General features: G+C 39.9%; 2 protein-coding genes across 3 annotated transcripts; one reads left to right on the top strand and one right to left on the bottom strand.

Moving 5' to 3' along the window:
- Positions 1–21,942: 21,942 nt before the first annotated feature.
- Positions 21,943–32,011, bottom strand: MATN4 (matrilin 4). Of its 2 annotated transcripts, none has more exons than XM_031951548.1 (11): positions 31,928–32,011; positions 28,855–28,982; positions 27,969–28,538; positions 27,283–27,405; positions 25,326–25,448; positions 25,110–25,232; positions 24,712–24,834; positions 24,131–24,544; positions 23,617–23,769; positions 22,922–23,026; positions 21,943–22,744 (listed from the first exon to the last, which is right to left on the bottom strand). In XM_031951548.1, the coding sequence occupies exons 2-11, from the start codon at positions 28,928–28,930 to the stop codon at positions 22,686–22,688; spliced, it is 1,869 nt and encodes a 622-aa protein (XP_031807408.1). In that variant the 5' UTR covers positions 28,931–28,982; positions 31,928–32,011; the 3' UTR covers positions 21,943–22,685. The 2 variants fall into 2 exon arrangements, with proteins under 2 accessions (XP_031807408.1, XP_031807410.1); XM_031951550.1 differs by lacking the exon at positions 31,928–32,011 and adding an exon at positions 29,965–30,204.
- Positions 28,991–44,568, top strand: RBPJL (recombination signal binding protein for immunoglobulin kappa J region like). Its single transcript, XM_031951551.1, has 12 exons — positions 28,991–29,786; positions 31,896–32,004; positions 34,081–34,206; positions 35,655–35,725; positions 35,892–36,001; positions 36,323–36,497; positions 37,435–37,572; positions 41,071–41,180; positions 41,409–41,558; positions 43,338–43,493; positions 43,604–43,707; positions 43,881–44,568. The coding sequence occupies exons 1-12, from the start codon at positions 29,765–29,767 to the stop codon at positions 44,152–44,154; spliced, it is 1,545 nt and encodes a 514-aa protein (XP_031807411.1). The 5' UTR covers positions 28,991–29,764; the 3' UTR covers positions 44,155–44,568.
- The last annotated feature ends 27,521 nt before the right edge of the window (positions 44,569–72,089 follow it).

Raw genomic sequence — 72,089 nt, 5'->3', positions numbered from 1 at the left:
AAGAATTTGCAGACTCAAACCCATCCCCAAGTGAAGAGACAAAGTTTATTATAATTGTAACACCAATTAAAGGGGACTAAGTTCCAAAAGAAGTTAGCAAAAAACCAGCCAAATTTATAAGGAAATGTTAAAGACCAATTGCTTCACATCACTGATATGCTAATTTTATGGGATAGAGGTGGAGTTAAGGAGTGGTTTGGTTCTGTGCACAGATGCAGGACCCATAGTTTTCTGGGTAGAGCTCACAGGATGGCAGGAAAGTAGGAAGGGGGAAGGGAAACCTTTTGGAGGTGTGTTTCTGGACCTGAAACATAACTAGGTTAAGTAGTGGGCACCCAATTTTGTTCTGCACCTGCATTAACTTTAAGCATCTCATTAAATCTCATCATTCTCATCATAAGTTGCTCATAAATCTCAGAAATTGTTATTATTGACCAACAGATTGTTATCTCACAGCAAGCAATATGTGTGGCCTTAGCAGCCTTGTCATATAAACTGGGACAGGATACATCACTCCCAAGGTCAGAGGGCCTTCAGGTTATTGCTACAGCCTTCCCTGGAGCTGTACCACATCAAGACTATGGCAACTAATGTCTTGTGCTCAAGAAGTGAAATAAATAGGTGGCAAAGTAGATAAAGTATTGGAAAGAATCAAGAAGACCTCAATTTAAAACCTGCCTCAAATTCCTATCAGTTTTGTGACTCTCAGCTTCATGGTTGTTGAGAATATCAAATCAGGCAACATATATAAAGTAATTTGCAAACCTTATAGCTCTTTTTAAAAAATTAGATACGATTTTTTTTTATTAGAGAGAGACCCCAAAGAAAGAAAGCCCAAGAGGAGCAGGGTAACTTGCACTACCTGAAAGTCCTGGATACAAGTGAGGATTCTGCACTCCCTAGAAGAACTTTGACCTTTAACAAATCCTTTCCCCACTCTGGGCCTTAGTTTTCTTATCTGTAAATTTGGAGTTTGAACCCAAGGGTCCCTGAGGTCTCTTAGAAAGCTAGCTCTATGATTTAAGCTCTAAATAGAAGCCATGGTCCAGTGCTACATGTAAAGACCCCTGGGTTCATTCTGAGAATCCCAACCACAAAGGAATAAGATCCCTCTCTCTGGCTCATAAACATCCTCACCTGGGAATATAGTTTCAGGAAATTTTCAAAAAGAAAACTTACATACCTTCACTTTCTATATATGTTGGTAACAACATGACCTCCCAAAAGTCTCTGAGGGACAGTTTGGATACCAGATATGGATCAAATTGCTATTTCCTCTATCACAGAGCCTGAATAAGGTGAAAAGAACTCAAACATTCATGAACAAAGACAAGAAACATAATACTCTAATAGCCTATTACCCTTATTTATATTACTTAAATCTATGCTGATCAAATGCCAACCATGGACCTCACCAAGCCACTGTCCAAGCATCCCAGAGAAATATCCCGGGGTATTGGCAAAGTCTGCCCTGGCGTAGCTTCAGCCCTTCAGCTCCAGAACACTTCTGGCCTTGTTCTTGTCCTCCTCTGAGAAGGGCACTGTTCAAGATAATTTCTATCTCCACGTGGTGGATGCTTGAACTCAAGACTACCAATGAGGTGAAGGTTAAAAATAGCCATTTGTCAGCTTGACTCATCACTGGCCGTGCTCAGAAAAGGAAAAAGAAAGGCGACATAAATCAACCAAGAATTGGAAGGTCTAGGAAACTTATCTCAAACTCATGAAGGAAAGAATATTTCTCTTGTGCTCTTGTGAGTCACCTCAGAGAGGAATGACAATTTCTCTTATATCCTCTGTACTGTGATCTAGAAATGCCAGAGGGAGAAAGTATGAGCAAAAGAGATCACCTTTCCCAAGAATGTGGATTATTTCTGCTCTATTCCAGAAACCATAGGGGAAGGCAGCATCTCCAAATAGGAGTCTAATCTTCTGAGCCCCACTTATCCATTCATCCTGATGTTGCTAAGTAACTATAGACCAATGAGGAGAGTTCACTGTGACTCCCAACAAGGACCTAGGGCTTATGACAAGCTTTATAGTATGATTCCCCCTTCCTACAAATATCTATACCCTATAATCTCATCAAGTGAATTGAAAAACCAACAAAAATTGATTTGGATTTTTCCTGAATACATCTTTTAGATAAGGTTTCTTGCAGTTGGCAATCAATGATTCTATGGTCTAGGGTAAGGGTATGTTAATGACTTTAAAAAGTTTTGTCCCACACCAAACTCTGCTACTTTCCAAAAAAATGTCCAAGGAAAGGACCCTGACTGCAACCCATTTCAGCTGCAGAAAAGACATTTCAACTTCTTTAGAAATTATATTTCTAAAATTTGGAACTCAAAATCTTACAAAAAATAAATGTTGAAAGCTACCATATGTAACTAGAAAAATAAACTACTATTGGAAAAAAATTTTAAACTTACATTTCTTGAAGGTGGCCTAGCTATAACAGATCCAAAACTATATTATAAAGCAGCAGTCATCAAAACCATTTGTTACTAAGAATTAGAGAAGTTGACCAGTGAAATAGGTTAGGTTCACAGGACAAAACAGTCAATAACTATAGCAATCTACTGTTTGAGAAACCCCAAAACCCCAGCTTTGGGGATAAGAATTCATTGACAAAAACTGCTAGGAAAATTGGAAATTAGTATGGCAGAAACCAGGAATCCCATACCTAACACCAAGATAAGGTCAAAATGGGTTCATGATGTAGACATAAAGAATGATATTATAAACAAATTAGAAGAACAGGATAATTTATCTCTCAGATCTGTGGAGGAGGAAGGAATTTGTGACCAAAGAATTAGAGATCATTTCTGACCACAAAATAGATCATTTTGATTATATTAAGTTAATAAGTTTTTGTACAAACAAAATTAATGTAGATGAGATTAGAAGGGAAGCAATAAAGTGGGAAAACATTTTTGCATTCAAAGGTTCTAAAAGGCCTCATTTTTAAAATATATAGAGAATTGACTCGAATTTATAAGCCATCCTCTAATTGGTAAATGGTCAAAGGATATGAACAAACAATTTTCAGATGAAGAAATTGAAACTATTTGCAGTCATCTGAAAAGATGCTCCAAATCACTATTGATCAGAAAAATGCAAATTAAGACAACTCTGAGATCCCACTACACACCTCTCAGATTGGTTGACAGGAAAAGATAATGATAAATGCAAGAAAACTGGGACACTGATGCATTGTTGGTGGAGTTGTGAATGAATCCAACCATTCTGGAGAGCAATCTGGAATTATGCCCAAAAAAGTTATCAAACTGTGCATACCTTTTGATCCAGCAGTGTTATACGTGGCTTATATCCCAAAGAGATCTTAAAGAAGGGAAAGGGATCCACATGTGCAAAAATGTTTGTGGCAGCCCTTTTGGTAGTGGCTAGAAACTGAAAAATGAATGGATGCCCATCAATTGGAGAATGGTTGGGTAAATTGTGGTATATGAATGTTATGGAATATTATTGTTGTGTAAGAAATGACTAGCAGGATGATTTCAGAGAAGTCTGGAGAAACTTACATGAACTGATGCTGAGTGAAATGAGCAGAACCAGAAGATTATTATACATGGTAACAAGACGATGATCAATTCTGATGGACGTGGCTCTTTTCAACAATGAGATGATTCAAACCTGTTCCAATTGTTCAGTGATAAAGAGAGCCATTTATACTCAGAGAGAGAACTGTGGGAATTGAGTGTGGGCCACAGCATAGCATTCTCACTCTTTCTGTTATTGTTTGCTCACATCTTGTTTTCTTTCTCAGGTTTTGCTTTTCCTTCTTGATTTGATTTTTCTTGTGCAACAAGATAACTATATAAATATGTATACATATATTGGATTTAACATATATTTTCACATATTTAACATATATTGGACTACCTGCCATCTAGGAGAGGAGGTGGGAGGAAGGAGGGGAAAATTTGGAACAGAAGGTTTCTCAAGGGTCAATATTGAAAAATTACCCATACATATATTTTGTAAATAAAAAGCTTTAATTAAAAAAAAAACTTACATTTCTTCAGGGCAGGGCTTCAGGCTCCCTGAGGAAACCATGGTTCAATCAAAACCCCACTGAGAACCACCACCAAACAGAGGTACCTAATGACTACAACTGGTCAGACAGAGATACTCAAATCATAAAACAATCAGACACAAGCTATGTGATACAGCAACCAGTCAGGTATTGCCTACAACCAATCACACAGAGGAAGAATATGAATAGGAAAGCAATTCTTTATTCAATAAAAAGGGGAACACCAAAGTTGTACATTTTCAAACAAGATTCTTTCTAAGTCCTGGCAATTACAAAGTCTTCTTTAATTGTTCATTTCCTCCCCTGAGAAAGTACAAATGGAGATAAATGATTCTCAGTCCCCTAGGGAAAAGGACTCATTTTCTGGGTGAGTTGCCTCTTTCTCCTACCCCATTGCCACCTCTAATTCTAAGGGAAAGGGTCCCCCTGGAGCCTCTCCAGTGGTCAAGGTTTATCAGTATCTTAGAGCGGAATTGGACTTCAGAGACCTTCTAACCCAGCTCCTTCATTTTATAGATGAGGAAAATGATTCCCAAAGAAAGAAAGGTGTTTGTCCAAGGTCATATAGCCAGTTAATGGTTATGTAGACCAGATACTAGAACACTAATTGAATTCTTTCTTTTGAAGTAGTTTTGCTTCTACTGGGGATCTGGCTCTGCTTTGGCTGCAAATAATTCACCAACATCACTGTCCCTAGGTCACTAAAGAGGACAAATATTGACAATTTTCGGGGAATTCCACCTTTTATTGCTTCCAACCGAAGTGAAAAAATCAAGGACCCCTCAGTAAACTTACCCTCTTCCTTCTTGGAAGCTTGGAAATTTTCATAATATGAATTCCACCTTTTCTTTCTTTCCTCTTTGAACTTGATAATTTTCTGTTCTAAAGGGTGAAAAAGAGAGAGATGGTTCATTCTGCAATTGTCTGAAAGAGCAGAAGGAATAGAGCCAGTGCCATAAAGACACCATACTCTAATGGCAGGAACCATTAGGAGGAAAAGGGCCTGGCTTCCCCTCCCAACTCTGCCCCTCATTAGTTATGTGACTTCAGGAGATTCTCAAACTCTCTGAGCTTCAATCTCCTGTTTTACAAATGATAGTGTTGCCCTAGATGAAGTTGAAGCTCTATCTTTCAATCCAAAAAGAGTAGAGAAAGAAAAGGACTCCCTTCTGAAATGGGAAAAAGTAAGAGGTGTCTGGTACCTGTTTCCTTGTCGAGTTTCGGCAAGTCAGGATTCAGAGCATCCATGCACTTCTTGCCACAAATCCCAGTGCAACACCTGAGAGTCCCAACACAATCTCTGTCCCTCTCACATGAATTGATGGGCTCTGTCTTGGTACACTGATATACTACATTTGGACAGGTTCCCACTTTCCCTAAAAACAACATAGATCCAGGATGACTTGAGTAAGAGACAAAATTCTGACAATCCAGCAGAGCTGGAAGAGAACTTAGATCGTAGAATCCACAGCTAATAGTCCTGGATTCCAGGAATCTGTACAAAACTCACAGTTGTCTTACCTTGTTGGAATAGTCTGATACCCATGTAACTGGTAACAAAGATAACCCAGGGCTGGTTATTCCACCTGGCTTCTTCCCTTGCCTGATTAAGGAGTGACTGTGGGAGTTCTGCCCTTACTCTGACTGAGGATTGATCTACCCCTACCCTTGCATTTGAGCATATCACTTCTCTCTGTTTTAGTATCTCAGCTGCATGCGAAGAGTTTGTCCTTGAAGTCTGCAAATGTGAAATCTAGTCCTAGCTCCAAGATTTATGGACCATATGACTGGGCAAAATCATGTCTTTGAGGACCTCAATTCCATATCTGCAAAATGATTATAATAATCCCATTTGACAAGATCACTGTGAGAAATATGCTTTGCAATCGCTAAAGAGTGTTACAGAAATGTGAGCAATGATGAGGACTATTTTGCTGATAATGGAGACCTCCTCCCCTGTTTCTATTACATTCACAGGATATAATGGATATAATTTAGACTTCACTAAGGCCAGCCAAAGAAGACTTGCCCTTTGCCCTTCCTTTCCCCATACCACTCTCCAAAGGTTGAATTTCACCCGATTTGACCTAGGTAATACTGATGCTTTGGTTGTTTTCTTGAGGATTCTAAGAGAGGGAACTGTGATTTATCCCACCTGAATGCCTTATACCCACAATCCACTTAGAAAAGCCCCACCTCCAAACTTGCTACCCTCTTCTCCCCATATTCTTGTTTAATTAATGTGCTTTTTTTTCTCCAAAATCTTGCTTCAAGCTCACCTTTTTTAGGAACTTTCTTTGATTTTCAAAAAAGTATATAATTTTAGAGCTAGAGAAAGAGATTATTATCTGAGGGAGAAATCTGAATCCCACAGAAAAGTTTTGTCAGAACAGGTCAATCAAAGAACTCCACATCTGGCCATGGCTCTTTTACCTTATAGTCCTGCTGCCCCAAGACTACTCTCTGAAGCTTTCACTGCCATATTATCTCTATTCAGATTATCTCATATTCGTTTCTGTCTATATGGGGTTTCTTTGGTTAGCAAACTATGCCCTTTGCCAATCAGGGGAAAGTTCTGGTTTACCTGCATGTGTTAACAAAAACCCAAAGTTTCTATATAAAGGACTAACTAAGTAGGGTGTCCAGGCTTTGCCACCAATAAGGTACCAGTAAGGATTAGGACCTGGCTCTATCTGGATAGCCATGAGAAGAGTGATTAAGATCCTTCCTTATCCCAGGCTGACCCCATACACAGCTGCTGTCTATGACTGCACTGATGTAGAACTCTTTCCTTCCTGTACCTCCAAAAATTTTATCACCAAGTCAAAGGAGTTTTCAATTCATCTCTGCATGTAATCAACTCATAATCACTAACAACTCTCCTACCCCCAACAAACCTGAGTTCAAATAAGACACTAGATCTGTGACCCTGGTCAAGTCACTTAACCACTTAGCCTCAGTTTCCTTTGCTGTAAAGTGAGAGAGTTGCATTGATGGATATGTAAGAAACCTTATAAATCTAAATCCAAGATTCTATGATTCTACCCCCAACATGGGTGTGATAGAGGATTGTAGAATTTAAAGCCAAATGAATCCTCAGATACTTTTTATTTTCTATTCAAAGCCCTTCTTTTTACAGATAATGACTCATAATAAAAATAATACAGACCTATAAATATTGAGGGACTAGTCCAAGTTCACACAAGCAATAAAAAGCAGAATGGGATTTAAAAATCATGTCCTCCAAATATGGAAATGTTTTTAGAAAAATTGTACATGTTTAACCTATATTGAATTATTTGCTGTCTAGGGAAGGAAGAAGAAGGGAAGAAGTGGAGAAAATTTGCAACATAAGATTCTGCAAGGGTGAATGTTGAAAACTATCTTTGCATGCATTTTGATAAATAAAAAACTATTATTATTAAGAAACAAAATCATATCCTCCGACCACACAGTCATCTTATAGCACTATACAGCAGGGATTCAGAAAGTCTTAGAATCACAGAACTGTAAGATTTCAGAACTGTTAGTCTAGTCCAACCTTTGATCATGAATTTTTCTATGTAGTCATTCAACCTCTGCTTAAGCAACTCCAGTGATAGAGAACTTATTACTTCTCCAGGCAGCTCATTCCATTGTGGGGCAGCTATAATTATGAAGGATTTCCTTTCTATAGCTCAAATTTATTTTCCTATAAGTCTTTCCTTCTCCCCCTCCCCTAGTTTTCCCTCTGAGACCAATAAAAATTGAATCCTCCTTTTCTTTTCTTTAGATATTATCCCCTCCCTAAGCACCCTAGGGATGTGCATCCATAGGGCTCTGAGTTGGCCCAGGGCCAGACTGAATGAGCTCTTTACCTGAGTGAGGTCGGATGCACTCCTTTCCACAGGGTCCTGGACAGCACTTGAATAACCCTCGACATTCTCCATCACAAGTACACGTGTCTAACTGAGTCTTCTTCCCACACTGGCCTTGAATGGCTGGGCAGACTCCTGGCTTCACTTCTACATAGGAGAGAGATGAAAAACTCGAGATCTTAGAACTTTTCTGTATTTTTCCTCCCTTACTGGCAGGATCCAGTCTCTAGTACTTAAATTCCATCACATTTCACATTTAATTTTCACAAAAATTTTAAAAGTATGGAGAGGTCTCTCTGTACACAGAGATGAGAAGTGAGATAGTTTTCAAATAGGAAAACTGAAACCTAAAAAGGCAATGAACCTTGTCTAATATCGTGTAGATAGTGATGATGTTGGATTGGAATCCATCCCATTCTTCCCACAAAATTTAACAAAATCAATACAGTCAACTCAGTTCTTTCCAGAGGAGCCATGTCTCCACCATTCTCTTGGAAGCACTGTCTGGGAGTGGTCACTTGCAAACAGAGGTAAGAGACAGCGTATAAGGACCAGATGGAGCTAGAAGTGGTCTACACTTACCTGACAATCTATCTTCTACAGTATACTTGCAACTGAAGTGACAGTAATAAAAACAGCATTTCTGTTTGCCACTGCATTGCTCATCACTCTCACACTTAGGCTTAAAATGCCTCCTGCAAAAGGCATTATCTTCTGGACAGGTCCCTGGTTTTGTGGACCCTAAAAAGAAGGTAGTGACTTAAAAGACTTCTCTCCTGCCCCAGTGAGCAGCCTAAGGGACTAAAAAGAGCACAAACATTACATATCATAGGATCTCTTCCTAAGGACCTGCTTCAGATTCCTGCAGATGGGAATAATGCTTACACCATCTATCTATCTCATAAGACAGCTATGAGGAAAATATTTTGCAAACCTTAATGTCCTAGAAAAATGGAAAATGTTCTTTATCCCCCACGTGTAATTTTAAAAATAACATATTATTAAAACATTTTTTTAAAAAGATTCTGTGTTATTGGAAGGGATGTGGGAAAACAGGGACACTAATACATTGTTGGTGGAACTGTGAATACATCCAATCACTCTGGAGAGCAATTTGGAACTATGCTCAAAAAGTTATCAAACTGTGCATACCCTTTGATCCAGCAGTGTTACTACTGGGCTTATATCCCAAAGAGATCATAAAGAAGGGAAAGGGATCTGCATGTGCACGAATGTTTGTGGCAGCCCTCTTTGTAGTGGCCAGAAACTGGAAACTGAGTGGATGCCCATCAATTGGAGAATGGCTGAATAAATTGTGGTATATGAATATTATGGAATATTATTGTTCTGTAATGACCCACAGGATGATTTCAGAAAGGCCCAGAGAGACTTACACGAACTGATGCTGAGTGAAATGAGCGGGATCAGGAGATCATTATATACTTCAACAACAATACTATATGATGATCAATTCTGATGCACCTGGCCATCCTCAGCAATGAGATGAACCAAATCAGTTCCAATGGAGCAGTAATGAACTGAACCAGCTACGCACAGTGAAAGAACTCTGGGAGATGACTAAAAACCATTACATTGAATTCCCCATCCCTATATTTTTGCCCACCTGCATTTTTGATTTCCTTCACAGGCTAATTGTACAATATTTCAGAGTCTGATTCTTTTTGTACAGCAAAATAACGGTTTGGTCATGTATACTTATTGTGTATCTAATTTATATTTTAATATATTTAACATCTACTGGTCATCCTGCCATCTGGGGGAGGGGGTAGGGGGAAGGAGGGGAAAAATTGGAACAAGAGGTTTGGCAATTGTCAATGCTGTAAAGTTACCCATACATATAACCTGTAAATAAAAGGCTATTATTAAAAAATAAAAATAAAAAGATTCTGTGCTTTTGTATCCTGAGAATACAGTTTCCTTTAAAAAAAAAAAAAAAAGAGAGAGGCTCAGGTACTCTCATTTCCAATGAAGGGCAAAATTAAGATTAAGTATGCTTTATATTTAGTTAGTACTTTACAGTTATAAAGCACTTTATGCTTGTTATCTCATAACCTCATCAGAAAGGTGATAAACCAGTACTGTATCTATTCTAGAGACAAAGAAACTGAGACTTGGAAAAGTTAAATGATTAGAACATCAGAATGTCCCCATTTCATGGCTAAAGAAGCCGAAAGAAATGGGTTGTTTAAATTCACAAACTTATTCAACAATAGATGAACAGAGAACGGAACTTAGATTTCTGACTTCTGTTCCAGTACCTATCTCTCATTATATCATGAAAATGAAAGAAGTCAGAATGTGGGGCTTGAGAAGGGGAAAGAGTGGGGTTGTTTAGGATTAGGGGAAATTAATTGAGAAGGGAAGAGGGGTGTGGATAGATGAATTCCACCATCCATCCCCAATAGCTTCTGGTTAGTTTGAACTTAAACACATCCTTCCATCCGTCTCTGAAAATATCCCTGGCTTGTCAGCAAGCTGCCTCCCTGCAACTAGGATAGCTCCAAAAGCAAGACATTGTTAGGATACTCACCGTTTTTAAGAACAGGCCTATATGTCCCAATCCAAGGCACAAAGAAAAGCAAAATGATGGCGAATAGACCACTGAAGTACATGGTGCTTGCTGGAAAGAGAAGGTTCCGAGGGGTAAGGACAGAGTGGCTGAAATTTATCCTGCCTCTGGGTGTGGGGCAGCCTAGGGGTGGACCTCCTGCCAGAAGCAACAAGTGTTGCATAATACCTTGAGGGAAGTCCTGTAGTCTGCAAGACTTGTCCCGAGTAGGTAAAGAGAGAATAAAGAGAGTTTCTGGGAAGCCCCTAACAGATACTTCTCTTGGCAAGAAACAGAAGGCCCAAGCAAAGTCTCTCTCCTCTCTTCCTCCCGCAGCCGCGCCCCCCCCCCCCCCCCCCCCCCCCCCCTGTACTGGAAAAAGTTCTGGACTTGGAATCCGGAGATCTTAACTCTCACACTCTGTTGTGGGATCTTGGGAAAATTATAACCTTTCTGAATTTATAAAATGGGAGGAGTACTACTTATACAAGCCACTACAAAGTTTTGTTGTAAGAGGAACATTTTGTAAACCTCATACTTCTATAGAAATATGGTTATTACACTCAGAGTGATGGAAGGACCAGCTGAAACCAGCTCTACAGAACCCATTGAGAATTTTCAGGGTGAACATTTACACCTCAGAAAGCAACAAAAGTATCAAATCTGGGCTTGATTTATTGTTTTATTCATTGTTTAGACTTAAGAAAGTAAGGAAGGGCAGCTAGATGGGCAGTGGCACTGGCCCTGAAGACAGCAGCATCTAAGTTGAAATTCATTTACCAGCAAACCCCTTCCAATCCCCTATCTCTGGCCACAAGATCAAGGAATTCTTGTTGGCAGAATAACATTAATTTTCTATAACACTTTAAAGTTTTCAAAGCATTTTACACATTATTTAAAGTGAGTCTCACTACAGATGATATCATTATCCTTTTTTTCATAGAACTAGGAAAAATAACAAGATTTATCTGGAAGAATAGACGGTCAAGAACATCAAGGGAATTAATGAAAGAAAATACAAAGGATGGGGGCTTAGCAGTACCAAACCTGAACTATATTATAAAGCAGCAGTCATCAAAACCATTTGGTACTGGCTAAGAAATAGAGTAGTAGATCAGTGAAATAGATTAGATACACATGACACAGTAATCAAGGCCTATAGTAATTTAGTATTTGATAAACTCTCAAACTCCAGCTTCTAGAATAAGAACCCACTATTTGATCAAAATTGTTGGGGAAACTGGAAAATATTTATGTCAGAAATATAGCATAGACCTACATCTCACACTCCATATCCACATAAGGTCAAAATGAATACATTATGTGGGCATAAAGGATAATACCATAAACAAATTAGGAGAACAAGGGATAATTTACCTATCAGATCTTTGGAGAAGGGAGGAATTTAGGACCAAAGAAGAACAAGACAACATTATAAAAGGCAAAATGGACAACTTTGATTACATTAAATTAAAAAGATTTTACACAAACAAAATGAACAGAAACAAAATTAAAAGGGAAGTACAAAGCTGGGGGGAAATCTTTACAGCCAGTGTTTCTGATAAAGGTTTCATTTCTAAAATATATAAAGAACTGTGTCAAATTTATAAGAATATAAGTCATTTCCCAATTGATAAATGACAAAAGAATATGAACAATTTTCAGATAACACAATTAAAGCCATCTATAGTCACATGAAAAAATGTTCTAAATAATTATTGATTAGAGAAATGCAAATTAAAACAACTCTGAGCTACTGCCTCATATATCTCAGATTGGCTAAGATGACAAAAAAAGAAAATGATAAATCTTGGAGAGATCACCAATGCATTGTTGGTGGAGTTGTTAAATAATTCAACCATTTTGTGTTTTGTTTTGCTTTGTTTTGGCTGAGGCATTTGGGGTTAAGTGACTTGCCCAGAGTCACACAACTAGGAAGTGTTAAGTATCTGAGACCAGATTTGAACTCAGGTCCTCCTGACTTCAGGGCCTGTGCTCTACACACTGTGCCACCTAGCTGCCCTGAGCCAACCATTCTGAAGAGCAATCTGACACTATACCCAAAAGGCTATAAAACTGTACATATCCTTTGATCCAGCAGTATCTCTGCTGGGCCTGTATCTCAAGGAAATCATAAAGGAGGGGAAAGGACCCACATGTGCAAAAAATGTTTGTAGCAGCTCTTTTGTGGTAACAAAGAATTGGAAAATGAGTACATGCTCATCACTTGGGGAATGACTGAATAAGCTGTGGTATACAAAAGTAATGGAATATTATTGTTCTATAAAAAAATGATGAACAAGCTGATTTTAGAAAGACCTGGAAATTTTACAAGAACTGATACTGAGCGAAACAAGCAGAATCAGGAATGCATTGTACGCAATCACAATCACAATAATGTATGCTTAATTATGAAAGACTTGCTTCTTCTGTGTCTCAATGATCCAATAAATCCCATTTTGAATGGAAAATGATCTGCATACAGAAAAAGAACTATGTCTATTGAATGTAAATCAACACATGCTATGTTCTTTTTTCTGTTCCCCCCCCCCCAATGGTTTTTTCCTTTTGGTCTGATTTTTCTCTCCCAACATGATTCATAAAGCAATGTGTATTAAAAATAAATTAATTAATTTAAAAAGAACTTCATTCCTTTGACTTAGAACTTTATTTCTTAACTAGCCATGAGTTATCATTTAAAGCCTCCTAAGGAAAGTCCCCCTGAGAACTATTAACATTCAATGGCAGAGCCAAGATAGCAGAATAGAGGTAGCAATTCAGCCTGTCTCTTCCAATATTCCCCTCCAAACAACTTTATCGCCAATGTGACAAATCTAATTCTGAAAAGGTAGAGTCAACAAAAGAGAGGAGTGAAACATTTTTCTAGTCTATGACAATTTAGGAAGTCACCAGAAAAGATCGGCAACACTGGGGTGGGAGTCCATGGACAGCAGGTAGCAGCAATATCAGTGCTGAGCCTTGAAAGCAATTGTAAAGCACCAACACCTTCAAAAGTCTCAACCAACTGCTCAGAAAAAGATTTCAGAAGAACCTGATCTGCACTAGGTGAGGAACCCTGTTTCATTGTCCATACACACAGTTGCAAGTCGCAATTCCTAGACTAGAAAGGATCACTAGTTCTATAGGCTGCAAAGCAACAGGGATCCTTATCTCAATTCCAGTTCCAAGAGGATTGCTAGCTTTTGTGCCTAGAGGGGAGCAGAGACCCTTACGGGGTAAAGATCAAAGCAATGGCCAGGAGAAGAGTAACCACATTTCTCCTCTGATCACATCACCTTAAAAGCACTGAAAGCTTACAGACTGCCCGAAGTAGCTCTGAAAACAGCAGCATGAAAAAAGCTGAAGTTTGGAATATTGTCCTACCTCCGCCTGTACCCCAAGAATAAAGCCCAACTAATATAAACTTAAAAATCAAGAAATAGGCTAGGGAAATGAACAAACAAACAAACAAACCCCCCCAAAAAAAAACACACACACACACACACACACAAAATCTGACCATGGTGGCAGGGAATATCAAAACAAAACTCAGAAGATAACAACATGAACACAAGCAAAAAGCAAAACCTCAAAGGAAAATGCAAATTGGATACAAGCCCAATAAGAACACCTGGAAAAGCTAAAGAAAAAGTGTAGTAGATGAAAAATTGGGAAACACTCATTAACACCTTAAATGTGAATAAAGGCTCTAAAGAGATCTGCAACACTCCAGTCAATATTGCCTCCCTTATTATAAACTAGAGGCATATACCCCTAAATCAATTAAATCTGTCCTGCTAGAATATGCCCGGGAGAAACAAAGTGAAGTCTTTAAAAAAAGGTCAAAGGAATGATAGGTAAGTGGGTCACCAATAGACTGGGATGTTCCCAGCCTTTCAGAGTCCCATCTTTGCTCCTTATACTCTCTGCTTTAGCCTACTTAAGCAAATCACATCCTCCCCCATTTCACAATCCCTTTTGGAAACTTCTACTCAAAATTTGTATCTTCCAAAATGCTCATTGCATTGGTAATGACTCCTGGCAGTCTTAGATTGCCTCAGGCTATACATGCTATATCAGCTACAGGATGATTTGTGATGATCTGTAGACTCAAGACTCAAGAGGAGTGGGACTTTTATAAAGACTATATGAACTAGACATTCCTATGATGGCTTTCTCCAAGTACCTTCCCATTGGTCAACTACCTTGCCTATAAATTCTCTAAGACTCATGATAAAGTATAAATTATTCTAGGAGGGCTACATTATTTTTCTGATACCTCTAAACTGGGTTCCTGAACCCCTTTTTTTTCTTGGTGAAGTTCAGGTACCTCTGTTCAAAAGAATAGTTTTAAATGTATAAAATAGAATACAAAGGATAAAAAGGAAAGCAAGCCATATTGAAATATAAATTACAAATCATTAAATAAACATAATAATATTATATATTGTATAATAGAACTGCTAACTCTTGACCCCATGCTTAACACCCATGGCTTTCTCACTTTTAAAGGATAATAGTCATCCATTGGTCTTAGGAACCAAAAATTTTGGTGCAATTCCAAATAAAAGTAATTAACCATTTATTAAATACTTTTCTTCTACTAGCCATCATTATACTTACTTTTCCTTTAGCCTATAATATACTTCTACCACACAAAACTATTAACTTCCCACTATTATGTAAAACTATAGTTAAACTAGCCTTCTTCACTAGTCTTATCCCATTAATACTCTTCATCTATTCTGGACAAGAATCTACAATTACAAATTGACAATGATTTTCTATAAATGCGTTTAATCTAACAATAAGCTTTAAACTAGACTATTTCTCCATCATCTTTATCTCAATTGCACTATACGTCACATGATCTATTCTAGAATTCTCAATTTGATATATACACTCCGACCCAAACATTCACCGTTTTTTCAAATACTTAATTATTTTCTTATTTACCATAATCATTCTAGTATCTGCAAACAACCTATTTCAACTGTTCATTGGATGAGAAGGTGTAGGTATCACATCATTTATACTCATTGGATAATGATTTGGACGGACCGACTCAAACACCGCTGCCCTTCAAGCTGTACTGTATAACCGAATTGGAGATATTGTATAATAGTATAAAATATATTGGTTAGTAACATATTAATATAACATAATCTAATAAATATATTGTAATATAATTATCAAGTTTAAAACCAAATTAAAAAAAAAAAACCACAGAGACTTCAGGACAAAAATTCTGCCTCAGAGGAATGTGTTTATCAGATGCTGTCACTCTTGGCCAAGATGAGGAGATTGTCCTGCAGAAAGACAAACTTTGTGGGCTTGCTTTGTGCTCAGAGTGCCTGGGTACCAAGAGATCTATAGTCTGTGTTATCAAGAAGGTGGCAGGCAAAAGAATTATCAAAAGGGAAAGATCTTTAACTCATTAGAAATATAAGATACTAGAGTTAGGATCTTAGAATCAAAGAATCTCTTAGACAGTGAACTCTGAAGAAACCCAGACTATCCCTCTTGTCTGATGCAGAAACCTTTTTGATAAGATTCCTGTTAAGTAGCCATATATAACACCTCCATTTTCACATAATTCCAATTGCTCAGAAAGTCTGTCTTATACTGAGATAAGGTGTGTGTTCCTTTAGCCAATGTTTTAGTTCTCTCCTCTGGTACCAAACAGAACAGCTTCCACCCATTGGTCCCGGTTCTCTCTTCTGGCACCAATCAATTCCCTTTCCCCCAAGACAGCTCTTGCATGTCTGTCCCACCCTCCACCTCCATATAACCTCTAACTAAAATATCCCTAGTCCTTTCATCTAATCTATGCATAGCATGGTTTTCAGTCTCCTATTTCTTCTTCCTTCTCCACCCCTTTGCTGACTCAGGTATCCTTTGATTCTTTTACTGATGGCCATTGTGTTTATTGTTTCTCTAACCTTTTTGCAGGTACTCTACCCCTACCATGGGATCCAGGATGGAGGAGAGGAGCCAATGCCAAAAACAGGGCACAGTGACAGCTTCATTCCTGTCTTGACCATGGGAGAAGATCAATTGCTTGTAGAGACAGAAAGGGGCAAAACAGACTGAAAGGGGACAGAGAAGGTGAGATTTCCAGCCAGGTCTTTCTTTCCCCTGCTTCCTGAGTATGTCCTTGGTCCTACCATAGATTGATAAAACCTGAGAAAGAGAATCTTTGGTTCAGATGAACTTGAAATCATACAATTTTAGGATCAGAATCACTCAAAGAATTTTAGACCAATAGTCCCTGAATGGAATTTGATACAAAGGCATTGACAACTGTGAACTTTTAAAGACCATTTGGTTCAATTTCTATTTGAAAATTGATGCTGAACTTATTCTCCCTTCTGGACACAAAGTCACTGCTTTCCTTAATGGCAGCTACTTGACAAATTTAAAACCTTTGGAAGGAATCAGAAATATGCTATTTCCCCACTAAATGTGTATAAATGGTCACTGGTGTTTCTCCTCCTATGACTGAACCTAGCCACCTCTCCTTCTCCAAAACTCCCAGGCCAGGTCAGACATAGATCTGTCTTTGTTCATACTACTTCAGCTCTACCCCAGACAGCCTCAAAGCATCAGAAGTGATTTAAGGATAGAACTGATTTAAAAAAACTTCAGCAAGATACAGTCACCAACTCTCTGGCATTCAAATTTAGCTTGAAGGCAGCAAATGGTACAGATAATTTCTAAGCATATTTGAGAAATGTTCAAAGACTGACCTCCAAAATCAAAGGGATCAGAGTTAGAAAGAACCTTGGAATATAGCGGGTAGAATGCCAGAGCTAGAAGAGATATAAAGTATCTTGAACTGAAAAAGAACTAGGCCAATTCCCTCAGTTATAAAGGTGAAAAGTAAGACCCAGAAAGAGAAAGTTTCTGCTTTGGGACCTTCCTAAAGTTAGTGGCACATCTTTCCATCAAATTCAGTTTTCTGACTTTTCTAACTAACTTTTCTTTCTACTGCTCACTTTCCTTTCAGGACCTGGGGAAGACCTTAGTTTAAGATGGCCAAGGTCTCCCACCACATCTGGGGTCATCTTCAGTTGATCTGACCACCCCCAGACTTTCCATGGACCATCATGTCTTGCTACCAGATCAGATAATGCTGATTCACACTGATAATCAGACTCATACTGGCTGCATGAGTCTTAGACAACTTTTCAGTAACGTAGGTATCTATCGATATAATAATATGAATTGCAAAAATAGGTACCAATCTAATCTAATTAATAAAAGAAGTTTATTTCACTGGGTCTTCCCTATGCCAAGGAAATCACAGTCTTGCCCAAGGGAACAGAAAACTTCAACTTTAGGATTTGACAACTGAAGGCTGGAAAATGGGAAAACAATACTGGGCCTGGGCTATGGATCTTAGAGCTCAGAGTAATCTTCTCTTCCCTTTTGCTTCAATAAGATACTAAGCATTGAACATAAACATAAAACACTTTTTATACAAATAAACTAAGATCAGTAATTCTGAAATCCTACTAACATGGGGAACAATCTATAAAGAAATAAGGGAGGATATTTCTGAATACAATATGATCTTTCTTGAAATGGAAATTTATTATTACATATTTTGAATCCTCTTATGTTCTTCTGTGCATGTGACAATATTTTTTCTCCTTTTCTGTTTTTTTTCTTTTTTCTATTTAACTTTGAAATTTTAAAAATAAATAAACTCAAATTGAAGTAATTGAAGTAATATTCTTCCTGGGTAAGTAAAGCAAATACAGGGACGTCAAAGGAAACAGGATTAAAACATGTAAAGGAAGTGTATTTAACTGTATTAGACCTTAAACTATATTTTAAGGTGAGTGCATTGCTGAAATGGGAAAAGAACAATTTTTATTATTTTAAATTAAAATTTTCTTGTATAAGTAAAACCTATATCACTGTCAATAGAAGGAAAGGGAAAAATTGGGCTGGGGGAACTTTCATGGACAATCTCTCAGATAGGATGTGGTTGGATTGGAATATGGTTGTATTGCAGTAAATGATAAGCTAGTCAATTTGAGAAAACTTGGAAAGACTTGGACTTAGGAAGGAAGATGCTATCCACCTTTAAAGAAACAGATGGGGGGCAGCTAGGTGGAACAGTAGATATAGCACATAACACTTCCTAGCTGTGTGACCCTTGGCAAATCACTTAACCCCAATTGCCTCAAAGAAAAAAAAAATTGGGACAGCTAGTTGGTACAGTGTATAGAGCACCAGCCCTGAAGTCAGGAGGACTTGAGTTCAAATCTAACTTCAGACCCTTAATACTGCTTTGCTGTGTGACCCTGAGCAAATCACTTAATTCCAATTGCCTCAGCAAAAAGAAAAAAGAAAAGAAAAGAAAGAAAGAAAAGAAACAGATGATGGGAGATAACAAGTATAGAACCGTCTTACATATATGTGTAAGTTTATGGATATCTATGTATGTATACATCTATCTAGATCTATATATCAGTATTTAAGTGTAGATTTTTCTTTAGGTGAGAGAGAGGGGAAATAAAGTAAAAAGTGCAGAGGAGAGAACAAAAGTAATTCAATAAGGAAGCAAAAAAATTCTGAGCAGCTTTGAAAACAATGTGTAGTATTTATTATATAGATTGTCTTGAGTTGGAAATTTATTTTTTTTTATTTAATAGCCTTTTATTTACAGGATATATACATGGGTAACTTTACAGCATTAACAATTGCCAAACCTCTTGTTCCAATTTTTCACCTCTTACCCCCCCCACCCCCTCCCCTAAATGGCAGGATGACCAGTAGATGTTAAATATATTAAAATATAACTTAGATACACAATAAGTATACATGACCAAAACATTATTTTGCTGTACAAAAAGAATCAGACTCTGAATTATTGTACAATTAGCTTGTGAAGGAAATCAAAAATGCAGGTGTATATAAATATAGGGATTGGGAATTCAATGTAATGGTTTTTAGTCATCTCCCAGAGTTCTTTTTCTGGGTATAGCTAGTTCAGTTCATTACTGCTCCATTAGAAATGATTTGGTTGATCTCGTTGCTGAGGATGGCCTGGTCCATCAGAACTGGTCATCATCTAGTATTGTTGTTGAAGTATATAATGATCTCCTGGTCCTGCTCATTTCACTCAGCATCAGTTCGTGTAAGTCTCTCCAGGCCTTTCTGAAATCATCCTGTTGGTCATTTCTTACAGAACAGTAATATTCCATAATTTTCATATACCACAATTTATTCAGCCATTCTCCAACTGATGGACATCCATTCAGTTTCCAGTTTCTAGCCACTACAAAAAGGGCTGCCACAAACATTCGTGCACATACAGGTCCCTTTCCCTTCTTTATAATCTCTTTGGGATATAATCCCAGTAGTAACACTGCTGGATCAAAGGGTATGCACAGTTTGATAACTTTTTGAGCATAGTTCCAAACTACTCTCCAAAATGGTTGGATTCGTTCACAACTCCACCAACAATGCATCAATGTCCCAGTTTTCCCGCATCCCCTCCAACAATCATCATTATTTTTTCCTGTCATCTTAGCCAATCTGACAGGTGTGTAGTGGTATCTTAGAGTTGTCTTAATTTGCATTTCTCTGATTAATAATGACTTGGAGCATCTTTTCATATGACTAGAAATAGTTTCAATTTCTTCATCTGAGAATTGTCTGTTCATATCCTTTGACCATTTTTCAATTGGAGAATGGCTTGATTTTTTATAAATTAGAGTTAATTCTCTATATATTTTGGAAATGAGGCCTTTATCAGAACCTTTGACTGTAAAAATATTTTCCCAGTTTATTGCTTCCCTTCTAATCTTGTCTGCATTAGTTTTGTTTGTACAAAAACTTTTCAGTTTGGTATAATCGAAATTTTCTATTTTGTGATCAGTAATGATCTCTAGTTCTGCTTTGGTCATAAAGACCTTCCCCTTCCACAGGTCTGAGAGGTAAACTATCCTATGTTCCTCTAATTTATTAATAATTTCATTCTTTATGCCTAGGTCATGAACCCATTTTGACCTTATCTTGGTGTACGGCGTTAAGTATGGATCAATGCCTAGTTTCTGCCATATTAGTTTCCAATTTTCCCAGCAATTTTTATCAAACAGTAAGTTCTTATCCCAAAAGCTGGGATCTTTGGGTTTGTCAAAGACTAGGTTGCTATATTTGTTGACTGTTTTATCCCTTGAACCTAATCTATTCCACTGATCAACTAATCTGTTCCTTAGCCAATACCAAATAGTTTTGGTAACCGCTGCTCTATAATATAATTTTAGATCTGGTACAGCTAAGCCACCATCATTTGATTTTTTTTTCATTAATTCCCTTGAAATTCTTGACCTTTTGTTTTTCCATATGAACTTTGTTGTTATTTTTTCTAGGTCATTAAAATAGTTTTTTGGGAGTCTGATTGGTATAGCGCTAAATAAATAGATTAGTTTAGGTAATATTGTCATCTTTATTGGAAATTTATTGTTTTATATTTCTTTCTTATGGTTGGCTGTATACAAGGAAATTTTTAAATTTTGTTTTCTCACTTTATATTTAAGTTTAAAGTTATTTTTAATTAGAGAGAGAGAAGGAGAGAGGGAGAGGGAGAGAAGGAGGGAAAAGAAAAGGGAGAGAGGCAGAGGGAGAGAGAGACAGGAACAGGGACAGGGAGAGCGTCCCTTTCTCGCCTCCCTGGGCAGAGAAATGCTAGTCTTGTTGACTTGGCCTGGACTTGACTAAACAATAGTTCATTGCGCCACCTGGTGGCAACGAAAGAAACCCGCAATTTGGGTCAGGAGGAGAAAAAAAAAATTCGTCTAGTCCTCAATCCTAAAGAGCTGGAGATCCACAAAAGCAAGGTCTGTGACCCCAAACGACCTCGGACTTCAGTCGCGTCATAGTTTTCAAAGCTTAGGGATGAAACAACTGTGAACCATTTAGTACAGAGAAGGTTTAAAAAAAAGTGAATTTCAGTCCTTTTCTGACAGAAACAGAGTGAGGAGAGGGGTGGGGGGAAAGGAAGAAAGCAGAGAATATTTGCTAAGGGCCTTTGAGCCAAAGGATGCACAACTCAGGAGTTTTCGCCTGGTCAGAGACTAATCTCCAGAGCAGTATGGGGGACACTGAGAACTAGATAGGTTCAAGGATGTGCAGAGCTGGGATGAGTTGTGGCTGAGACAGCTAGAACTGCCCACAGGAGAGAAAGCATGGCAACTGGAACCAGAAAGCATCTTATCATCTGATAGTCCGCCAACTCTCTCGTTTTGCAGACAGCGGAGAAAAAAAAAAGGCGAGAAAGAAAAGGGGGTTGTCTAACGTTCCACATTTGGGTGCACCCTAAATTCGAACCGAAACTCCAGTCCCAGTGTTCTTTGTTTACTACTCCGTAGCCTTCATACAATCAGACCACAGTTCTTTCTGAGTGGTAACCTGCAGTGGAAAAAACTTAATGGGTTTCAGTCGGTTGTCTTAACAGCTAGGAATACAAGCTCCCTCGGGGGTCGCTGAGAGGGAAACTTTCCTTTCCCGTTTGCCTCTCCGCAGTCACAGGTCTCTCCCCCCAACACCAGCTTATAAGGAGTTATCTGTTCTCCGCTGAATAAACAAAAAGCTGAGAAACCGGCCCCGACAGCCTGCTCCCAGCACAATGAGCCTTTCTCTACGGGAGACGCCCCGGCGCCGAGCAGCTCTGTATGGCTGGAGGCGGAGACTGGACTCCCTTCTCCACCGTCGTCGAAGGTACTGGGTGATGAAAGGGTGTGGGGCAGTGGTACCCGGCCATCCTGCTTTCTAGCGGTGGAACAACCGCTAGAAACTAACCTCTGGACCGATACACAAAATAGCAACTGGAGTAGAGTTCAGGTTTTTATTTTTTTAAAAAAATGGGGAGGTGGAGAGGGAAACAATAACATAAATACGCAGTGAATGAAAGAGCCTGGGCCCCAGCCAGAAGGCACTGCAGTCGGGAGTCCCGACGCCGAAAGTGCGGCGTACCCAAGCTTTTTGCAGGTGGAGCCTGCGCAACTCTCTGCGAGCTTGAGTCCGTTGAAGTGTGCTACAACAGCATAGACCTTCGGTACTTTACTAGCACGATCTCACATTAGTGGAGGCTGCCCGCACAACTGTCCCAATCCTCAGGATGGGCGGGAAAGGCCAGGAGAGAGGCTACAAGAGAGGCCTGGGTCCGAGCTGCTGCTGACCCTCACTTCTGGTTAGCCAACTGATTCTCCAAGTCTTCCAATCGAGCAGTCAGCTGCGTCAGTGAGGTCGTTAAGGGATTTATTTCTCCAGCATTTACCCTCTTTCCCAATCTCAGACCCCTAGCCCCGGTGAGAGCCTTCCTTAGGGTTTTGGAATTCCTCCCGATCCTCACCACCCTGGGACTGTCTCCAATTTCGGACCCCGCCCCGGGTCCCTGCAAGGAATTCTAAAGGATATGTTTTTGCTCCAAACTCCCCAGTGCCGCCAGAGCACTGCTCTGAAATTCCACTAGACTCTCGCAGTCGCATGGGCTACGCAGCTCAGTGACCCCTTTCCCCTCCTCTGCAACCAAAGCATAGAGAGGCTAAAATAGTATTTCCTGTGTGTAGAGCATCAAAAGGAACAGCAACCCCTGGGCCACCCAAAGATAACTGGGTCCCCTAAAATCCCCTCCCCAAATCCTACCCTATGAAGTCCAAGACTGGGTAGCTTTAGAATAATACATAGGACCTTCGAGATCATCTAAACTCCTTCATTTTAGTGGGGAAAACTGAACCCGGTGAAGGTGACCCGTAGCAAGTGTTTACTAAATGCTAGCTGGTTGATTAATTGAAGTGGCTCACACAGAAAATAAATAGGGGAATAGGGATCCTCATTCAGATCTTCTGACTCGAAACCCAGAACCCTTGCCACCCTACACCAACATCAAGCAGAATCCCAAGTGCCTTCGTTTTTACAAAAAAGTAAACTGAGGCTCAGAAGCAGGAAATTACTTTGCCTAAGGTATCAGAGACAGTTACCGGCAGGACAAGGGCTAGACTGTTTGGTCTAATGTGTTTTTCACTACACCCGAGGGAAGAGAAGAAAAACACTAGCAGTGATAATTAGGACTGACACTAGCTACCCTTCTTCCTTCAGAAGGCTGTTCTCACCCGGACAGATGTTGACTTTCAAGTTCTCCAGCATGTGTGTCATCGTGTTGAAGTCAGGCGAATAGGAGACGTGCTGCTCTGGGGGGTCCGATGCGATCTCCCTCAGCTCTTCCTCTACCGCCTTGCCTACTCCCACCGCGTACATGATGATGCCTGAGGACCCGGGACACTCGAGGTCAGAACCAAGAGGCAACTTCTGCAACCAGGACTTCAAAGAAGTAAGCTCCCGTCCCTGACTTGGGGACAGGCGACATTCCCTGTCTATACACACCCTTTCCCTGCGGGGGTATCCACAGGATCACAGAATTTAGAGCTGGAGGCTCTAATACAACTCCCTCATTTCATGCGTGGTGAAACTGGCTGCTGGAGAGGGGAGGTGACTTGTCTAAGTTCACCTGGGTAAATTAGCTCGATATTCCATATCGTCAAGATACCATTACGACTCGATTCCCCCTTTTTCGGGAAAACCATACCACGCAGCCCTGAATCCCCCGCCCCTCCTCCTTGGTCCTACCCTCCTCCTTGGCCCGGGCCGCCCACACGGAGATGTCATCCTGGGAGCGGCCATCCGTGAAGACCAGGCCGACACGTGGCACATTCTGGGCTCGGGGCCGAGCTCCCTGCGCCTCGGAGAAGCTGTGCTCCACCAAGTGGCGCAGCGCCAGCCCAGTCATGGTGCCTTTCTCCATGTATTCGATGGCCAGCACTGCCTGCTTCACCTCGTCCGCAGTTCCGTAGCGGCCCAGAGGAAACTCTGTGCGCACGCGGCTGGAGTATTGCACCAGTCCCACACGTGTCCCCTCGGGGGACACGTCCAGGAAGTCCACGATCTGGTTCACAAAACGCTTCACCAGCTCGAAGTTCTGCGGCCGGACGCTCTTGGAGCCGTCGATTACCAGAACCAGATCAACATGACCGGCCCGGCATCCTGTGCAGAAAAAGGCAATTGTGGGACAGGTCAGGAAGATGCCATTTGGAGTCTCCTAGAGAGCGGAGGGGACGGAACACTCTCCAATTTTCTAGAGAGGAGCTTCCCTCCTTTCACTCTCATTCTCCCCTCCCTAACCTTTTCCTTCCCCCTCCTCCATTACTCACTGTCGCAGCTCTTCCCATCAGCCTGGAGCTGCCGGCCCTCAGGACAAATGCAGCTATAAGAGCTGCCCGAACTCACGCATTGATATTCACAACCGTGATCCACGCCATTGCAGTAGTCTCGGGCTGAAACAGATACCCACCCCCATTAGAGAGAAGCGACCGCTACTCCTGCCCTCGGGCCTAGACTCCCAGAGATCCCCCTTTTCTCTAGCGCATTAAGACCTCCCGTTTTCCTCCAAACAAGCTCTTTTCCTTTCACCCCCACTCCTTTCATTTCTCCTCTTCTCTCTCCTCAGACATTTCTTCCCTTCTCATGCCCACTTTTCTCTCCGCTATCAGCCTCCTCTCCTTGATCTCAACAAGCAAGAACGCACTTACGCCAATTTCACCTTCCTTACCCTTACAGTGTCTCCCATCCGACTGAAGTTCAAAGCCTTGGCGGCAACGGCAGCGAGGCCCCTCTGGGAAGTTGACACACTCGTGCTGGCAACTGTGATTTCCGAAGCTGCAGTGATCAATCACTGGCGGGAGGGGAGACAGGGAAGGCCACTCAGTCCCGGGACATTCAGCAGCTCAGGGCTGCTGGGACCACGAGAGCCTTGTCTCTTACTTACAGGTACAATGCCTCTGATCTCGGTGGAGGGTATACCCCTTTCTGCAGCCGCAGGTGTACGAGCCGTTGGATTTGATACAGAGGTGCTCACAGCCGTGGGTCCCTTCTGCACAGTGATCAATGGCTAGGAGAGAAGAGAGGTCTGACTAATAAAATCCACAATTTTTCCTGTTCACTCTCCCGAACCTCCCCCATTCCTAGCGCACCTTGGATCTCCATTTTAATAATGAATTGAAGAGTGCTAGAGCGAGAGTTGAGAGACCTGGGTTCAAAATCTGACACTTTCTAACTTAATTGTGTAGTTTTTTCAGCTAGAAAATGCTAATCATATTTGCATTCAGCTGGGTCAGAATAAACGTTTTGCAATTCTTAAAATGATGTAGAAACATGAGCTAATATTACTTAATTGTATACATCTCAACCCTCCTATAATATCTGAAGCCTTCTTCATCTTTTGCAGGGCATTGATCTCCATTAATAAGATAATCCCATGTGTCCTTATTTTATGGGGTTACATTCCATATGCCCAGGTTTAAGCCAAAAACTTTCCACAACTGGGACTTTCCACAAAGTGGGTCTTAATGTATGCTGAATTGAATTGTGGGTAGGCTTTCTCAGACATTCCCCAATAAATCTATCAACAAGCTCTTTGCTCAGTGTTATGTACCCAGTTGGAGATCCTAGGATATACACAGAATAATTAAGACATGGGATTCTGCAATCTGAGAGCTCATATCCTAACACAGAGACAAATACTCAGAAAAGAGTGAGAGACTACATACATACATATATACATATCTACATAGGTATGTAGACATTTAAAATTGTAGGATATTGGCAATAATTGCTACACCCTAATGGTTATAATGAAGTCATTAATCCTACATTGAGTTCTGCCTTTAATAGATACTATACTAGCTGCCAGACATTCAGCCTCTAAGTGCCTCAGGCAGCTCTCTAAAACCACATGTTGTGATTGAATTACAGAGGTGAATTCATGGAGGGAATTTCCACACTGGAATTAGATTAAACTAAATTTAAACTAGTAAAGCATGTGCTGGCCAGGGTTGTCAGAACAGCAAATTGAAACACTTCCCTTCTTTGAACCTTAATTTTCTTGCCTGTTAAAAGCAATATTTGCATTAACTTTCTCAGAAGGTGCCTTTGTAAACTGCTTATCATTAAAAGGTGGGAAAAAATAAAAGAGCCAATTAGGAAAGCCTGCTGGGGTTTCCTGAACAAGGAACCATAGAATGTTTCAACTGGAAAGGACCTTAGAGAGTGAGATAATGGTTTGTCCAGTCCTTTCATCTTACAGAAGAAATTAAAGATCAAAGATGGAAAGCAACTGATCCAAGAATAATACTTTGCTCTACTGAATCCCAAGGCCCAAAGCTGTTTCTGGGTCGATGATGTTTGTTATTCATTTGTGTCTAACTTTTTGTGATGCCTTTTGGAGTTTTCTTAGCAAAGATATTGGAGTGGTTTGCCAAAACTGAGGCAGGGTTAAGGGATTGCCCAGAATCATACATTTAGTGTCTGAGGCCCGATTTCACTTCAGGAAGATGTATTCCTGATGCAGACACGTCACTCTATCCACAGAGTCAGTTGGTCACTCCAAAATGGAGGTAGAAGTTAAGCGACTTGTCTAGGATCACACAGCTAATAAGTATCTGAGGTTAAATTTGAACTTGAGTCTTCTTGACTACAGGCCCAGCTACCTATCTATTGACCCACCTAGCTGCTTCTGGTGCTGTTCCACAAAACAATCTTTCCCTCTGGTTTCACAGGTATTTTGTTCAAGTAGCATGCACCCACTAAGCTTCAAACTCTTAAAGAGCAGCGACTGTTTTTCATTTCTGTGTCACCAGCTCATAGAAGGATCTTGATAAAAGTTGAATTAAATGGAATTGATCAGGTCACAGTGGGACTTGTCTGTTCCTCAGACATAGTCTCACCAGAGCAGCTCTTGTTATTCGGGGCCAGACGATAACCGGGGTTGCAGTCACAGCGGAAGGATTCCGGTGTACTGACACACAGGTGCTGGCAGCCGTGAGTTCCATCGATGCATGGGTCTGCCCCTGGGGATACAGAGCCATGAGGGAAAAGGGGTATCAGTTGTGACTTCTCGAAGCTCTCTGAGCCATCCCATCCCACATCATTCTTCACACTCGGTGAGGAGGAGAGCGTAAGAAAGAAAATTGCATAAAATGAGGCAGAATCGGTGGACTGAAAGACCTACACTCTGAAAGGGGCAGAGCTAGAAGAGGTAGGGCCTTTTATCCTAACTGCAGTTGTAAGGCGTGCATACAAGGTCTAGGGCTAAGTTGGGAAAGGCCCACGTACTGGAAAGGTGTGTGAGAAAGTCAATAGAGCATGCATTTTCTGGCAGCGTTGGAAGAAACATTTAAATCGGAAAACAAGAAACCAGTTAACCTAAAGGTGCAGGCAGGTATGAGGCGGAGCCAGTAAATGGAAGGGTTAAAGATAAGCTGAACTTGTGCAAAGGTCCTGAGTAATGACCGAACTGGCTTAAAGCAGAGGAACTTGTGCGCAAAACTTTGGGAAATGGGGTGTGGCTAGACCGGGATGCTGTTCCGGAGACAGTGAGAGGTTTCCCTCTTGAGGCCTACTTCTTGCTCACCGCATAATCGGCCTTGAAAATGGAAGCCGAACTGTTGTATGAGATCAAAGGACTCGACTAGGAAAACATGCTCATCCAGCGGAGACGATGCCATAGCGCGCAGGGAGCCCACATCAGCGCGCTGCACTCCCACCGCGTAGATCTCAATTCCCCGATTCCTTGCTTGTGCAGCCACTTCGGCCACCCGGTCCTGAGGCCGCCCATCAGTCACTATAACAACGACACGAGGCACCCGGGCCTGGGGAGGGCGAGCGCCCTCGGCGACGCTGAATGCTACATTCATGGTGTACTGGATAGCGAGGCCCGTCATGGTGCCCTGTGCCAGAGGGACGATGGCTTGGATGGCACGTTCCATGTCCTCTCTTCGGAAGAAGGCCCCCAGAGGGAAGACACTCTGCACCTGGCTCGAGTACTGGATCACGCCGACATGGGTGGCATTGGGTCCAATGTCTAGACCTCGAATAATGTTCACCAAGAAACGCCGCATTGTCTCAAATTCAAAGGGGCGTACACTACGAGAGCTGTCGATCAGGAATATCAAGTCGAGGGGGCCTGTCCTGCACTTCGAGCCTGGTGAAGAGGAGGGAAGAAGATCAGGTGTCAGGTGGCTTTCCCAAAGAAGATGATTCTAGGGAGTTGTGAGGGTCTCTACTGGTGTGGGGAACACGGGAAACCGGTATATGGCCCAACCTGAGACAAGGAGAATCCTGGGTTTTAGACTAATTTCATAGATCCCTAATTTCTAGCCCAGAGCTCTGTACAAAATAGGATCTTAATAAATCTTAATAAATAACTGAAGGAATGAAAGAGCCATTGGCTTTCCATTTCGGCGCCCTTATTGTCCCCACTCCCCGCTGACCGAGATCTAGCAGTATCCTCAGCTAACCTGGAGTCACTTGCGATTCAGCATTCACAGAAACCAAGAAAAGGATAAGCAACTGAGAGCAAAGTTGTAGCCTCATGGTGCCTGCAAAGGATGTAAGGAGGTGTTTGCAAAAGGAGATGAGATGTAACCTAGAAAAGAAAAGAAAGGAAGAAGTCATTCCAAAAGCCTAAGCACCCGGGTCCTATTTCCCTGTGCTTCCCCTTCTCTTCCATGGTAGCTTAAAGCAATTACCTGCCGCTGCTTGGGTCGCCTCCCCTTTCTATCCCTATTCCCAGTAAGTATGAAGCTGACAAGGCACTTCTTTGTGCGGCTTCCTGCCCACTGCCAGTTCACCCCCCTCGGCTTCCCCCCTCCCCCCCAAAAAATGATCAGAGAACCTCAGGCAGCAAGGGAGGGCCACGCCCTCAGGAGAAGGGGGGAGGGGAGAAGGATGGAGCAGCCAAGACAAACTTCAGCTAAGCGCTATTGCTGGACCTCTAGCTTCTGGAGAGCTGGGGAAACCCCATGCCGAAGCCAATTATAGACGATCTGCCTTGCTGCTTCGCTGGCTATTCTGCCTCCCCACCCCCAACCTCCGGCGTTGTCCAAGGGACTCCACTAGGGTCAAACTGCGACGGCCCCAAGCGACTCCTAGCAGCCAGCTTGGGAAGCCAGCAGCTGTGGAACAGGTGCCAGAGCCCAGAGCAAACACAACGGAGGAGGGAGGGTGGTAGGAGGATGGGAGGTGAGCCTGGGCGGGGAGCAGCTCCAAGGCCTTGGAGATAAGGCCACCAGAATGGATATAGCAAGGTAGAAGGGGCGGGGATGCAGCGAAGTGCTAAGGCTCCAGACTGGTAGAGAGCAAGGGTTGTGAGAGTTCTGATCTGCAAGTAACCGCGATTCGTAGGCCTCGGGCTCCAGGAATGCGGCCATGGATCCCCCGGGAGGAACGGGTGAGAAAACCTGTCCCCCACCACCACACACGCAATTGAAAGCTTTCTTGCCCCCCAGGAGCACTCCTCCGACTGGACTAGGAGTCTTCACCTTTGAACCAAAAATGTCAGAGCTAGAAAAAAATTCCCTTGTTTTATGAAAGGGGAAACTGAGGTCCAAGGAGGAAAAATTACTTACCCAAATCATGAAACCAATTACTGAAAGCACAGGTCTAGGTGCCCAGACTTCATGTCTTTCTGTACTTAAGCCTACTCACAGTTTGGAATTAGGAGACTTTGCTTAACCCACGACTACTGGAAAGTATTCCCCATCTCAACAGTCCCCATTCAGAGCTGAGGTGAAGGTTCCAGGTCGGCCAGAGTGTACTGGGGACCCCCCCTTTTCTAGTCTTTTTTTTCTTCCTTCTTTCCACCTTTCATTTCTTCCTTCCTCTTTCCATGTCTTCCTTCCTTCCTTCTTTCTTTCTTTCTTTTATTTCTTTCTTCCTTTCTTCTTTCCTTCTTTCCTCCCTCCCTCCCTCCCTCCTTTTCTCCTTTTCTTTCTTTCTCTTTCTTTCTTTCTTTCTTTCTCTTTCTTTCTTTCTTTCTTTCTTTTTGAAAGGCTCAGGCCCCACCCCTCTCTTTTCACAGCTCCTCCCGACTTCCCTCAGCCCCAGCTCCTGGCTTGATGAATAGAGCTATTTTTAGTCATGCTTCCAAAGCCAGCCTTCTAAGGGTGCTAGACAATTCATCAAGTCAGGATTTAAGGGGGGAGTCCCCCAAACAGTGGTTGGCCTATCTGTCCTCTATGGAGAGCTTATGGTCAGGTTGAGGACAGTCATGTGCAATTGAATATAGATGTGGAAGGTGCAGGAAGAGAAGTGCCAGGAGAAGCTAGCTCCTCCAGTTTGGCCCAGAAAAGGCAACCGTAAACCTAGGGAAATACAGGGTTGGAACTTCCAGAGCAGTCCTTACTTCCTACCTCCTCATGTCTCTTTACTGCTTACTTGGAGATTAATTTTAGCACAATGGAAGTACCCCTTGGATTGGAGTTGAGTCTACTGTCTCTGCTACTAACTTTCTCTAGCTTAGAACAAAGTCCCTTCCTCTTTCTGAGTCTCCATCTCCCCTTCTATGAAATTAAGAGACTGGACTTTAAAGAAGTCACCCAGCTCTAGAATTCCATATTTGAAGATAATTTCCAGCTTGTTCTATATTCTAAGATCCCTTCTAGCACTAACACTCTGTGATCTGTAGGTCTGTGATCTAGTCCTCTCACCCTCTCCTCACCAACCAAGACTTTCATCTTGGGCAAAGGGATCTGAATGGGAATAGCTTTAATTCAGTGAGTCATCCCAAGTGCCCTACCTTGAAACCATGATACTCTGCCCTGTCATCTGCCCTCTGTCTTTCCTATGGCTTTAAAAATTATGGACTATCAAATCTGGGAGGGATTTTGAAGACTGTCTAGTCCAACCCTTTTACTTTATAAAGAAGCAAACTGTGGTTCAGAGAAGGGAAATGACTAGGTCACATCAAATTTGAGGGTACAGACTAGACTAGAAGCCAGGTCTCCTGACTCCGTCCTGCCCAGCCCAATTCTCTTTCCCCTACATTCAGAAGAGGTACTTGCCTGTGGAGGATGGATGTCATAGGAAATTGAGACTAGTAATTGTTGACATGTATGAGAGATCTCCAGGGTATAGGAGAAAAATTGGGGTTCCCTGTCACTAGTGACTGATTGAAGCAATCCTGTAGGTTGAAAGAAGGATTTAGGGATTCTCTTTAGAAGGGTGGAGGGTAAGATCTGTTTGGTTCCTGGAAGTTTAGAGGGTTTACAATATCGATATCACTAACTATAGAGACATTGAGATAAGGTACTAATATCTGGAGGGATGTCCCAGTAAAGGTAAAATCTGATTCTCCTTAGGCAATATCCCCACTGTTATGGGAAAAGATCAAGGTTATCTATCTCCCCAAGATTAAAAAAAAAAAAAGCCATACCCTTTATCGTATGGGGAAATCTCCATCAAAACGGCAGGGTTTTCTTAGAGGACCCCTTATGGTAGAGTTCAAGGATGAATCCGTGGAGTGTTTCTCCATATTAAAAGACTTGTGATTTCTGTGCAGACCTTCCGTTGCCCCCAGGACCCCTCACTCACCTGGGCAGGCTAGAGAGCGCCGAAGATCAGAGGCAAGAAGAAACAGACTTTCCGAGTCCCTTGTCCTATTGGAACAGGTAGGGAAGCAAGCGGGCTGCTTGCCCCGGGTCGAGGTTGAAGGGAGTGGCAGCGCCGGTCGCATTTATCTCGGGAGCTAGGGGAGCAGTCGACCCCTCCTACTGAAACGCGAGAGAACGTTTCAGGGGCTGCGGGAACTTCACAGGTCTCCAGCTGAGGGGCGGGCTCGGGGTGTGTGTGTGTGTGTGTGTGTGTGTGTGTGTGTGTGTGCGTGCGTGCGTGCTTATGTTTGTGTGTGTGAATGGGGCGGGGGGGCGGGGGGGCGGCGGGAGGGGGGAGAGAGGGAGAGAGACAGACAGGCAGAAACAGAAAGACACAAAGACAGAGACAGACAGAGAGAAACAGAGACAGAGAGACACAAAGACAGAAACAGAGATAGAAACAGAGACAGAGAGAGACAAGAGACAGGGACAGAGAGAGACAGACGGGGTGGGGGGAGGGGAAAGGCGAAGGGGGAGAAAGAGAGAGAAGGAACCTGGGGAGCGGGCGAGGAATTGAAAAGTGGAATTCCTCGATAAACTTTTCACATAGAGAAACCCAGACGCATTGAAATTCGGTTCTCGGCCGACACACAGTCTAGATTATATATCTATATATATCTAGAGTAGGGAGGGCAGGATAGCCGGTTTCTGCTGGAATGTAAAAGAATTCCAACACATTCCTCCTCTGGATTGCTCCTGAGGAGGGCTGGGAGCACTTCATTTCCGAGGGCGCGATCCTGCCCAGAAGACCCGGAATGACGATCCCCAGGCACCCGGTCAAGTCAAAAACCATTTACTGAGCACCTACTATATACTCGGCATTGTGATAAGCGCTCAGGGATTTGGGAGAGCCGGAGGAGCAGGAAGAAAAGTGACAATATTCTTCAGTCTCACCCAGCTTCTCCGGATCTCCGAAATTCGAATAATCGCCCCCTACCCGTACCCCTAGGAGGATACACTGTAGATCTCCATGCTCCCATTTCAGGGTGTTTCCAGTGGAGACAGGATGAACTGGCTCATCACCTCTGTGACCTGATGCCACTGAGCAGTCTAAGCTGAATTCGGAAAATTGTCCTATTTCTCTCTGTTCTCCTCCGTACATTCCCATTTCAGCGTAGAAATTACACTACTTGCAGCGAAATGGTCAAAGGGAATGGTCCCTGAACCACTTTAAAAAAAAAAAACAAAAACTAGGTCAAAGTGGAAGCAAGTACGGAATTTGCAAAAGTTTTCTGTCTAGAAACCTGTCTGATCTGGGTGGGATTCGGGACCCTGCTCTCTCCTCTCTTTTTTAAGATCCTTCATATTTAGGTCCCTGGGATCCAGCAGGCATCTACCCTTGTGGCCACCAAGCCACAGTCCCTTGGCATCCCTAAAAAATGTATTGAGAAGGATTGGGCATGAAGTTTCCAGCCCTCACCACAGGAGGTAGAAGTATTTGGCTGTAGGTTTCTAGCAGATTGAGAGACAGGTTCGAAACTCTTAATCCCCACAATCCAAGACTTCACTGCTATGAGATGATTTTCCACTGGATGTCTGGACTCTGTGCTAGAGGATAACACGACATGGGGGCGGGGCAGACAAGGGAAAGGGAGACAGGGAGAGAATTATGGTCAGGGATGATTTAACCCTTTTTGCAGTCATTTACTGACTACCCAATGCTGTCGTTTACTCCCTTCTCCCCTGGATCCATTCTCTCTGTCCTCAAGAACAGCTGTGGGTAGAGTGAGGTGGAGGCAGCTGACATTTGAGCACAAGAGCGGCTATTGTGCACACCCAGATTCCTCTGTATTGGCCTGGCCTGGCACTGAGCCACACCAACTGGGGGGAGCCTGGGTGGTCGAACATTGGAGCCACCAATACTGAGGCTCTGTGAAGGTCCCATTCAACCCTCGGCAGCCCAAATATTTAGACCACAGCCTGTGGCAATACCCTAGCTCCCCCTTTATGCCCACTTCTGGCTACCCAGACATCCTTAAAATTTCGAGATCTAATTTTCTCATGGACTCCTGCTACTAACCTCAATGATGCTTTCTTCTTCTCTTCCTCCTCTTCTTTTCCCTTCTTCCCTTTCTTCCCCCTCCCTCATCCTAGGTCACCCCCACAGTCATCAGTCCTCCTTCGAGACCGGGTGAGAAGATATCTGCAGATGCAATCTGAACAGACAGTGAGAATTCTACATGCCAAAGTGGCCCAGAAGTCCTATGGGAGTGAGAAGAGGTAGGAGAAGGTGGTCATAAACTGGGAAACCACAATGGCTGCTCTTTCCATCTCCCATCCTAACTGTACGCTGAAACATCTTCATGTTGTACTTAACCCATCTCTCAAGTCCTTGTGACTTGAGCAAGGAATCCTTCATTTCCTCAACTGTGAACTAAAGGAGTTAATTCAATCAACAAACATATGAAGCAAATGGTCTTGTACAAAAGCACAACCCCCAGAACAAATTCCCCGGTCTATAAGATAGCACTTTCTCTTCCTAGTGTTAGTAGAAGGAAAAAGATAAACACATAAAAATAATTCACAGTCATACAACAGATAGAAACAAAATTAAAAGTTATGCATGGGCTGCATAGGAATGTATTTATTACCTTTGGGATCTTTGATTCTAATACAATTCCATGAAATGTTTCTTAATATCAAATTCTGTACCAGGCCCTGTCCTCAGTGCTGGAAATAACAACACAAAAAAGTGAAATATGTACCTGCCCTCAAGGTACTTACATGAGGAACTGATATTTGGGTTGAGTTTTAAAGGATATATTATTCACAAGAGTAACAAATGAAATGGGGGAAGGAGGAATTGAAGGCATAAGGAAATGAATGACTGAATGCATAGAGGGAAGAGAAGATGGGCTATCTTAGGGAAACAAAGACTTCCATTTTGTTGGAATGTATAATGCATGTAGAATAGAAAAAAGATTTCATGTAGGAGAGTTAGGGTGCTTTCAGATTGTGGAGGGCCTTTAATGTCAAATAAAAGAGTTTTAATTTTGATCCATTGATACTTCAATTGATACACAAAAGTAGCAACCTATCCATCATTTCTCATTCTGGGCCTCTTGTTCCTGTTCTTCATAAATCCTCTCTAGGAGGATCTACATTTGAGGTTTCTCTTTTATCAAGAGTTCTTGAGAAGTGCTCCAGATGTGTATTGATTATTCTTCTTTTTCCAAACACAGTGGGTCATTTTCTGATCCAACATTTTGCTCAATATTTCTTATAATGAAGTTGTCATGAATAATTTTAACTTTATTGGACAACAGTAAGAAAGAAAGAAAGAAAGAAAGAAAGAAAGAAAGAAAGAAAGAAAGAAAGAAAGAAAGAAAGAAAGAAAGAAAGAACACTCCCATTTATTATGGAAGTCATTTATTTAGAAACCTTTCCAAAGTAGGTATGGGAAGTCTACTTTGGATTTTTTAGATAAGGAAATTGAGACTCTGAGAAAAATGACTTGATAAGGTCACAAAGTTAGTGAATTTCAGAATTAGGATGCATACTCTTTTCTTTTGACTTCTAGGTCCTGGCCTCTTTGTGCTTTCTCAAAGACTAAATTATTTCTAAGATTCCTTCTGAGGGCTTGGAAAAAAGTTTGGGACTATTACTTCCCAACCAGTATCAGTTGGTCTTTCCACTAGCCCAGAGGTGACAACAGATTCTCCTTGTAGGTTTTTCTGTCCTCCACCCTGTGTTTATCTCTCTGGCCCAGGATGGAGATTGAAGCCAGAACAGGGGCAAGGTGAGTAGCAGTACAACTGACTTCACAGCTTCTTCTCCCTGATCTATGGGTTGAGAGTCAGCAAGGACAAGAGGGTGGAGGGTCCCTTGAGACTACTCTACAGGAATCCCTTCACTGTACAATGCAATCCAAACTCATCTCATTTGCCACTTATGATGTATTGTAGCGAATGAGGCAGGCGACACAGCTGGATGCACTGTTTGCGGTTACATGGGGTTGGATGGTGGTTCCACGGAGACGCAAAAGCTGAGTTTTGAGGAGCAGCTGGACTCTAGAGTAAGAAGGGGAAAGCTAAGCGGAGAGACCCCCACATCCATTGTTCAGGGAATGGGGGATGTCTGCATTTCCCCTTCCTCCAGGCCATGACCTTGGGTAGGGAGCATCCAAAACTGGATGGAAGGGATTGGTATGGGTTTAGGGAGGAAAAAGACCTACTTGGGCAGTCAGGGATGGGGAGGAAGGGGAGGAAGGGGCAGAGTGACTGGGAAAGCTTTGGTTGGGTGTCCTTTAAGTCATCCTCAACTGGGTAGCAAAGGCTTCACTGAGCCTGCTGGCCCCAGGACAAAGGCAAAGCTGCCCACTTCGCCGGCTGGCTAGGAATTCGCCTGTGCCAAAGCTCTATATATCTCGGACTCGGACAAGAGAAAGCACTTCCGATTGGTGTTAAGGCTGGTGTTTCGAGGAGGTCAAGAACTAGGGACCTTCCACAGTCACCTCATCAAAGTCATCTCCAAGCCATCTCAGAAGAAGCAGTCCCTGAAGAACACAGACCGTGAGTTAAGGAATAAGCCTGGGCCAGAGGAGTGGGGTTGTGGATTAGGAAAGGGGAGAAAAAAATAGAGTTGGGAGTGAAGGAAAGGCTGTGGAGTAAAACAAGTGAATGGAACCTAGGGAAACAAGGAGTCATAAAACTTCAAAGTTGGAAGGGACCCACAAAATAGACAATCAGAGTGGGAAGAACCCATTGAGTCCAATTCTCTATGGGGGCATGGTCAGAATAGTCAAATGGTTCTCAGGCTGCAGAGACAAGACTTATAGACAATGAAAGAGCCAAATCTTATATGCTCTTTGGACTCTGAGACTGGAAAGAATAATGAGGACTGGAAGACTAAAGGCTGATAGGCTGATTACTCTTACTTTCTAGAAATAAGATGAGGAATAAAAAGAGGATTCAGAGCTAAGAAAATATTCTGAGGTAAAATCGAGACCCAGAGAGTGACCCACTGTGTCGAGCCAGTTGTTGAACCTGGGGCTATCTGATTAAACCTTGGAGCTTCCTATATTGTCTCTGAACTGGAGCATGCTCATCTGAGTTCTAAAGAAGGGCCACAAGGTGGAGTTTGCAGAGAGCTGACCCAGAGAATCAAGTTCTCATCCTCATAGATACATATTTACTACATTGTTCTGGGCAAGTCACTGTCTCAGGGCTTTAGGTAACTGGATAAAACTAGTCAGTCTCAGTGAAGGTCCTGATCTGCCTTGGTAGAGGGGGCTTCCTTACTTAAGTAGTTCCCTATGCCAATAAAATCACAGTTTCATACCTATTCCTATAACTTGAGAGGATATTGGCAAAGAAGTGGTCAGGAAGTAATGAAGGATCTTGTAAATGAGGTACAGTCCTGGGATCTCCTCCCATAATAAGGGATAATGGAAAGGGACAAGGGGGCCGAGCTTGAACAAGTAGCACTGATCAGCTCCTTCCCTTACAGTATGCATCTCCTCCGGATCCAAAGTGTCCCTCTTCAACCGTCTTCGATCACAGACTGTCTCTACCCGATATCTATCTGTGGAAGGTGGTGCATTCATCGCCAGTGCGAGACAATGGGCAGCCTTCACCCTGCATCTGGGTACTGCACTTAGGTTCAGCTCTACCCCAACCTCTGTCTACCATTCATGTTCAAATAGCCCCCAAAGGAGGAACATGTTTTTCCCACAGTCAACTCTCCTGCAATTTGCTTTGTGGGTCTTGGAAATGAGACCAAATTGATCCATCTATATTGCTACCTTCTCCTGGTGGCAAAGTGCAGAGGTCTTACCATCCTTTGCTAACCAACTTGAATTTTCCTCTGAACCAAGATTCTTGGATTATCTGGCTACTGAACTTAAGTTCTGACTCCAACCTGATGGTTACAACCCAACCTCTTCAACCTAGCACTGAAAATCAGTTATAAAATAAGAGCCAGGAATCCCAGAGACCAGCTCATTTTACACAGGAGAATCAGAGAAGTGAATTATCCTAAGGTAGCAGAGCTAACTAGCATCAAAGGCAAGTGTCCCAAATCTGGACTGAGTTCTCTTTCCTCCATATCTCCTTCAACTCTCTCAAATCACCCTTACTTGGCAAGGGGAAATTTAGAGGAGAATGAGGTCTTGATATTCATTGTTCCTTAGAAGAAGGGAGATGCAGACATTTATAATCCTATCAGTTAACATATCCATAGTGATTTTATTTTTACAAAGCATTTTACTCATAACTTTGTGAGGTGAGAAATAAATTTTTAAAAAATACAACCCATTGCCCCTTTTACAGAAGCTCAGAGAGTGAGTAATTTGTATATGGTCACAGAGCTAAGTTTTGGAGCTAGAATTTGAACTTAGTTCTACTGACTTCTCATTTCTTCCAGAAATCTTTCCAATACACTCTATAATCTATCAGAACTTTGTCTTCATAGCCAACAGTTCTTATCCAATGGGATCTCATTTCCACTGTCAGCCCTTTACTAATCCTAAAAAAAAGTCTTAGGGTCTTATTTATAATGAGTCAAGCTGAGAAGAAATTCTAGACCATTCTTCTTTTCTCCATGTTCCAAGTACACACATTTTACCATAACATCTCAATTCCGGTAGCTAGTACGCTTAGTCACCAATTTCCTTTTTTTATAAATGCCATTTTAATTTTTTTAATTACTTGTAAAGTTTTCAACATTCATGTTTATAAGATTTTGAATTCCAAATTTTTTCTTCCTCCCTCCCCTTTGTCCGCCCTCCCCAAGACAGGAAGTAATCTGATATAGGTTATACATGTACAATCATGGAAACATAGTTTCACATTAGTCATGTTATAAAAGAAAGAACAGAACAAAAGAGAAAAGCCACTAAAAATAGGAAAATAATATACTTTGATCTGCATTCGGACTCCATAGTAGAAAGCAGAGAAGCAGAGAATGCTTTCTCTGCATGTAGATAGCATTTTCTGTCATGAGTCTTTTGGACTTGTCTTGGTATTGCTGAGATCTAAGATAGTTGGTCATCACACAATCTTGCTATTACTATATACAAACCTCCTGATTCTGCTTACCTCACTCAACATCAGTTCATGTAAGTCTTTCCAGGTTTTCCTGAAATCAGCCTGCTCATCACTTCTTGTAGTACAAAAATATTCCATTACATTCAAATAATGCAAATTGCTAAGCCACCCCCCAATTTGATGGATATGCCTCCAATTTCCAAATCTTTGTCACCACAAAAAAAAAGCTATAAATATTTTTGTGCATGTAGTTCCTTTCCCCTTTTTTTATGATCTCTTTCAGATACAGACCTACTAGCAGTATGGCTAAATCAAAGGGTTTAGATCGTTTGATTACCCTTCAGAATGATGAGATCAGTTGGTTGGATCAACAATGTATTCATGTCCCAATTTTCCCACCTCTCCAACATTTATCATTTTCCTTTTCTGATATATTAGAAAATCTGGTAGGTATAAAGTGATACCCCAGAATTGTTCTAATTTGCATTTCTCTAATCTATAGTTATTTAAAGCATTTTGTTATATGACTATAGATAACTCTAATTGCATCATCTGAAAATTGTCTGTTCATTTCTTTTTTTTTTCCCAATTGATAAATCAATTGGAGAGTGTTAATCACCAATTTCTGCCCAAGGAGATTCCTACTCCACCCCAAGTCTCTCATTCTGCTTACAATGTTAGAGGTATCAGGAGTCAGTGGAAATGGATTTTAATCCCAATCCAAACACTTGCAATTGTACTTATATTAGACTACATTTATACAGGATATTCCATAAGTCTTAGTGCAGTTTGTTAAGAGCTAAAAAAATTACACTAAAACTTTTGGGAAGACCCATACAACAACATGACCCTTACTAAAATCTTTTAAGACCCCATTTGACCTTCATGTCAGTCCTATATGGGGTTAGTAGGATAAATATGGATATCCTCATCTTACCGATGAAAATAACTGTGACTCAGAAAAGAGAAATATCTTCATCTGAAAATGGAGACATGGGATTACAATGTAGAGTTTTGTAAACCTTAAAGCAACATATTACGATGTTTTTTATATAATTACATACGTGTGTGTGTGTATATAGTTGTTCAGTTGTCTCAGTCATGTCTAACTCTTTAAAACTCTATTTGGAGTGTCCTTGGCAAAAACACTGGAGTGGTTTATCATTTCCTTCTCCAGTTCATTGTACAGCTGAGGAAACTGAGGCAAACAGGGTTAAGTGATTTGCCCAGGGTCACACAGCTAGGAAGTGTCTGAGGCCAAATTTAAATTCAGGAAATTGAGTCTTCTTGACATCAACCTGGCACTTGATCTATTGTACCACCTCACTGTCATAGATAGATAGTTCTATATATGTATCCATGTGTGTGTATGTATGTATATACACATATACATATAGTTGAGGATAGATGTAGATATATAGTTGTAAGTATCTGGATATATTGTTTATTAGGATAATAAATTAAGAGTGGGAAAGACCTTAGAGATCATCTAATCCCTTTTAGAAATCACTGTATTTTATAGGTGAGAAAGTCTTGAATGAGGTCATACAGGATATTAATTGCAGAGCTGAGAGTCAAACCCAGAACCCTTGATTCCAAACACATTTCCCTTTTCACTATACCGCACGACAAATTTTTTTTGTGAGGAAAGTGGTCTGTGAATTGTAAAGAACTATAACCACTGAAGCAATTGTTTTCAAATGACTCATCTAAGATCCTTCAGATACTAAGTAGTAGAGCTGGAATGTAAATCATCACCAGAAGAATTTCAAAGCTGGGGTCTTTCTGCTGTACCAAATTGTCTCTTAACATGTTTGACCTTAAGAAGTCTTTTCTCCTCTCTGAGTCTCAATGTTCGTTCTCCTCTGTAAATGGGGATTATTTCTAAAGCAGCTATTATTTTATGATGCTAAAATGGGATAAGATCTGAAAAACCCTTTGTAAACAATAAGACATCATAGAAATATCAGTGTTGATTGTTAGTGTAACCTGACCTTACTAGAAAGCACTTATGGTGCTGGGGAGAGAAGCAGGAGAGAAAGGGGACAGAGAGGAAGAGGTCTGATGCCTCTACACTCACTATCTTCCTCTCCCTTAGTTGATGAGCATCGTTCCCGGGGAGAATTCCCTCTCCAAGAAGGCTATGTCCGCTATGGTTCTCTAGTACAGCTGGTCTGCACAGTCACAGGCATCACACTGCCCCCCATGGTATGAACCTATGTAACAAGACTAGACCTGGGTGAGCTCTTTCTGATCCACAGGAGGGTGGCTGTGACCACGGGATTTAGGAAGAGAGCAGGAGGAACAATCATCACAGGGACTCAAGAAGGACCCTTGTAAGATCGGAGGGTAATTCTGGCATCTCAGGAAACAAATTTGGCCCTAATCAAGTCCTCTCTGGGTACCTGCACATTTTCTTTTCCTCTTCTCCCACAGATCATCCGCAAAGTGGCCAAACAGTGTGCACTCCTAGATGTGGATGAACCAATATCCCAACTACACAAATGTGCTTTCCAGTTCCCAGGTGGGGCACCAGGGGGTGGCACCTACTTGTGCCTTGCCATGGAAAAAATTGTGCAATTTCAGGTGAGATGGGAGGGACGCTTAAATATAGGACATAGGATCATAGCTTGAGAGCTGAAGAGTGCTTTGAGGTCATCTAGACTAATACGCTCATTTTAAACATGAGAAAACTGAGATTTAGAAAAGTTAAATTATGCCCAAGATCACATGGATGAGATCTGGAATTTGAAAAATCCTTTGCCTTCAAACATTTCTTCATCTCCCCACCACAATGAACCTCATAAAATATCAAAGTTATGAAAATAATTCTTTGAATGCAGCTGGCTTTTCAAGTTTCATTATATCCTTGCTTAGAAATATTCAGTGAGTCCATTGCCATATGGTAAAAAAACAACTCCTTAGCTCAGCATTCACTCCCCTCCACTGTCTTGGCTACAATCTTCCTTCCTTGGCCCCATTCCTTAATGCATTCTACATTTCAGTCAAGGCAAGGCTCCATTGGTTGTTTCCAGAACTCATCAAGTTATCTTCCATCTCTGTGCATTCACAGAGATCATCTTCCATGCCTGGATCATCCTCCATTCCTCCCCCCCCCCATCTCTCAACTTCTTTCTTTACCTTCAGATCCCACATCTTCTCCAAGTAACTTCATGTTCTCTCCCCATCCCCATCCCCACCCCACTGTCTCACAACTGAAATGAATCTTTTTCCCCTTAAATTTTCTTAGAGTATTTTATCTAGGTTTCTTCTTTACCTTTAAAATAGCCTGCTTTGTCTCATGCTTATTTAGGTACACATAATTTCTCCTGACAGAGTGTAAGCTCCTTCAAGATAGGGCCTATACCTTTTTTTATTTTTAGATCCCTGATATTGAGTTCAAGACTTCGCATGTTTGTTATTGTTCAGCAAGTGGAGTAGGAGTGTGCAGAAAATAGAGCAGAGCAAAAAAATTGTTCTGTCAGCTGTAATCAATGAATGTCAGGTGGGAGAAATTGGTAATGGGAAGATCTGTTAGGAAACTATTGTGATAGTTTTGTAGGTGAATGTGAGGGCATTTATGAGGCATATATGAGGATTGTGGCCATTAGACTAGAGAGAAGAAGATGAATACAAGAGATGTTTTTGATGTAGATTTGTAAAAGATTGATAACTGAAAGATTGTGAGGGATAAAGAAAAAGAGTCAAAAAATAACCCCAAGAATTAAAATACAGGGGCAATTAGGTGCCATAATGGTTAGAACACCAGCCCTGAAGTCAGGAGGACCTGAGTTCAAATCTAGCCTCAGACACTTAACATCTCCTGGCTGTGTGACCCTGGGCAAGTCACTTAATCCCAATTGCCTAAAAAAAAAAAAAAAAAAAAAAAAGAATTGAAATATAGATGATGATTAATTGTGACACTGCAGACAGAAATAGTGTATTCAGAAAGAAGAGTAGGTTTAGTGGAAAGCCTTGCTTTGGAAGTTTTGAGTGTGATTTGCTGAAAGAATTTGCAAATGTTGTATTGAACTTAGAAGATTCTTAAGACCTAGAGAAATGTTTATGTAGAGGTTGAAGCCATGTAAGTGAGAAAGCTCTCCATGGGAAATATTACAAAGAAAAGCTCTCCAATTCCCTTATTCTGCAGAATGGAAAAATATGGCCTAAAGAGGGAAAATAAGTTGCCTGTCCATGGTCATACAGTGAGTTGATATGGTTGAGCTCAATCATAGACTGCAGATGAGGGAGTAGAAAGATGGGGATCCACCTCCTGGAGCAGATGCCTCTTGACTTCCCCAGGGATTCAGGGATGGCCCCTGCCTCTCCTTGCTTCCTCACTTATCTTCCAGTACTTTCTCCTAGGCTTCACCTTGTCCTAAGGAAGCAAACCGGGAACTACTAAATGACAGCTCATGTTGGACCATCATTGGCACTGAGTCAGTGGAGTTCTCCTTCAGCACCAGCCTTGCCTGTTCCCCAGAGCCTGTCTCTCCAGTGCCTCTCATTAGTACCTTAGAGGTACCACCCCCCAGCCTAGGGGGACTATCTGGCCATGACAGTTCCCAGAAGGGAGGGTTATGATCCCTTGTCCCTGATACCAGCCTGACTCAAGACTCTTTGCCCCACAGCTTAGTGGTGGAGGTGATGTAGCAACCCTGGAGCTGCTGGGTGAGAATTTCCATGCAGGACTCAAGGTGTGGTTTGGTGACGTGGAGGCTGAGACCATGTACAGGTACATATGGTAGCTGGTGAGATTCTGGGAAGCTGAGTCTCGCTCTGTGAATCTCAGTTTCCACGGTTGTAATATGAAGGGATTATATTTTAGTATTTAAGATTTCATCTTTTTCATGTTCTAGGGTTTCTTGTAGCTGTTCTGAAATTTTATGTTCTGACTTGTACCTGCAGGAGTCCCCGGTCTCTGGTGTGTGTGGTACCTGATGTGGCAGCTTTTGGTAGTGCCTGGAGGTGGCTCCGCACCCCTATAACAGTGCCAGTGAGCCTGGTCCGCACTGATGGGCTTTTATACTCCAGCGCCTTCTCCTTCACATACACCCCAGAGCAGAGTGGCCAACCAGCGCCCTCAGGAGCTCCTGAGCCACCTCCTGATGCAGATGCCCTCTTGGAAAGCATCCACCATGAGTTTACACGAACCAATTTCCACCTCTTCATTCAGAGCTAGGGGAGGAATTAGGGTGGAAAGTAGGTGGGCTTCAGTAAAAGAATGTTGCTGTTGGTCATGGAAGTGAACTTTAGCCCATAAACCCCATCCCAAGAACTTCCCTATGCTACAGGATACAGTGAGGTCCAGGGCTTCCTATGAATCATTAGATTTACAGAAAGAAGAGATTTTTAAAGTTCATCTTAGTTCAGACCCCTCACTTGTCATAGGAGAGAAAGCCAGAGAAAGAGGTAGCTTGGCCAAGAACAGACAGGTATTATTAGCAAAGTCAGGACTTCTGACTCCATATCTAATGGAGTCTTTTCACACTATCACTCAATTTGATAATATGGGAATGTACCCCACAGGGAACATTTTTTAAGATGAACATTAATTGAATATGCAACAATAAAGGAAATTATTTTTTTAATCAAAACTTAACTAAACTGCTTAAATAACAACTAAACTTCATCTTAAAAGTTTAAAAATACTTTAAAATAAGATACAAAATACCAATCATTTTTGGGAGGACATTCAGGTGCACCTGGGCATAGCTGTTGTACTCTGTATGAACTCATCTCAATCATCAACTGGACCTGAACAGATCTCTAACCTGTGGATGGCCAGAACTGAAACAGAGCAGGCTAGAGATAGGAGAATCAGTTCACAAACAAAAGTTTAATTAAGTTCAGATGAGGAAAATGATATTTGCATATGGAACCTCCCCCCAAGAAAGAGGGCTTTATGCTGCTAAGGCTGGGACCACTTATGTACATGAAAAGGGTAGGACCGCAACACAATCATTCTAAGTTTTGAGACAGTACTTATCATGGGTACTTCTTGGGATAACACAGGCATTCTTGGATCCCATGGAGTAATCATGGTCTCAGGTCTAGAGGGTCATGATTACTATTTAGGATACAGAACTAGAGTTCTGTGATGGGAACAAGAATGAGGTACAAGGAACCAAGAATGCAGTTACAAGGAACAGGGATTGTGAACATGTTATGGATGACCCTGGGAAATGAAGGAGCTAAATCCTTCAGTGAATACCTGGTACTGGTCCAAATTGTACACTTTGCCAGAGAGTGATATACAGTGTACAAAGTATTATTGTTGTGCAAAGCTCAGAACACATTCTGCTTGCTGAGCTTCAGCTCTGGGAAATAAGGTAATTGTGGAAATATTTTGACACAATCAATCCACAAGCATAAATGAAGCACCTACTATGTGACTGTGTGGCTAACTTGATGGAAACCCACACGTGCCCTTCTTTCCCTCATATAGATGCTTCAGCTAGATCTGTAAAGGTTGCAAACATAGAACCTCCCACCCTCACCCCCAAACAACCACTCATTGTCTCTACATGCACAGACTCAACTCTAACCTGGTACAGGGCAAAGAATTGTGTCTGGAACCAAGAAGCCTAAGTTTAAACCCCAGCTTTGTTTCTTAATAACCTTGTAACCTTATTAACTACTTCCCCCTTCTGGGTCTCAGTTTCCTGATTTGTCAACAGGATTCTAGCTAACTCCTATAGACCCTTCTAGTTCTAAATTCTGTCATATCCAGGATAGAGCTAGGTAGAAGAATTTGGAACTAGAGTGATTTGGGGCAAGTTACATTACTTTTAAAACTCCAGCTTCCTGTAAAATGAGGTTAACAATATTTAAAGTATCTACCTCACAGACAGGCAGTGATAAAAAATAGTGCAGACATTTCCATTTTATAGTTAAGAAAATAGATGCATGAGATTTCAGGGAGAGAAGATACCTCAGAGTCAATCTAATCCAATCCAGACTCCAATTACTGAGACATCCAACTGATGAGATATCAACCAGACCTTTCTGAAAGTCCTCCAAAGAGGATCAGTCAAGAAAGTAGCCTCTTCCTCTTTAAATGGCTCTATTTTCTGGGAAGCTATTCTTTACTTCAATTCAAAATAGGCCCCCATATCATTTCCACCAATTACTTCTAATTCTGCTCTCTATGGACAAATAGAAAAAATACAGTCCCTTTTCCATGTGATAGTCTTTCAAATATTTGAGAGCTCTGTGTCCCTCCTGAGTCTTCTCTTCTCCCAGAAAAATATCTTCAGTTTCCTCAACTAATATCCGTTATCTCATGGGCCCTTCACCATCCTGGCTGCTCTCCTCTGGACACTATTCCTGTCCTTCTTCAATTGTAGCACTCAGAACTGAACACGGCCCTCTATATGTGATCTGGCCTGGAAGAATACAACGTTTTTCCCTTCCTTATTCCCAGAAGCTAGACTTCTGTTAATGGAAACCAAATCACAATAGGCTTTTTGCTACTATACTACATTATTAACTCATGCTAAAGTTAAAGTCCACTGAATCCCCATATACTTTATAAACAAATCAAATCACCTCTTTTCATCTTGTATTTTGTTAAGCTGATTTTTTAAAATCAAATATAAGACTTTACCTTTATCCCTATTAAATTTCTTGTACTAAACAAAGCACAGTATCCTAATCTACTAAAATTTTTTTTTTTTTTTTTTTTTTTTTTTTTGAGATTCTATCATCAAAGAGAGCCACTTGCATCCAGAGAGAGGACTATGGGGACTGAATGTGGATCACAACATAGTATTTTCATCTTTCTTTACTGTTGAAAGAACTGATACCCATCTTCCGAACTCAAATTCTTAGAGGGATTTTGAGTAGACCTAAGGCTTAGAAAATATATTGGTTGTTTGAAAAAGCAGCATGAAAAGAACTTTCTACTTTAGAGTGTTTTCTCCATCATTTTATAAGTCTAGATAACAAAGTAATTAATCAAATTTGTAGTATTTGTCAAAATACTACATTGGTTCTGAGCAAGTATAAACTAACTCCCATACATCACTCCAATCCCTACCTTTGCTAGAAATAAGCCAAATCCCCTCTCCAGGCTGACCCATAAACCCACTGGCTCCTTCCCAATGGAGATGTGCTGCTATCATGGGGCAGATGAACCAATGCATCCTATCTAAGGAATCCTATTCTTTCCATCTTCTCTATAGCTGTACTCTCTTAAATGTGTTTTCTTTTTCAATTAAAGCATGAACTCCTTAAGAGCAAGAACTTTTTGTACAGAATCTCCAGGCTTACCATAATACTTGGAACATTGTAAAGGATTCATCACTTTCATTCTTTAAGGTACAGTGTCACTCACAGTGAAAAGCCTTGAACACAAGTCTTCACTTTAAAGTAGAAAGCTCTTTTCATGCTGCTTCTTCAAACAACCAATATATTTTCTAAGCACTAGATCTACGCCAGATCCCTCTAAGAATTTGAGTTCGGAAGATCGGTCTCAGTCTTAAGGAAGAAAGGGCAATAATTCTAGGGCTTAAATGCTCCTAAGAAAGACAAATGATGCTAATTTCCAGCTAAAGAAGGATGTATTCACTTGCATAACTTACAATGGATCATCTTTACTAAAGATGGGTTGGAGAAAGCAGTAACTAAGTCCTGAGAAGCAACAGCATGATATGGAAAAAGTCCTGGCTTTGAGATCATACCAACTAGCTCTGTGACTCTGAGGAAGTTACTGCCCCTTTCTGAGCTTTAGTTTCCTCATTTGTAAAATGCTAGATCTACCTACCTCAAAAGAATGATGAGAATAAAGCACTTTGTAAACCTTAAAATGCTATATTTTAACATGAAAGGCAGCATGGCAAAGTGGATAGAGAGCAGATCTTAAACTAAGGAAGATCTGAGTTCAAGTCCATCTCCTGATGATAACTGTCTTTACTAGTTATCTGAATGCTGGGACTCAATTTCCTCATTTGCAAGATAAGAGAATTGGACTAGATGATCGCTAAAGTCCTTTTAAATTCTAAATCTATAGCCCATTTTATCTTCTGAACAAAATTCTTCTTAGTAGTTAGAGGGAAAGCATGGCCGTGTTGGGAGATGCCCTAGAGACTATGGCCAGCAGGTGGCAATGGTGTACCAGCCTCTCCTGCTCAAAAATTGTCCCAGAATTTGTGTCTGCTGGAAGAAATTTTAGAACATAAGATTATTTATTAGAATTGGAAGAACCCATGATCATCGACCAGGCCAAGATTCTCTTTTCATTGGCAATGAAACTAAGTTTCCAATAAAAGAAAAAACATTGTATGATCTTGCTGTGATTGAGGGATAGCCCAGGGAAGAAGTCCAGTCTTTCACTTCCCAGCCAGGTCTTATTTCCTTTACCCGCCTCTCTGTAGTTTCCCATCTTGTCATAAGACCATGTTGAATGTGTATAGCACTTTACTCCTAACTGAGTCCTTTTCTATCTATTATTTCATTTGAGTAGAGAATGTCAATTCCTCAAGGACAGAAATCACTTTCTTGTTTTTTGATCCTCATAACAGTCCTGGGAGGAACTAGTATATTTAACAGATGGGTACCAGAGAGACTGAGAGAAGAGACCTACTCAAGATCAAATACCCACTAATTCATAAATTTAAGAATCAAATTCAGGACTTCTTATTATAAAAATTTTCCAATTACTTTCTAAATTTACATTTTTTTTTTAATTTTAAGTTCCAAATTTTCTTCCTTCCTCCTGCCTGTCTCTCCCTTATTCTTTGAAAAGGCAAGAAATGTGATATCAACTGTACATGGAAGTAATACAAAACATAGTTCCATATTAGCCATGTTGCAAAAAAAAAAAAAAATGGAGCAGCTACTTTATCTTGTTTGCCTCAGTTTCTTCATCTGTAAAATGAGCTGGAAAAGAAAATAATAATCCAATTCAATTTTTGCCCCCCCCCCCAAAAAAAAACCAAAATAGTTATAAAGAGTTAGATGTAACTGAAATGACTTAACAATAAAAGAAAAAAACCCATTTTATAAGGCAAGTCTGAGGTACCACTATAAATCTCTCAGATTGGCTAAGGTGATGGGAAAAATAATGACGTGTTAAAGGGGATGTGGGAAAACTGGGATGCTAATTATTGTTGGTGGGGTTGTGAACTGATTCAACCATTCTGGAGAGCAATTTGGAACTATGCTCAAAGGGCTTTTAAAAAAAACTGTACATACCCTTTGATCGAGTGTCTCTATTGGGCCTGTATCCCAAAGAGATCATAAAGGAGGAAAATGTGCAAAATGTTTGTGACATCACTTTTTGTAGTGGCAAGGAACTGAAAACTACAGTTTTCAGTGGATGCCCATCAGTTGGAGAATGGCTGAATAAGTTATGGTATATGAATGTTATGGAATATTATTGTTCTAAAAGAAACAAGCAACAGGATGATTTCAGAGAGGCCTGGAGAGACTTACATGAACTGATGCTAAGTGAAATGAACAGAACCAGGAGATTATTATGCCCAGCACCAGCACAGTTATACAATGCTCAAATCTGATGGACGTGATTCTTTTCAACAATGAGATGACTGAGGTCAGTTCTGAAGGTCTTGTGATGGAGAGAGCCATCTGCACCCAGAGGGAGGACCATGGGGACTGAGTATGGATCACAACATAGTATTATAGCTCTGTTGTTGTTTGCTTGCATTTTGTTTTCTTTTTCATTTTTTTTTCTTTTTGATCTGATTTTTCTTGTGCTGATGACAATTGTGGAGAAATGTATAGAAGAATTGCACATGTTCAACATATATTGGATTACTTGCCATCTAGGGAGAAAATGTTGGGAAGGGAGGGGAAAAATTTTGGAACACAAGGTTTTGCAAAGGTGAATGTTGGAAATTATCTATGCATGTGTTTTGAAATTAAAAAGCTTTAATAATGATTAAACAAAAAAGAAATGACACAAGAAAAGTTTAAAAAGTGAAAAAAGAATGCTTCAATCTACACTCAGAATCCATCAGTTCTCTCTCAGGAGGTAAATAGGATTTTTTGTGATGGGTCTTTTGAAATAATCTTGGATCACTGTCTTGATCAGAATAGCTAAGTCTTTCACCACTGATTATAATATTGCTGTTACTGTAACAATGTTTTCCTGCTTCTACTCATTTCTCTTTGTATCAGTTCACATAAATCTTCCTAAAATTTGGGGGTTTAGCTATTATACTAATCCATAATGAACCTAAAGGTTCTTTTGACTAGGGCTACCCTTATAATTTAAAAGAACAGATTTTGATCTCTCTGTCATTTGAAGGAGCCAGTGATCCCTCCCTCTCCTCTTTTTTTTTTTTTTCACAAAGGAGCTAAAGTGCTTGAAATAATCCCTCCATCAGTTCTTAGAGTAAAGCATTGCCCTTTTTTGACCCTTCCCTTAAGATGCAAACCACCTACCCACACAATCAGTGTTTGAATCCTTACACTTGTGCTATGTAATACTGGGCAAGTCACCTAATCTCTCTGAGCCTTATCTGTAAAATGGGAAAACTTCCTCCTTCACAGAGTTGTTACAACAACCAAATGAAGTAATCTGAAAGTGCAAGCCTCAAAGTCCATGTAAATGTTAGCTATTTTTTTTTTTTAGGAGGTTAAAAATACTACCCAAAAACTTTTCCCAGTTCCCTATTTTGGTGGACCACATCCAGATCTTTCAGAATACAAGGGAACTTCCTTAGGTTGAGTTTTGAGAGCCTCTCCCAGTCTCCTTTATTGGTTCTGGTTACTTGAACCGGGAAGGCAGATAGAAGATAATCAGTTTATTGAGCGATAATAAACAAAGTGTAGAGAGAAAGAGCTTGGGGAAGTCAAAGTCCCTAAGAAGGCAAAGAAACCACCCCACCCAATGCAACCCAGGCAATAACTATTAACTATCCTTTGCCAAAAGGATTCTCTCCAGGAAGTTTTTCATAGACTTTAGTACTGTATGGAGCATCTAATCCATCAATTCCCTTCCCCCATCATTTTATAGATAGGGAAACTGAACCCCAAGAATCCCCAGGATTATTCTTATTGTTCTGGGATATTGGAAAGAGTGCTGGCTGAATAATCATAGGCAAAAATAATCACCTCGGTTTCATCATCTGTAACATGGAAATAATATTTGCACTACCATCTTCTTGGGGATTGTTGTGAGGAATATATTTTGTAAATCTTTAAGTTCTCTAAAAGTGAAATAAAAATAATAATAATTGATAATATCACTAGAAGAATTTGTCACCTTAGGTAATAAAGGAATCATCAAACCATAGAATTAGAGCAGAAAGGGGCCTTAAAAGTCATCTAGACCAATCCTCTCATTCTAAAGATGAGGAAACCAAGCTGGAAAGAGGTGAATTGATTTACCCAAAAGCATACAGAAATAAATGGAAGAATGTGAACCTTTTCTGAAGAAATAGTATATCAATAGAGCAGCCCCTTTGTGTATGAGTGGGGTGTGGGATATCCAAGAAGGACTGGCACTTCTAGTATGAAGGCTTTTCAGTGCTGTTCATCCACCTTTGATGTACAACTTCACCCACCTTTGATGTACAACTTCACCCAACTCTTACTTTGGCTGCAAGTAGAATGTGCAATAGTCATACCCCAGTAAAATCATCTCAGCAGATGAATCAAGAAAACAATCTGTTCCAGTGCCACACCAGGCACTGTGGAACACTTAGAGTTTGATCAGACATCAAAGATGCCAATATCATCCACTGCATCGCAAGCCATTGCCATTCATTTTTACTTTTTTCTTGCCATTGGACTTCAATAAATTCTGGAAGAGTGAAGGTGATGACTTTGTGCAAAGTGTTTCTCACTTAAATCTAATTCACTCAAAGAGCCAAGTCATCACCCCATGGTCTTCTTTTAAAATGAAGGACGAGCAACAACAATAATAACGATAATGTACTAATTACAGTGAATATTTTTATAGTATCTGCTATGGTACCAAGTACTGTTCTAAGCTCTTTATCATTATTATCCCATTTGATCTTTGCAACAACCTTGGATACTGTTATTATCTCCATTTTATAGTTGAGGAAACTGAGGCAGGCAGCAGTTAGAATGCTAGAATGTATATGAAGTGAAATTTGAACTCAGGTCTTTCAACCTACAGGCCCAATACTCTATCCCCTGTGCCATGTAACTTCAGTGACAGTGAGAGTAAGGGTTTCAAGGAACTGGGAATCAGGAGCACTAATGTATTCTAATTCCCAAGTATGACATTTTTTCTACTGCTTTGGATCTTACTATCCTAGAGAGTGAGATGCTTCCACAAAAAGGCATTCAGAATGCTCCAGGCATCAGAACTGTTTTCAGAGAAAGAAACTTCTAAGTGGGAGATCAAGGTAAGCTTTGAGGTTTGATTAGGACACTCATACCAAAAAGGGAAATGTTGGTGGAGCAGCTGTCTTGTTGGGTAGGCAACTGTGTTATTTGCTTTGGCAATGTTTTCTGCACATCCTGGCTTCATCATTTGCCAACCACTGGCAAGTTTACTAAATCTCTGAGAGGTAATAGAAGGCTATTGACATATACCACCTATGTGTGGTACAGGGCTATTTACCATTGCTGTTTAGAACTAGGTAGATTAAGGAATTCTTCCTTTGATGTGGAAAAAATAGAGACACTAATGCACTATTAGTGGAATTGTAAGCTGGTTCAACCATACTGGAAAACAATTTGGAACTATGCCCAGAGACCTATAAAACTGCAAATACTCTTTGACCCAGCAACACCACTACTGAATCTATAAACCAAAGAGATCAAAGGAAAAGGAAAAGGACTTAAATGTACTAAAAAAATATTTTAATAGCTCTTTTTGTGGTGGCAAAAAATTGAAAATTGGGGAATGGGTTAGATGCTGCTGCCTCACCAACATCACCAGGTTAAGACTCATATCAAATTCTTTGGGGGAAAAAAAAGATAAAAAAAGACTAGAGCTCTAGGCACATGTGGGATCATACATTGTAGCTAACAGAAAGCACAATACCTTGGGAGTCATTGGAAGATTGAGCATAGCCTGGGATGGTAATTTCCAGATAAATCAGCTGTCTCTGTCAATACAAGGGTCTCATTCTCCTCTAACTCTTCAGAATCTTTAGGATCCTGACTTGAAGGATCTCCTTCCACAAGGATGTGGTCATCTTAAGGGCACCTAGAAAGAGAAAAAGCATCCAACAGGATTTGGGAAAGAACATCCAGCTCAGTGTTCACATGACAATTCTAGCCATCTTGCATAGACCAGGAGCAGGGGTAGGTGGCAGAATGACTGAGAGGTAGAGAGAGAGAGAGAGAGAGAGAGAGGGAGGGAAAGAGGAAGAGACTGAGATACAAAGAAAGAGAAGAAGAGGGAGAGAGGGAAGGAAGAGGGAGAAAGAGGAAGAGGTGGGAGGAGAGGAGAGAAAGAGAAAGAGATAGAGAAAGATTACCATCACCACCACTGCTCACCAGAGTAATTGGGAAAAGAGTAAAAATGGTTCCAGTTGTAGGTAGGACAGGTCTTTTGCTGCATTGCTAGACAATTGAGGCCCACCTTGTCTCTTCAGTTTTATTTGTTATGCCCCTCTACCTACCCCACTTACTCCTAAGGACTCTCTTCTTCAATAAAACTGGATCATCTGTCTCTCTCATTTATATATAGGCTTTTGCTTATTATAAGGGACTTATTATAGTCCCTATGAACAGAATACCAACCCCCCCACCCAAAATCCTAACTTTTTTCAAAGCCAAACTTAAGTCCTGCCTTCCCAAATCTCCTCCTGCCCCACCTTTATCTTCAGCACTCTGTTTATGCCTCTAATTGATGAGGATTCAATGGTGAATTTGAATCATCTGTTTGCTAGTTAATTTTCCTAAAGTTCCATGACATCAGAACTTGTGTTTTATCCAAACCTGGTGTATTTTGTAACATGGAACTCAGCTCTGCACCCAGTAAGTCTGTGGAGAATGCTATGGAAGAATCTGAGATGTACCATATGTCCTTGGCCCATAAATTGCCTTTAAGGTATCATAAAAGCACTTTAAATTGTATATAGTAACTATCAACATAATACTGAATTTCATCTGCCTTTTTACTGAGCCAAGAATCCTGCATCTCTCATTTGCACTTTACTTTTGATGGAACTAAATGTTGCCTTGTTAGAGAGAAATGAACTATTCTATGGATAAATCTTGTGGAATTCTCATTTTTCATTTAGCAGCTTCTGAATTTCCTCATTTTCATCTTGATGTTTGCAAGTGTTCTAGCCCAAATGGATACATGTAATGCTATACACTAAATCTTTGAAAACTGTCCACTCCTCTGTTTTACTGTTAACAAACATGTATTGGCTCAGCCTTCCCTGATTCTGAGGGAGGTAAACATGGGAAAATAATACAAGTGATCACTTTTGACTAACACGTAAATAGAAGTGAATCAGAGTGGTATAAAGTTGTAGGCCTAACTCTCTTCCAGAGTCATCAGGGTCCAATTCAAAACTCAAGATAACTGGAAATGGTTCAGGACATAGAGGAGGGCCTTGATATCTTCTAAGCACCTTCTTAGAAGCATCTGCTTCAAGCCCCTTCATAGATGTTGGAATAAATTATTCTCATCTGCCCATTCCAACAGAGGAAGTCTTCACATGCTTAGAGTAGATTGCTCCCAGAGACCTAAACCCCTGGTTTTGTCCATTGACCAAAAAAAATTACCAGGGTATGGCTGCTGAGTATACTAAAACTTCCTAGAGCCACAGGTCACAGTTGCATAAATTAGATGGAAACCAAAAGTGGAAAGCACTTCCTAAATACCAGTACATCCCACAGGATAAATAGTAAAGAATCAAAAGATGGAAAATCCATTCTCCCTTGGGTGGCCCCAAGGCTTTGTTGCAGTTTCCTGAAGATCAGCCATCATCCCTATCACTTGTCCAGTCTACCCTACCTCACTCCAAAGCCCAAGCTTGTTCTCCTCCTGCTCTGCTAGTTCTTTCTCCGCTTCTTCACCTCCCTTCCTCGTGCCCCCCTCAGCAACCCTGCCTGCACATGCCCTACTGGTTTCAGGACTGGTACTTCTCCTTTCCTCCCCACCCCAGGGTGCTCCAGGCTAAAGGGAGAGGCCTCTTAGCCTCTTAGAACAGGTTGGGCCAAAGCTCTGGTAAGCAAAAGGCTCATAGGTAATTTCCTGGGCTGTCAGTGATGGAAGGAACCTGAGTTCAACTACCTCATTTTTTTAGGAAGAAAGGAGAAGCTGAAACCCGCAGAAGGGAAGACACTGGCCCAAGGCCACAGAGTCAACAAGAGCTGGGTGTCTAAGTCTCCTGACTCCTGGTCCAGGGATATTTCCGGGTTCAAACCTACTTTTTTCAGGAGCAAACAGCAAATAAAACCTAACGTGGAGGAATTCAGGCAGAGGAAGATTGTGTTTACCTTTGTTTACATTCATATGAAGGAACTGGAGGCCAGACCAAAAAGAAAGGCCCCTCTAGCCAAAGACTAGCAAACAGATGTAGAAATGGTAAGGGGTGGAGGGGTGGAGGGGGGATTTCCTCCAATATCTTCTCTGATAACAGTCAAATAGGGAAGCCTACTCCACACCCCAAAAGCCAGATTTGCCTATGACCTTGTGGGCTCAGAATATGGCCAACTGCTTCCCAGAATTACCCTTCCCTCCCTCTCATTGTGGGGCATATTTTAGAACTCTCCTGTCCAAATTCTATTTAGGACTCTCTATTTTCCTAGGAGTTAGCCTTACCTGTATTCCTGAGATTAACAGCTCAAAGTCATAAGATTCTTATTCCAGAAGGGCCCCTCCCACATCTTCATCCTCCACCAGGGCCCCAGAGAAGTAGTGGGCTTCATAGAGGTCTTGGGGGCCATCACTTCCATCTCACAAATCTTGCTAAAAAGAAGTGAAGGACTGTTGGTCAACAGTGTTACTATATTGGGTATTCAAAGGGATCTTCCAAGCCTATTGCTTACCAACTACTGAATCCTTTTTCCTCTGAACCAAGAGAAACCTAAGTTTTTCTCTAATTATCTGAGACCTTGAGTCTTGATTTTCCTCGTGAAGGACTATGAATAATGTATATTCCTCAAGCAGACAACTCAATAAATGGGCCTGACCAGATTCATCTTCTGCCAGGAAAATGAAGCTGACCAGTTACTAGGGGAAAGGGAGGAGGGAAGGAAAGAAAAGGAGAAAAAGAGAGAAAGAGAGATTTCATGTTACTAATTATGTTAACAACTATCAAAGAAATGAGATAACAAAATCAATATGTATAGTTGTAAACTTGGAACTGACACCCAAAGCCATAATTTTCAATAGTCAAATATATTACATTGAAACAAAATCACTTTATCTCAACTTTCTTTGTATGACTGGTGACAAGAAATGACTATGATAGATTATGTGAGATAATACAGTCAATAAACCAAGGGGTTAACCTTCTGTGTGGGATAATGATCCTTAGCAAATTAATATCAGAGACTCTCAAAGTAAAAAAAAAAAAAAAATGGCAAAAAAAAAAAAAAAAAGGATTTATTATGATCTCTCTAGAAAGGGCAGCTCCTAACAGACAAGGTGTTAGTAGAGAAGTACAAAGCACAAACTGCAAAGCACAAGATTTAATAGACCAGAAACCCCCCCTCCACCACACCGTTTCTCCCATTATCTGGGAGAGTACAGGATTACTCTCTAAACACAGAAGTCTATTCCAGAAACAAAAGAATATTAGTAAATAACAAACTCTTAATTTAAATTTCCCTAGAGGACTGCTATATAAGCAGATATTCTTGAATGAGAAAATTCTGTTACCTGCATTCCTAAAGCCACCATCAACTTTAAAAGAAATACTTAAATTCTAATTAAGAAGTGGTGGGAAACAAGAGAGAAAATGTTTATCCAAGACAATCAAACACCTGCAACTCTTTAGCTATTGTTCAGTTTATTATTGCAAAGTCTCAAGGCTATATTTTCAAGAGAAGTTTTCACTCAATTTGTCTGATACACCTCAAACACTCAAATGGCATTTTCTGGAGTGGTTACAACTATTAAGACATGATAGAAGTTGGAAGTTCTTAAGAGCTTAATTGATCCTATGCATGATATTTAGAAATGATTGGTGCTTTGTAAATATCATGCTATGACCATGTAAGTATTAAATGATGATTCTGGACATTTAACTCAAGAATTAAATATGGGTTTAGTTATGCATATTATAAACCCATAACTGTGTACTTGATGTGCTTATGTATACAACAGAAAGTTGTACTAATTCATGTAGTAAATTTAGCATCAGGAAATTAGTGAAACCTGTGTACATGGATTTTTTTTTTTTTTAAGGAAATTGTAAAAATATGTGTCATTTCCTAGTGGATATATACCCTTTCAACAGATCAACAAAAAACTTAGAAAGTTATAACCATCTAAAGTGCTGTTGGGAAAATATTTCTCAATTTTGATTTCCCAAACCAGAACTCTCTCTGAACAAAGAAGAGATTTTAAAAGCAAATTAATCACAGAGATGTTAATTCTTGCAGAAATCAAGACATCTGGAATGTTTTGAGGGAGGATGCTCAACCTGTTTTATTGTTGTAGAATGGATTCTTACACTAGGGAAAGGATTGGCCTAATGTAATTTTAGGATTCTAGGATAGGAAGGTTATAGGTTGTTTAGCAGGAAAGTGACATGATAGAGTTTCATAGTCTTCTTCCCATCCCTCTGAAGTCCTGGGGGAAGAAGCCAGAATTTGGACTTAAATGAAAAGGTTATCAGTATTCAGTGCAATAGGATAGTCACCATGAACCTGCTACCCCCAACAGCATCCTGGTCCCCTTTGCAAAGTGGAATTTATACTGAGAATGCTGAGCTGATTCAATTTTGGGGAAAATATAAGTATAATTGACTATATAAATAATAAAACAACAAAAATCAAATGATTATACTCAACAGATTCGGAAAAAAGTACTTGATCAGTATACAACACCCATTCCTATTAAAACTCCAAACAAAATTACCCTCCTTCCTCAGACTGACCTTATTTTACCTCCAGAATGACCTCTTTTTCTTCCCCAGAAGTACAACTTTTCTACAAAGGTGTTTAGTCTCTCTGCCCTGGGCTAAGATTCAAAGACATTTCCCCTTCATTATCCCATTCCATTCTAACCACAGCCCTGTCAGAATGACACCACAACAGATAGCATCATTAACATCATCAATAGAAAGGAAGTTATTTACTCAGACCACACACATTCAAAAAACTGGGAAGTTTTTGATGTTATAAGGAAGGAAACATTCTCACTTTCCCTTAAGAGGAATTTCACATATTCTATGTATCTTGCAAAATGATAAAGATATCTGGGAAACACCCAATCTGAAAAACATCAGATCCCAAGGTTCTTTCCTGAATGTCCACAAGGCATGCCAAGCACAGAGAGATGGGGCCAGTGATAGAAAGAACACAGGAGCATTTCAAGATCATCTCAGGATCATCTCAGCAGATGGCTTTTTTTTAAGCAGCAGTATGGTATCTTGGGGAAAGTATAGGATATGGAGTTAAAAGAAACTTGGCTTGAATTTGCTAATGCTACTTGCTACTCAAGTGATCTTGGGCTAGTTGCTTCTCCTTTTCCTAATTTAAAAAATGAGAAGGCCAGACTAGTCAATCTCTAAGATATTTTCCAGTTCTAAATTCCATGATACCCTCTATATGAGAAAACCAGGGACAGGTAATAAGAATCATAGTACAAGGTACTCCTAGTTTAGCTAAGCACTGCCTGACTGCCTCCTTCACTCATATATTCATCTCCTTATCACTCACTTTTTCATTCAATAGCATCTGCTATGTGTATGATTCCTAAGAATATGATCAGAAGACTGAAGGATGTTGGAGAGGGAATTATCAAATAAGGAATTCTAACAGTTAAGGATATGGGGAAATGGAATAAAATTATATGTAGGCCTGAATAGGAAGAATTTAGTGATAAAAGGAATGGTATTTATAACAGTAACTTTGGACTATTACTAAATTAACAATTATTAAATAATCATATAGCATGTAAAATTCTTGGTGAAGAAATCATTACTACTCTATCTTTCCAGTAATGCAAATGGATGGATTTGCTACAGAATCCTATGAAATTCCTTCTATGACATAAATATATCAGCTACTTGGGAAAGCAAAAACAGAAAAAGAAAAATACAGACTAATTAGTCTAATGTTGATGTAAAATAAATAGAATACTAACAAGGACATTACAATAATATATCACAAGGATTATCCATTAAGATCAAGTGGAATTTATACTGAGAATGCTGGGCTGGTTCAATTTTGAGAAAAATATAAGTATAATTGACCATATCAATAACAAAACAACAAAAATCATATGATTATCCTTAACAGATGCAGAAAAAGTACTTGATCAGTATACAAAACCCATTCCTATTAAAAACATTAGAGAGCAGAAGAATAAATGAATCCTTTCTTTTTTATGTTTTAATATTTTTATTTTTCCCAGTTACATGTAAAATAATTTTTTACATTTTTTTTAATTTTAGTTCCAGATTCTCCCCCTTCTTCCCCATATCCTTCCATCAAGAAGGTCCATGTGAAATTATGCAAAGCATTTCCATAAAAGTCATGTTGCAACAGAAAATACAGATTTCCCTACACACACACACACACACACACACACACACACAAATAAATAAAACTCAAGGAAAAAAAGAATAAGAAAAAAAATTTTAAATATGCTTCAGGCTATATTCAGACCTAATGAGCATTTTTCATCAGAAGTCCTTCAGAGTAGTCTTGGATTATTGTATTTCTGAAAATAGCAAAGTCATTCATAACTGATCATCCCACAATTTTGCAATTACTATGTATATAGTATGTTTCACTGTGCTTGAGTTCATGAAGGACTTTCCAAATTTTTCTGATAATATTCTTCCCATCATTTCTTATAGAACTCCATAATCACATACTACAGTTTAGTCAGTCATTCCCATTTGATAGACATTACCTCAATTTCCAATTCTTTGTTCTGAGAAAAGAACTGCTATAAATATTTTTATACCTATAGATTTTTTTCCATTAAAAAAAATCTCTTTTGAGATTCATGCCTGGTAATGGATAGTTAAGTCAAAGGCATAATTTTATAACCTTTGGGGAATAGATCATACCTTTTAATCATTTATCAAGTGGGGAATGGCTCTTTTTTTTCTGACAAATTTGACTCAGTTCCCTTTACATTTGAGAAATGAGACCTTCATCAGAGAAACTTACTTCAAGACTCTTTTCACAATTATTATTGCTAACTGTATATCCCCCTGTTTATTCTACTCTGTCTTTCCTTTCACCCTGTCCCTTTTCAAAAGTGTTTTGCTTCTGATCAGCGCCTCCCCCAGTGTATCCTCTTTTCTATCACTTCCCCCTCCTCATATCTTCTTCCCCTCTTACTTTCCTACAGGGTAAGATAGATTTCTATATCCATATCAAATGTATATTTTATTTTCTTTTTGAGATAGAAGTGGTGAGAGTAAGGCTCACTCACTTTCCCTCCCTCCCTTTCTTCCCCTAATGGAATCTTTCCATTATAAAATGGAAATAAGTAAATAAGTAGCATCTATTTAAAACCAAGATCAATAAAGATAAACTAGAAGTTTTCCCAGGGAGATCAGGGATGAAACTAAGATGTACATCATTATTCATTTTTTGTGCTAGAAATATAGAAATATTTGTAATGGTTGTAATAAAACAAAAAAAAAAGGCAATTGAAAGAGCAAGAATAGACAATAAGGAAATAAAGTATTGCCCTTTTACAGACATGATATAATGGTATACTTTTTGAATCCTAGAAAAACAATAAAAACATTAGTTGAAACAACAATGTTTGCAGGTTACAGAAAGACTTCTATGAACTCATACATAGGGAAGTAAACAGAACCAGGAGAACATTGTATACAGTAAAAACAAGTTTGTAACTATTGAAAGCCTTGGCTAATCTGAACAATAAAATTATTCAAGACATTTCCAAAGGACACAATGATGAAAATGCTCTCTCCCTCTAAATAGAGAACTGATGAACTATGAGTGCAGATTGAAACATTGTTTTTCTCTTTCATATTTTTCTTTCTTTTCTTCTCTATTTTTTTAACATTACTAATTTAGAAATACGTTTTACATGATTTCATATGTATAATGGGTATCATATTGCTTGCCTTTTCAACCATAGGAGATGTGAAATAGAGGGGAAATTTTTAGAATTCTAATTTTTTAAATGAATGTTAACAATAAATCAATTTTGAAAAATTTTTAAACAAAGAAATAAAGTCCTTGAAGCAATTTTTTTTCCCCTGAGACAATTGGGGTTAAGTGACTTGCCAGGGTCATAAAAAGCACAAATAAACAGGACATCTTTGAAAACTACATATAGAGTTTATTAATTTTAAAATCAAGTGGTATGAAGTAAAAATTTATATTGCGGTAGAATCCTTTTTTTTATTCTATGTATATAGAAATACAATGTATTTTCTGATTCAGAATATTAAAATAAATCAATACCCTAAGGTCTAATTTTATAACATTCCTTAGACTTTTGGATGAGCACATCTCTACTGAAAGTCTAGTCATGGGTTCTAATATTGTCACCATCATTAATATATTGATCATATCAATGAACTCTTTTGATTTCCCAGTAATAATATCTCAGATATTTATTCACAGGGTTATGAGATAATGATTGTGAAAGTTGTTTGAAAAGTCAACAACCAATGAAATAGACTTACTTCTTAAGATGGCCTAAGGGGTAAATGAAATTTCAAGAAGGATTTGGCACCAAATCTGAGCCTGCTTAGAGACATAAAAGGATCTATAAGTAAATCTGATGTAAGTCAGACCAAACTGGTCTCTATATTTGTACCAGGCTGCTCTATGTTTTCTTTTTGTTTTTAATAAATGCCCTTACCTATATTAAAATAGATTATGCATCTACAGGCCATGTGACACAATGCATAGAGAGTTGCCATGAGAAGAGGCAGGGCCAAGACGGTGGATTAGAAGGAAGCAGAATGGTAAGCTCTGCCCCAGCAAAATTAAAAGAAAAAATCTTTTCTTCAAACAAATCTAGAAAATATACTAACTTGAATCCTAATGGGGAAATCCAGATAAAATCACAGTGAGTTATTTGTTCAGATTGGCATAGGAAGACACAGAAACTAGGAATGGGTTTTAGCCAGAAGCACACTGCAGACTGAGTTCTCCAGTGCGCAGGGAGAGGTTATACACCAGGGCAAGAGAGGATCTTAGACCCACATGCAGAGGACTGGAAAAAGTACTAACTGGAAGCTTTGATGCCAACTGGAAACTTTGTCACCTACTCCCCATTTCTGGATCACCAAGACTTAAATGACAACCAAGACCAGACTGAGAAGGCAACCAGTACTCAGTGGTGATATTGAGATTCCTAGGGAATCCCAAGGTGGTGTACAGAGAAAGGAACAAGTTCAGAAGCTGGCAAAGAAATCTCCCACCAAAAGGAAATCCTATTTTTTTTTTCACTCTAAACCAGCAGATGAAATCACAGATCTTGTCAAAATTTGTTTCTTTTATTTAAAGGAGATTATTGACCTCTAAAATTGATACCTTGTGCTTAAGGAAGTGGAATAGCTGGGTGACAAAGTACATAGAATATTGGACCAAATAAGGAAGACTTGAATTCAAAGCCTGCCTAGATATTTATCAGCTATGTGACCCCTTAATCACTGTATATCTCTTAGATTTCATTTCCTTCTATAAACTGGGTATAACAATAGCATTTTCCTCCCAGCATAGTTATGAGATTAAATGAGATAGCATAGATAAAGCACTTTGCAAACTTTAAAGCTTTAAACAAATGCTAGATGTGATGATTATTAGAGCGATTCCCAAGGAAAAAAATCCAAGAAGAGCAATATGGCCTGGACTTCCCAGAAGTCTGGGGTACAAGTAGGGATTCTCTACTTTCTAAGAGAACTTTAACTTTGGGCAAATCCTTTCCCCTCTCTGGGTCTCAGTTTTCTCATCTATGTAATGGGGGGGGGGGGGGTGTGAAACCAAGGGTCCATGAGGTCTTTTAAGAAAGCATGCCCAACCAATGCATATTGGTGGAGTTGTGAAAAGATCTAACTATTCTAGACAGCAATTTGAAACTATGTCCAAAGGGTTATCAAATTATACATAGCCTTTGATCCAGCAATACCACTACTGGGTTTGTAACCCAAAGATATAAAAGAGGGGAAAAGACCCACAAGTACAAAAATGTTTGTAGCAGCCCTTTTTTTGGCAAGGAATTGGAAATTAAATTGATGTCCATCAGCTGGGGAATGACTGAATATATTATGCTATATAAATGTAATGGAATAATAATGTTCTATAAGAAATGATGAGCAGAATGATTTCAGGAAAGCCTAGACTTACATGAAATGATGCTAAGTGAAGTGAGCAGAACCAAGACAACATTGTTCACAGCAACAAGATTATGTGGTGATCAATTGTGATGGGCTTGGCTTTTTTCAGCAATGAAGTAATTCAAGGCAACGCCAATAGACTTGTAATGAAAAGTGTTATCCATATTCAAAGAGAGAACTGTGGGGATTGAATGTGGATTAAAGTATAGATAGTATTTATACCTTTTTGTTGTTTGTTTGTTTACTTGCTTGCTTGTCTTTTTTTATGTTTTTTTTTTCCATCTTTATCTGACTTTTCTTGCACACTATGGAAATATGGAAATATGTTTAGAAGAATTGCACGTGTATCCTATATCAGATTGTTGATATCTTAGGGATGGAGTAGAAGAGGAAGAATTTGGAACACAAGGTACTCCAAGGTGAATGTGGCAAAGGTTTTAATGTTGAAAACTGCCTTTGCATGTATTTGGAAAAATAAAATACTATTTTAAAATATCTTTAAAATTAAGAAAAAGAAAGAAAGCATGTCTAGTGAGTTGCTAAACTGTGTATACCCTTTAACTCGGCAATATCACTTTTAGGTTTATTTCCAAAGATGATTAGGGGAAAAGGGAAAGAACTTTTATGTCTATAGCAATTCTCTTTGTGGTGGCAAAGAACTGGAAACTGTGGGGAGGCCCATCAATTGGGGAATGGATGAACAAATTATGGCATATAATTGTGATAGAATGCTACTATTTTACAAGAAATGATGAGCTCATTGATTTTAGAAAAACATGAAAAGAGTTGCACAAAATAACAAAGAGTCAAATAAGCAGAACCAAGAGAATATTGTATACGGTGATAGCAATATTGTTTTAAGAATGATTTTGAGTAAAAAAGTCATTTTGACTAATATAAATATCTAAATTAATTATAAAGCCATGTAAAGAAAGATACTATCTGTACCCAGGGAAAGAACTGAAAAATAGAAGTATGTATAGAATAATTTTACATATATATCTATTTGTGACTAATGTAGCAATTCAGAGAAATATCCTGGGTTATTGGCAAGGTTCAGATCTCCTATCCTACCCTGACATGGCTTTAGTCTTTCAGCTTCAGAACATTTCTGACAGTGTTCTTGTCTTCAGAAAAGGGCAGATGTTTAAGATATTTTCTCCCTCCAGGCACCTGATGCCTGGTTATCAAAACCAAAATGTTTCAATTCAAGATTAACAATGAGTTGAACCCTGAAGGCTTAAAACATCCATTTGTCAGCATTGTTCATCACTAGCCTGTGCTCAGAAAAAGAAACAAAGGCAAAACAAGCCCACCAAGAATTGGAAGGTCCAGAAAACTTATCTCAGTCTTATCAAGGAAACACATGTTTCTCCTTACCACGTGCTTTTGCCTTAAGTCACTTCAGGGAAGAATGACAATTTCTCTCTCCTATATGCTCTTATTTTAGTCTAGAAATCCAAAAGGGAGAAAGTATGAAAAAAAAGAAATCCTTTCTTCCAAGCGTGTAAGTTATTTCTGCTCTATTCAAGAGTCCACAGAGGGAAGTAGGACTATTCTCCTGAGTCATTTAATAATTCATACTAAGGCAGTTTATAAGTTGTAGACCAGTTAGAGGAGTACACTGTGTCCTTCCAGCAAGAGCCAAAGACCTATATCAAGCTACATAAGATAATGTCCCTTTCCTACAAAGGACCATACACTATAATCTCATTAAGTAAATTGGAAAACCAACAGAACTGATCAGGGTTCTATATGAAGTCCCTTGCAGCTGGAAAGGACTAGCTGATTCTAAATTTAAAAGATTTTGTCCCACACCAAGTTCTTGTACCTTCCAAAAAAAAAAAAAAAAAAAAAAGGAAAAAGCTACCTCCTGATTCCAATCCTTCTCACTTTCAAAAAAGACAGAAAATTCAGAAAGAGTGACTCCATCATCTCAACTTTATTAGAACTTAATATTTCTTCAATTCAGAGCCTCAGGCTCTGAACATATTGGTTTAGCCAAAACTTCACTGAGATCCACAACCAATCAGACAGAACTGTCTCATGACTTTAATCTGTCAGGCACAGGTACCCAATTTATAAGCCAATCAGATAAAAAATATCTGATACGCCAACCAGTCAGGCACAAGTGTTCACTGTCCACAACCAGTCAGACACAGATGGATATGAAAAGGAGAGCAATTCTTTATCGGACAGAAAGAGAGTCATCAATGTTGTAACTTTTCAAAGCAGGTCCCTTCAAGATTTTGGCAACTACAAGATCTTTAGGATCCATTTTCTTCTTCCCCTGGTAAAGGGTAAGTGGAGAAGATTGATTTCATAGCTCACAAGAAAAAGTAACTTAATAAGCTGACTCCTCATTCCCCATTCCCACCTCTACCCCAAGGAAAGAGAGGAAAAAGTTCCACCCCCTGGAGTCTCTACAGAGATAAATGTTTATGATGAATCTTAGAATTGGCTAGAACTTCTGAGATCTAACTGAGTTCCTTTGTTTTACAGATGAGGTAAATAAGGCTAGTGAGAAAAAAGGCATTTCCCTAAGGTTATGTAGCTATATATTCACCAAGAACTAGGACCACCAAGTGAATCTTATCTCTTGAAACAGTTCTTCTACTAGGGATCTGACCTTGCTCTGTCTGGGAATGAATTCACCAGTATCCCTATCTCTTGGGTCACTAAGGAGGACAAGTGTTGACAATTTTCAGAAAATTCATTGTTCCCTAATGCTCCCAACACAAGTGAAATGGCCAACATGACAGAGACACCTCCCAGTAAACATACTCTGTTGCCTCCTGGAGACTCAGTCCTAGCTCACAATCCAATCCCTACCTTTGTTTTTTGTTTTGTTTTGGTTTACTTTTGGCAGATTTGAGCTAGGTGAGTCTGAACACTAAAAGGTGAAAAAGAGAAAGATTCCCTGACAAGGTCTGAGAACAGGAGGAAAAGAGGTAGAGCCATGAAGACATTGTTCAATCATTTGTTCATTGTTTGTTCTTCCATTCTCAAAGATTATCATGACAACATAAAAGATGGTGTCATGACTTGCAAATAAATAGGATTTAAGTGAGGAATGGCTACGCAAAGTTACCAGCCTTACTCTCTCCTCTAGAGTCATCTGGGTCAAATGGTAAGCTATATATCAGCAGGACTGGAAAATGCCAACTACCATGATCAGATGGGAGGAGCTCTGGACCAAGAAGCAAGAGACGTCCCCTATTCTGTTCCCATTAGCTGTGTGACTTCAAAAGAATCTCATTTTCTCCGAATCTCAGTCTCCTACTGTACGGTGTTGTCCTAGATGCCTTAACTAGCCTTCAATCTGTGAAGATCAGAGAAGAAAAAGGACTCCCTCCCAAAGTGGGCAAAAGTATTTCTTTGTCAAATGAATTTTGGGGCGTCAGGGTTTGTAGCCTCAATATAACTTTTGTCACAACTGCTTAGGCAACACCTAAGAACCCCCTCACATTGGTTGGGTGATTTATCTTGGTACATTGATATCTTCATTTGGTTTTGGAGTCTGCAAACCTGGATTCAGGTTCCAACTCTAAGATTTATGGGTCTTGTGACATTAGTCAAGGTAACATCTTTGGTGACTTTAATTCCACGTGAGCAAAATAATAATCCTTGTCTTATCAATCCTTGTCTTACAAGCTCATTATGAAGAACATGCTTTACAAGTTATTAAAAGTGTTATAAAACATTTATTGGATTACTTGCCATTTAGGGAAAGGAGTAGAAGGAAGGGAGAGAGAAAAAAAAATTGGAACACAAGATTTTGCAAGGGTGAATGAGGAAAATTATCTATGCATATGTTTTGAAAATAAAAAAAGCTTTATTTAAAAAGTGTTATAGAAGTGTGAGCTATAATGATGATTATTATGATAGTGGAGGCTCCCTCCCCCTTTCTATTACATACACCAATACCCAGCCATCACCAAAACCAACCAGAAAAGGCTTATCCTTTGCCTTTCCTTCTCTTCTTTTTCCCATACTACTCTCCAAAGGCTGACTTTCATCCGAATTTTACCCATACAATAATCATGTTTTGTGTGTGTGCTGACAGAGAATTTTCAGAAAGGGAAGAATATGCTATACCCAAGCTAAAGTTCCCAAAGTGATGACCTAGACTGTACAATCCACTTAGAATAGCCCATTTTTAAGCATTTGCCACTTACCTAATTCCTTGGCAAGCAGACCATGTCCTCTCTGATTTAGGGAGGCAGCTCTAGCTCAGCTGGTGTCAACAAATACCTGAAGTTTCTATACAAAGCAGTAACTAAGTAGGAGTATCCAGGCCTTTCCCACAGACACTAGTTTTTTTCTGGGTACTCCTGAGATTAGAGATCCAGACCCTTCTTTGTTCTAGGCTGATATCCCATAGACCTGCCCTCTGTGTCCTGCACTGACCTAGAACTCTTCTGGTGCCTCCAAAAAGATTTTGTTCCAATATGGAAATATGTTTCAAAGACTTGTACATATATAATCTATATTAGATTATTTGCTGTCATAGGGAAGCTTGAGGTGGGGAAGAAAGAGATAAAAATTTTGGAACACAAGATCTTGTAGAGGGCTGAAACTCTTGAGTCGTTGCACTGAGATCAGTTCAAGCACTTAGGGCTAATTACTGATTGGACAATATTCTATGGGCATATGCTTGGAAAATGATCCTTCCCACTATCCTGTACTGGCTCAATGATTGGTGTATACAGAGGATTGTAGGAGGGACTAGGGGATGGAGTAAAACCAGCCAGAGTAACTTGGGCGGTAGATGAGGGAGAAGGCGGTCTCAGAGATTCTGCTTCCATCCTGTTCAATCCTGTGTCTAAAGACCAAGAATAAAGACTAAGGACTTTTGCTTATCCTGACTCTGGCTGATTTTGGGGTATATGGGGTACTTGCATGGTTGTTACAAGATCTTACAAAAGTGAATATTGAAAACCATGTTTTACATGAAATCAAAATCAACAACAACCCTCCTACTCCCCCATGCACCCCACCCCCAATGACTCTCCCTGTTTATTTAATTTATATTTATCTGTCTATATGTATATTTTATATAAACACATACAAGTGAATTTGAAAAACAACATAATAGAGTGGATTGATCCCAGGACTTAGAATCAGGAAGACCTGAGTTAAAATCCTGTCTCAGACATTTACTAGTTGTGTGACTCTGGGCAAGTCATTTAATTACTCAGTCTTAGTTTCCTCATCAGTAAAGTGAGAGAGTTGCATTGATGGACATGTGAGATCCCTGATCAATCTAAATCTAAGATTCTATGATTCTACCCCCAACATATGATAGACGATTTTAGGATTTAAAGCCAAATAGATCCTCAAATCCTTTTTATCTTCTACCAGGGGTCCTCAAACTACAGCCCGCGGGCCAGATGCGGCAGCTGAGGACAATTATCCCCCTCACCCAGGGCTATGAAATTTCTTTATTTAAAGGCCCACAAAACAAAGTTTTTGTTTTTACTATAGTCCGGCCCTCCAACAGTCTGAGGGACAGTGAACTGGCCCCCTATTTAAAAAGTTTGAGGACCCCTGAGAGTCTAGACAAAGCACCTGTGGTGACAGAGAACTCACTACCTCTCATTGCAGTTCATCCCATTGTTGAGTAGCTTTATTTATGAAAGATTTCCTTTCTCTAGTGAAAATGTACTTTCTCGTAATGCCTCTCTGCCTCCAGCTGATTATGATTCTGTCCCTGGGATCAAGCAAAATTCAATCCTCTTTCTCTTTCCTTTATGTACCCCCTCCTTTCTCCCCAGTCACCCCAGGAATGTGCATCCATAGGATTCTGAGTTGACCTAGTGCCAGAGTGAATACTTTATCTGAGTGAGGTCTGAGGCACTTCTTTCCTCAGATTCCTGGAGAGGACCTGAGCAAGTCCCAACATTCTCTGTCACAGGTACCAGTGTCTGGTATGTCTCTCTCCTGCAGATGGGGATAAAACTTTCACTACCTATCTATCTCACCAGGAAGTAAGGAGAAAAGTGTTTTATATACCTTAAAACCTTAAAATGGAAATTGTTCTTCATCCCCCAATTCCTCCACTTGCTGGTTGATAACTGAAATTCCCTTCTCTTTGGTTCTGTTTCCTCATTTATAAAAGGAGGTGAGACTACATGACTTTAAGCTCCCTTCTAGCTTTGACTTTTCAATTGTTAAATTTTCAGTGTGAACACTTACATCTCAGAAATCAGCAAAGGTAAGGAATCAGGGTTCAATTTAGTGGTTATTCATTGTCTAGGCTTAAGAAAGTAGAAAAAATGTGAATGATGTAGATTAAACTTTAAATGTGTCATGGTTACATTCTTTTTTCAGAGACCTGATTGTTAAATATTTACTAACAAATTCCTACCATTACCTTATCTCTGTCCATGAGATCAAGGCTAGCAGTTTCCATTGGCAGAAAAACAACAAATAACATTTCTCTAATACTTTAAAGTTTGCAAAGAACTTTACATGTCATTTCATTTGAATCTCACTGTGAACTGCTACTATTATTATCCTCATTTTATAGATGAAGTAACTGAAATTAAGATAAATAATTTTTTCATATTTTTTTCCTTTTGTTATGTTTCTTCTTTCATATTAGTCACAATTATGACTAATATGAAATGTTTTACATAATTACAAATTGCCCACCATTTTAGAAAAAGAGAAGGAAAAGGACAAAGAGAGAGAAAATATGAAACTCAAAATCTTGTAAAAATAAATGCTAAAAATTGTCTTTACATATAATTGGGAAAGACAGATTAAGTGATTTACTCAAGGTACCCCCAGCACATAAAGGAGTATAAGGCAGAATTTGAATTCAGGTCTTTGATTCTAAGTCCACAGCTTTAAATATGGCATGTAATTGCATAAATGATAATATTTCAAGCCAAGGAGGATCCCAATGTCCTTCCCTAAAATCCTTTCCACACTAGTGAGCAGAAATTTCAACTTAGAATTTCATTCCTTAGCCCTAAATTATAATTTAAAGCTTCTGAGGAAAAGTCCTACTGTAAATTATTAGCACTCATTAACTCCTTAGATATGAATAAAGGATCTAAAAGAGAGAAGAAAGAAATAATTCTGACTCTTAACACTCCAGCTGGTATTGCCTTCCTTATTTTGAATTAGAGTTATACATACCTAAGTCAGTTCTATCTGTCTAGATTGTTCCCTGGAGAAGAATTAAGGCAAAGGTATGGATCATGGAAAGGAATAAGTCTGAAGTCCTAGTGAAGGCCAAAGTGATGTAGGTGAGAACTGGGATGTTCTCCAGATCTTTAAAGTCCCTAACCAATGTCACTTTTTCTTCTCATACTCTCTGCTTTAGACTTAGTCAGAAGGCATCCTCCCCCTACTTCACCAATCTATGTCTATCCCTGAATTTTGTACTCAAAACTTACCTCTGCTAAGAAGTTTTCTTGGATTAATTCCATTCTAATTTATTTCTTGCATGCTGATGACCTCTCAGTACCCCTCATATAACCCCATGCTACATGTTAGCTATAAGATGATTTATGGGGAACTTTAGACTAAGGAGAAATAGAACTATGAAGCATATATACCCTGGGGGTTTCTATGATAACCTTCCCCAAGTACATCCCTATTGCCTTCAAGTCTCTTAAGGCTCCTATGTTAAAATAGAACCACCCTAGGAGAATCACTTTTTTCTCCTCTGATACCTCTGTAAGTTTGGAATCTTAACATTTTATTTTGGGGAAGTCTAGGGACTTCTCAGAAGAATGTTCTTAAATGTATAGAATAAAAAACATAAGATACAAGGAAAACCAAATATATTGAAATAATTATCAAATTTTAAATCAAATTTTTAAAAAGAAACTAATTCTGATTTAATATATATTTTAACATGTTTAACATATATTAGATTACTTGTCATCTAGGGGAGGGGGAAAGGAAGGGAAAATTTGGAACATAAGGCTTTGCAGGGGTTAATGTTGAAAAATTATCCATGCATATGTTTTGAAAATAAAAAGCTTTAATTAAGTCCTTACTTCAGAGGTATGTGGATATCAGATGTTGTCCCACTTTTAAGAGGGGCCCAGCTATGATGAAAGAATGGGACTGGAGGCAAGAAGACAGGTAGAAGAGACTTTCTCTAAGGGCTTTCCTTTTAGGTTCAGCTAGGTTACCTGGGTGCTGGGGACTTATGGTCTGGATTATCAAGGTGGTAGCAGACAAAAGAATTGTCAAATGCTAAGATCTTGGACTCAGAGACTTATAGAACCTTAGAGTCTGGGATCTTAAAACCTTAGAATCTCACAGATGTTAATCCCTAAAATCATCTAGGCAGCCATGTGGTGCAGTGGATACAGCACTGGGACTGGAGTCAGGAAGACCAGAGTTCAAATCTAGCATCAGAATATCTGTATGACTCTGGACAAGTTACTTTGCCTTGTTTGCCTCAGTTTCCTCATCTGTAAAATGAGCTGCAGAATAAATTGGCAAACCACTCTAATATCTTTATCAATTGAATCCCAAAAGGGGATCACAAAGTGTCTGTCACAATTGAAATGAATAAACAACAGCAAGGTGGTCTAGCCTAACTCCTCTATCTGAAACAGAAACCTTTCTACAAGACTCCTGGGAAGCAGGCAGAAAGTAATCCAGACTCTGTAAAAGACTTCCATTTTTCACAGAGACTGAATGCAAATCAATACATGTTATG

Source organism: Sarcophilus harrisii, chromosome 2 (genome assembly GCF_902635505.1).
Source record: "Sarcophilus harrisii chromosome 2, mSarHar1.11, whole genome shotgun sequence".
In the NCBI taxonomy this organism is placed as follows: Eukaryota; Metazoa; Chordata; class Mammalia; order Dasyuromorphia; family Dasyuridae; genus Sarcophilus; species Sarcophilus harrisii.
Note: the sequence above shows the minus strand (reverse complement) of the source record. Positions and strands in the feature narration are given on the sequence as shown.

What these genes read in the sequence shown, in the direction of transcription:
- MATN4 (XM_031951548.1), bottom strand. Translation starts at nt 28,930, where the DNA reads ATGAGGCTACAACTTTGCTCTCAGTTGCTTATCCTTTTCTTGGTTTCT. An exon ending in TTTTCAAGGCCGATTATGCG is followed by an intron (nt 27,406 to 27,968) that starts GTGAGCAAGAAG and finishes CTGTATCCCCAG; the next exon opens with GGGCAGACCCATGCATCGAT. An exon ending in AGATCAGAGGCATTGTACCT is followed by an intron (nt 25,233 to 25,325) that starts GTAAGTAAGAGA and finishes CCCTCCCGCCAG; the next exon opens with TGATTGATCACTGCAGCTTC.
- RBPJL (XM_031951551.1), top strand. Translation starts at nt 29,765, where the DNA reads ATGGATCCCCCGGGAGGAACGG. An exon ending in GGATCCCCCGGGAGGAACGG is followed by an intron (nt 29,787 to 31,895) that starts GTGAGAAAACCT and finishes ATTTCTGTGCAG; the next exon opens with ACCTTCCGTTGCCCCCAGGA. An exon ending in TCCTATGGGAGTGAGAAGAG is followed by an intron (nt 34,207 to 35,654) that starts GTAGGAGAAGGT and finishes TTCTCCTTGTAG; the next exon opens with GTTTTTCTGTCCTCCACCCT.